At 41.9% G+C, this 72,089-nt stretch overlaps 1 protein-coding gene across 2 annotated transcripts; it reads right to left on the reverse strand.

Moving 5' to 3' along the window:
- Positions 1-9,845: 9,845 nt before the first annotated feature.
- On the reverse strand, positions 9,846-39,711 carry mxi1 (max interactor 1, dimerization protein). 2 transcript variants are annotated; one of them, XM_058640547.1, is made up of 6 exons: positions 39,341-39,711; positions 36,676-36,778; positions 32,255-32,284; positions 14,495-14,609; positions 12,396-12,594; positions 9,846-11,188 (listed from the first exon to the last, which is right to left on the reverse strand). In XM_058640547.1, exons 1-6 carry the CDS (start codon positions 39,567-39,569, stop codon positions 11,025-11,027), a joined length of 840 nt encoding a protein of 279 aa, XP_058496530.1. In that variant the 5' UTR covers positions 39,570-39,711; the 3' UTR covers positions 9,846-11,024. The 2 variants fall into 2 exon arrangements, with proteins under 2 accessions (XP_058496530.1, XP_058496531.1); XM_058640548.1 differs by lacking the exon at positions 39,341-39,711 and adding an exon at positions 36,931-37,465.
- Between the last annotated feature and the right edge of the window lie 32,378 nt (positions 39,712-72,089).

Here is a 72,089-nt window from a genome sequence, read left to right on the forward strand (position 1 = left end):
ATCATCCCCAGCAGCCACAGTCCCAGTGTATACGAGGCTCAGACGGATTTCCACTGACAAACACTGAAGAAGAAGCTGTCACTTCTCATTTTCCATGAAATGACCTCAATATTCACCAGTGACTCAAACGTGTCAAATATGATTCAACAATCGTGAAAGTAAAGAAATAAATAGTTGAATTAGTAAAGGTGTATGTCAAATTTGAGATGACACTAGATCCCTCTGATGGAGACAAGAAAAAAAATAGCATTTGTTCGATTTGTACAAACCACAGCCGACAGTATAGTCCACCTGTCTTCTCAGGCTTCTCCACCTGCTTAACACCAAATGTATTTATGTGAGTCCAAATGTGATACAGGGAGCGGTTGTTGTGTGATGAAGCCACTCGGTGCCTCCCTAAAGACATTAAACGGATGCTAAATTTACTGAAATCACATTCATTCTTGACATTCACTACTTCCTGTGCATGCGGCATGGTCCCTGAACGAGAAGACCGAAAAAAAGGCGGAGGAATAAACCAAGAATGATCCAAGTGATTCATCCGTGTGGAATAAATAAACAACATTAAAAGAAAAAAAGAAAAAAAAAGGGTCTCCAAATGAGTTTCTGGCAGACAGACTGTAGCACATAACAAGGTTATTACAGTGAACTAAGAAAACTAACCAAATAACGGAAACTAAAATTGAAATAAAAATAAGAGTTTAAAGAAAAAACGACAACTAACTGACACTGAGTTATGTACTTTTTACATGTGGGCCGAAAAAAGGCATAATTCAGACGTTAATCTCTGAATTATGCCTTTTTTCTCAGAATTATGACTTTAATCTCATGCTGTTTTTTTTAATTCTTTACATGTGGCCTTAATACTCCGCACTGAATTAACTAACTAAAAGTAACTAAAATTGCCGCAGAAATGTGCTTATTTTTCATCTTTGTACATTTATTTCATACATAATCCTTTTGGGTTGACATGAAGTGTATTTATTTTTTGAAAGATTGTATTTGAGACAGGTTTTTCATTCATTTATAATAAAATGTTTTTACTTTGTTTTTCACACTAACTGCATCCAACATCAGCTCTATGATGCACATTTTGCACTTCAGTCTATTTTCTTATAAATCTGATCCAGGGATGGTGGTTCATTTGTCCTAATACATTTTTAAAATTGCATTGTTTGCTGGGTTTTTAATGACAAAATACTTATTATGACCTTTTTGCATCTTGAACCTGGCACATACTCCATATTACTAAAAACTAGCAAACCCGCCCTTAAACTAACCAGAACAAACTCATTTTAAAAACAAAAGTCAAATCTAATGAAACCAGAGAACTATTGTAACCTTGCTAACGGGAGCCTCATGTGTCATGTTGTTTGTTCTGTTTTTGCCGGGTGACTCACAGGTCACATTTCCATCCAGGCTTTTCACATTGTGGTCATCAAAGGCACCATGAATATGGCTGGACTACGTGAGGAGGGAGAGAGAGCATTGTGCCTCCTTATGACCATCAGCAGAGAGACAGAGAGACAGAGAGCTTGACATGGTCAGTTTCCCCAGAGCCTGGTCCGGGACATTGGACATTGACCGGCCTACAGACCTTGTGCTCCTCTTTGTACAGTTACTCTGTCACACTGATTACCACACACACACTCACTTTGAATGCTGCACAAACGTGTGTGTGCAGCATTCAAAGTGAGGACCCTCATAGACATGATGCATTCCCTAGCCCCTAACCCTAACCACATGGGTTAGGGTTATCCGCCTTGCTTATTTTAGCCAAAAAAAGACCAGAGAATGTCCAATGTCGAAGTGCTTTTGCCCATTTTTCCATAATAATTTCCAATATCTGGCAATTATTTACAATTTACTGCATGCTAAAAGACTGCTTAAAAAAAGGTTTATTTAGAAAAACACTGCAGTTGTAAACGAACAACAGATGTTGCGTGTTAAATCTGAAATTTTAGCAGTATAAAACATGATTATTTATAAAATTCATGATTATTTACAATAATATTTTGAGTGTCTCAATGTTTCAGAAACAGGCCAAAAAATGGAAACTATGTACAGGTGTTCTTCCAACTCTCTCCTCTCTGGCGACAGAGATGCCGATTGTCCGGCTTCGTGAAACAACGTTGACTTTAAAAGGGTTAAAGCTGAAACGTCCTCACAAAGCGATGAGTACAAGAACACACACACACGCACAGCTGCCTCCTCATTTCTAAAAGGACTCGTCACACCTTGACGACGCGCTGCCTTTCTCCCCACAGACGTGATGCATAATTCACCGCGTGCCCCCTCGTCCCCCTTCAATCAGCAGTGAAGGACATTTGTTATCTCCCGTGATAAAGCTGCTGTGATGTCACAGAGCCGGCCGCTGTGGGGAGCATGACTCATCCACGTCACCAGAGGACACCCACCCACAGAGTGAGAGCCCCCCCCCCTCCCGCTGTCCAGCTTCCATTTAGCTCCTCACATCAACATTCACTCGCAGACTCGTGCTGTTGCGGCGCTGTCAGTGCAGTAATTGGATGCATGGGTTTGTTTCCTCTGCATGGGAAGTATGGGGCGTCCAATCTGGACATGAGGGCCAGAGTATGAGTCATGTGGGGGGGGGGGGGGTATTTTCTCATAAGCAGCAGAGGCAGCCAACAGTCACGCTCTCATTTCATTCCAGGAGACCAGCAGTGTGCCAAAAACATTTTAATTAGCTCAACAACAGAATAAACCTACGGTACTTTCCCTAGTAACTATAGTCACAAATATGTGTGATGTTGTCAAATACGTCAAATTAAAGTTACACACCTGAGCTTTAAGCCAATCTGCTTATATTTGTTGATATCGTACAAATATCTCTGCATTTCTCAGTGCAGCAGTGTTTTGATCTCGTATGAATCTGTTTCGTGTTGAGACAGACGGAGGCTATAGCAACATTGGGCTAGTAAAGCGAGCAGAGCTGGAAATGAATGAATTACATTTCCTGGCATGACTGTAAATGAGTAGGTTTTTTTGTGTACATGTGAATGATGAGGACATGTGAATGATGAGGACGGATGAATGATGAGGACATGTGAATGATGAGGACAGGTGAATGACGAGGACGGGTTAATTGGCGCTACTTAAGGTCCCTGAGTCAGTGAGAAAGTTAAAGCTTTTGTGACCTTTGACCTTTGACCTTTGACCATGTTGACTGTTACAAAGGTTTGTCTTTAATTAAAAACAATTCATGTGAGATTTGTCTCCCCTTGTCCTTCCTCACATGTCTCCTCCAATGTCACCTGCAGTCTCAGGTGTAACCACTCTCTAATTTGATCATGACAGAGCTGCTGACAGTGTGAATAGACTGGGATTAAACTGTGGTTTTGTTCCCCCTCCCCGTCATGTGTGAAAATCAAGACGTTTCATACAATCAAAGATAAGAAGAAAGAAAGTTCACACATTAGTAAACAACAAACAACCACTGACACAATTCGCGACTGAGAAATGTGTGTTTTAGAATTGTCTGTGTCTGTAAAGTGAAGTATTGTGCGTTCATTATCCTCTGTTTTACTCTCTGTTTTAAATTAGCAGTGGGCTCGTGTCACTTCCTCTCAGAGGAGACGAGCGTCACTTGACAGTTTGGATCAGTGTCTCTGATGACAGCCTCCTCCGATAATACTGATGACCAATTCATTCAGGACTGGCTACATTTTCAAAGCTTCATTACCCCCCCAAAAAAATGTAATGACATATTTCTTTTCTTTTGTATTTGGTGTATTTGGTGAATGTGGTTGAGATTCTGTCATTTGTCCTCTTCTGTCTGATTTTCACAGAAACACTGTGTCCCCCCCCTCCCACGCTTTTATTCTCACATGGTCTTTGACGTGGGAGTCCTGAGAGCCATGACATGCAGAGTACTTTCATGCAGCCTAGTGGTAAAATAGGATCATGTTCAGACAGTCATAATTCATTATATATGATTTTATAAGTTATATGTTCACCAGAGGTAGAAAGTAATGAAATGTTTTTTTAGGTGTATAATCTGATTTATAATTAGTTTTTTTTGTACTGTACGTTTTAAATCTTGGACAGGTGATTGAATGATGAGGACAGGTGAATAAATGATGTCGACAGGTGACTGATGAGGACAAGTGAATGATGAGGACAGGTGAATAAATGATGAGGACAGGTGAATGAATGATGAGGACAGTTGAATGATGAGGACAGTTGAATGATGAGGACAGGTGAATGATGAGGGCAGGTGAATGAATGATGAGGACAGGTGAATGAATGATGAGGACAGGTGAATGATGAGGGCAGGTGAATGAATGATGAGGACAGGTGAATGAATGATGAGGACAGGTTACAGATAAGGACAAGTGAATGATGAGGACAGGTGAATGAATGAGGACAGGTGAATGAATGAATGAAGACAGGTGAATGAACGATGAGGACAGGTGAATGATGAGGACAGGTGAATGAATGATGAGGACAGGTGAATGAATGATAAGGACAGGTGAATGATGAGGACAGGTGAATGAATGACCACCTCTGATGTTGACATATTTTAATGCTCTGCTCTCATTTTCCAGATCTGTTGCACTGAGATTGCTACAGACTGTGACGACCATCTGAAAACTCAAACACAAAGAACAAGACTGAAGATGCACAGTGGCAAATCAAATAGCAGCCACATCACTCTTTGTTTTTAAATGAGGTGATTATGTCTATAAATTCAGAGTAATGTTACCATAATACACATATGGTGTAAGATAAAACATGAAACTTGAACCTGAGTCAGAAATGTGACATAGAGTGTGATAAAGATCCTGCAATCTGTAGAGTGAACACAGAGTTTAGGATTATCTGACGAAAAACAAAACACACTTGTTGTTATTTGGGATCATCTGTTTAAGTGACATATATATACTGTATATATAAATAATAAATAAATATATAATTAAATACAGTGCTGCTATCAGAGTGTAGCTGCTTTCTGTCTGTGAAAACACAGACAGTGTGATTTCCAGGCCTCTCATGCCGCCTAGTGGTTTGTTTCATGAAGTCACCCTGAAGACTTTTTTTTCCCCCTCACTCTGAACCACAGACTGAGTAAATGTTGTTGTTCTGAATATTAAAACTCACAATTCACAAGTTAAGTTTCACACAATGACCTAACGAGGTGAAACTGATGGATTTGAGCACATCCACTATTTAAAAAAAAAACACTGGCCACTTACTTAGGTACCAACTGCCTGTGAATGCAAACATTTAATCAACCACATGGCAGCAAATCGGTGCATTTAGGCACACAGACGTGGCTTACTGTGATTTTTCACACACACACACAGACACACAATCTCTAGAGTTTACAAAGAACGGTCTGAATAAAAGAGAAGATATACAGTGAGTCAGCTCTCTCTCTTTAGTCAAACATGGTTTTGTTGATGCCAGAGGACAGAGGGCAGTGGCTGGGCTACCCAAACGAGCCAGCAATACAACCAAGTACTCAAGCAGATGAGCTACAGCAGCAGCAGCAGCAGCAGCAGCAGCAGAGAACACCAGGTGCCAGTTTATATGGTGTTCTGTGTACCTAATAAAGTGGCCAGTGTATTCTTGATGGCTGTGATAGCAAACACTGAGTGTGTTTGTCCTCTAGATGGCAGCATTTTTTTACTTATATATGATTGATGAACCGGTCTGCATGGAGCACATGAGATGTCAAAGGTGATTTTATATTGCTATGTTATATTTAATTATTGTTCCCATGGAACATTTTTGTATTTAGATTTGTATTACTAGAAAAATTGTGCTTCTCAACCTCAGTTTCCCCTGAGTGGAGAAATATCTTCATTCTTTTTTGTTACGTGCCCACCAGTGACACTTGGTCCGAGCTTGAAACTGCAATACTAATTCCGCACTTTTTAGACCCACTCGTAGGGGGAGTGGGACCTCATTCCCAGAATGTAAACAGTGTCCGCCATCTTTGCTCACAGGTACAGGAGCAAGTGTCACTGGTGGGCACGTAACAAGCAACAGAAGAATGTAGATATTTCTCAACTCAGGGGAAACTGAGGTTGGGAAGCACAATTTTTCAAAAATACTACCCCTTATTCTAGTAATACAAAGCTAAATGCAAATCTGTGAAGGTTTCCTTTAATTGGTGATGAAAAAAACACCAGACATGATCATGGGATTAAAGCTGCTAAAGTCTTCAACAACTGAGATTAAGTGAGACCAAAAATGGGTCCGTGTTGATTTCTCTTTTCAGTTGAAACACTTTTATGGGGAAGTGTGAGTCTACACTGTGTGTTATTACCTTCTCCATACAGACACACACTTCTTTTTCAAACTTTTTGTAAACATCCCTGTTTCCAGTTTGTCTTTTTTCCCCCCCGCCCCTCCCTTCCTTTTCAGAAATGACTCGTCGTCGCACACAGACAGAACACGTCTGGTGTCAGTGACAGTTTGAAGTGGAGATGTAATCTAACCCAGATTATCAGTAGTAACAAAAAAAAAGCGGGCATCTTCATTATCACACTGTGGTGTGTGACAAGATGGTTTTTGTACAACTTGGGAGGTTCAGAGTAACTCTAACCCTCTTAACCACTCCTCAAAAGCTGAAGCCACTTGAGAGGAATATGACATGTGGTGGAGGCTCATGTGGTCTGAGACAGAGACAGAGACAGAGACGAGGGGGGGGGGACGGGGACACCCGTCTCTGCTTTGATCACAGAAAACATCATGTGATCTTTCACAGACACATGTAGCGTGCTGGAGTCGTAACACGCACATGTGCACACAGATGTGACACCGTGATGTTACCGCGGCACGATAAACAACAAGAGCAGTGCGTGTCCAACTTTACATGGAACTTGATTCAATTCAATTCAATTTGATTGTGACTCTAAAAATCCAGCCACAAGCTGAACTTTCCTGAACCACATCCCATCATTTCCATCAACAGAGGAGTAAACTGTTTCAGGCGCTCAGACACAGACAGCACATGTTGCATTATCCTCTCTATCTATTCAATTACGTGTGTTTTAATCAAAGTGCTTTTTTTTTGCTCAGTCATTAATACGCGACCATAGATTATGAAAAGTTCAAGCAGATTCATGACTCGGGTGATTTCCTTTAAGATGAAACTACCGTGTCATAAAAGTAAGATTCATGTGAACCATTACAGTGAGTGTTATCCGTCATCATCACGCCCCCAGTTTGCTGCGTTTCTTGTTTTTTTTTCAGCTCTGGTCTGAAGAGTCACACCTTAAACAGTCTAACCTTGAATGTATTTTTGGATGCATCGGCATGAGTCACCGCTTCACAGCGCATTCATTCAGCCCAGGAAAAAGGTTTTGTGGTAGAAAGAGCTCCATTTTTTTCTTTTTTGAAAATCTTGGTGTTTTTTTTATTGTAAGTATTGCATCTTCAACTTACACATCTACAGAATCATCATCATCATCAGATTGCATGTTTTACAAAGGATGGCCACAGGCTGACAACAACAGGACTCCCTATGTGGGACTGATCGTAGACGCGTTTGCTCAAAGACAACATCCTGAGAGACCAACACCTTGGATGGGAAGTGGATTTACAGAAAAGCACGATGACCTCCGTTTTAGCCCGGCTGGTACACTTTCAGGTCCACCCGCAAGACCAGAACTCAATACTCAGGACCGCGTGTGGTCTAAACCTAACCCTTAAACACAGAGGTAAAAATATAGCTTTGTGGTCACCAGCTTATCAAGATATGCTTCTGTTCGGGAGGAGCCAGCATCTCAGTAAACTGAGCTGATCCAGGACTGGTCTGCAGTGAACTTAGCAGGCGTTTTATTTATTTATTATTTTTTTAAATACAAAGTGATAGCTGCAGTTTACATGACAGAGCCTTCACAACCAGCCTTTATATCGGACACTGGATGAATTTGTCGTTTTCTGAATTCAAAAGTCTGATATGTACTAAGTAGCAGGCAGGAAACTGAGATCAGTGCAGCCAAGTCGTGGACCAAGGGTCATTCTAACGACACACACACACACACACACACACACATACATACACACATATGCACCCACAGACCTGGCTTCTGTCAAATTAGTTCTCATAATTAGTATTGATCCCATTTTAGAACATAATGATTCACCTCAAGAGAAATTAGAGTGCCAGAGAGCTTTCACACGTCATATTTTGGGGTAAATAACAGAAAAAAAATCATTTGGAGGCCGAGCAGGTGAAAAGACGAGCATCCGATCTGCACAAGGAGTTCAATTTATTCGTCAAACAGGTGACCTTTTTGACCTGTCGGCAAAGTACGAAGAAGAAGCAGAAGAAAACAGAAACAAAGGTGAAGCTTAATAAGTAAACGCAAACTGTCCCTCGGGGACAGAGAGAGGACACTGAGGTGTTTCTGAGGTGGTTTTGGCATCATTTTTAATGTCAAGCACCAAACGTGGTGACTCTCTGATTCAGCGCCAAGTTCAACAACCTCGACAGAGCCACGCAGCGAGCGCACACGCGTCAAACTCCCACACCTTAATGTTGTCCTCCAGAGAAACCAAAAGGATTTGTTCTTCTTTGTTTGTCTTTTCTTAAAATCCTCAGTCGGAGTCTTTGTAAATGTAAGACACATTTTCTACCAAAACACGAGTCTAATAGAGACTACGATGTGGAGTTTTAGACCCCTTTTATTGTGTAGTAGCCGCCTCTATATTTGCCAGTTAAGTCTTGGCTATCAATGAGCCTCGTGCAGAGAAAGCCTCCCTCAGACCCCCCGAAAAACAGGCAGACACACGGGGATTCAGCCATTTTGTCAATCAGCCCGTCTCCATGTGTTTGTGATCTGAATTCATCATCGACCACAGGCAGAGTGTAAGAGGAGGGGAAGCTGACTCTGGACAAGGCCGACGACTCTCAAAAAGGCGAGGCTCAGCACTAGGAGCAGCTTAGGGGCCGATTACATTTCAAGTGTCCATCGAAGAAAATAAAAATAAAATACATAAAGAAATAATAATAATAATAATAATAATAATAATAAAGAAAACACAAAATGGCTACATTTTCATCATACTGCCACCCACCCTCTGTAACCCCGCCCCCCCGTCCCAACAAAAGGATCAAAAATAATAACAATAAGCCATAAAATATACAATTCTTAAAATAAGGAATGAGGAATTATCAGCAATAGGAGGAGTAAAATAAGACAAAAACCAAAATAAGTTAACTTCCCCCCATTGTTTGTGTTCTTCAGGGGATTGTAAAATAAATATTGTCGTTTGTTTTTGCTTCCAAACAAAAAAGGGTTTCAAGAGAAAAAATTATAATAAAGAGAACTGTGGTTGAAGTGCAATCCTTAATACCAGTGGAGCTGGGATGGCGAACAGTGACATCATATAACCCGTTTTCTTCTGCCCACACTTCAGAACACACAGACACACACACGTGCACGCTCACAGATCACCCGACCGCCAGTGGAATGCCAGAGGCAGCAATTTATACCCTATTTGTGAACATTAGAAACAAAAGAAAAAGAAAACAAGTCTAATAAATTAACATGATCTACACAATGCCATCATGTTGACGAGCGACTTTTCTGTGACTCCTGCTACGAAACGAGTGACTTTCAAAAAACCTAATCCATCAATAAAATTGAGCGAAAAATAAAATAAAAATGAAACAGTGTCCATGCGACTTTACAGAGGACGAAATCTTCTCAAAATATCGATTTTTTTTAAAAGCACAATAAACACAGGTTAAACAGCAACAGAGCTCTACTCTTTTTTTGTTTGTTAAAAAACTCTTTTTCTAAAATTTAATTTAATAATCTATTTGTATATACAAAAAAAAGAAGAAAAGTTTTTGGACGGTCACATGTGAGTGTGTCGGGAGAAAATCAAATAAAATGCAACTAAAACAACTACCGGAGTTATTGCTTATTACTGCTGGAAAGAGGATGGGCATCTGTTCCATGGTCTGCTGTTGTAGTTTGGACTTTTTTCTCCTTGTTGCTGTTTTTTTGTGTGTGTTTTTTTTTTTGAAGGACTTGGTTTGTGCCGTTTCTATGGACAGCTCTAAAGTAGGCAAGTGCAGGATTGCTTGTTGTAGCTGCTTGTCGAGGGTAAAGAAACCAAAACAAAAGACACGCACGCACGCGCGCACACACACACACACACACACAATTTCCACTCATTCAAAATGCAATGAGCACCCACATTCGACAGGAATGTTCCCCCCCCCCCGTCCCAATTCTTTTGTGGTTGTTTTCCTCCACGCTTGATTGGAAACAATCACAACAGACACACTTTGTTTGTTTGCTTTAGAAGCTTAGTAGTGGTGTTTCTCATCGGCTTCCACACTGGTTTGTTTCACAATAGCACCAATTCAAGTGTCCGAGCGCCCGCGGTGTTGAAAAAAAAAAAGACATTAAGACGAGGATTAAACTCAAGGCTGGAAGGACGTGTTGTCGGGAACCGAGCTGTGTTGATATGACAAAAGTTCACCCACAGTGTTCAATTCAAGTCCACATCGGAGACCGTTCCCGATCATCCAGGCCCATCGTCACCACATCGGAATGGGATTCACAGGATCATCCTCACGCATGAACCCACAGGGGAGATAGTTTTTTTTGTTTTTAAATTTATAAGAATTTAAGTGCATTTTTGGATCAAATTGGGGATTGTGAGTATATAAAAAAAAAAAAAAAAACAGACATTGGATGATTTGCGAGCGTAAAATCAGTCATTCGTTTTAAATTACAGGATTAAAAATGTACAATGATGTCAAATTTTTTTTTTTTTCATATCAACCATCTCCCTTTAAAAAGAGGAGAAGAACATCAAATTGTCAATCTCACATCACTGTGTTTGGGTCCCCGGTGTCAGGAGTGGTAATTTAAAGGCTGAGGACAGAGGAGGTGGAGGTGGGGGAGGCAGAGGCTCCGTGGCCTCGGTCATCGTCTGAGTTGGGCGGGTGTGTGTGTGTGTGTGTGTGTAGGCGTGGCTGGGTGGATAAACAGACGGGCGGGCGGGTTGGTCAGGAACGATGTGAGGCTCTAGGAGGAGAAGGCAAGTTTGACACTGCAGGAGGAGTAGCCCTCGTCGCTGGCCATGCTCTGCAGGCTGCTGTGGTCGTCCAGGTCGCTGGTGCTGGCCGTGCTCACACTGTCCAGCTCTCCATGGGAGAACTCCGTGCTTTCCACGTCCACCTCGATCTCCTCTGCAGCCGAGAAACGGAGAGGAAACAGACAAAAGAAAAATACACGACTGATTAAAAACAACGTCCACTGTGAATGAAGGCTGGAGGCAGTAGAGGAAAAGGAAAGAGAATAGAAAAGAGAATGTATTTTTCTCACGCACTTTTGTTCCGCCCACTAATTTCCTTTTGCCCCCTGGTATTTTTCTTTTGCCAATATGAAATATGAAGAACATGAACAACTAAGGCAGTAATGCAACAGTAAGGATGGCAACTGCTGTTGAAAAAACAACAACCTATAAATGACTTTCTGAAGAAACAATAGATAATAGATAAGATCAATTGTTGTTTTAAATTGCCTCAGAATGAGCCTTATACAGTATATTTATATCAAGAGATGTATCAGCTCTACAGACGCTGGCATTTTGGACTGCCATGTTTTTACAATAGCCCCCAAATAATAGAATTACAATATAAATACATCATTTCTTTAATATTTAGAGACTTGTAGTGGTTAGCTGTTGCCTTTGCAGCAAGTAGACCTGTGTTCACGACCTGGTCGGAAAACAAGGGTCTTTCTGCATGAAGTTTGCATGTTCTCCCCGTGTGTGCGTGTGTGTGTGGGTTTTCTCTTCCCGTTTCCTCCCACAGTCCAAAAACATGCAATATGAGGATTAGGTCAACTAGACACTCTAAATGAACTCAAGTGAGGGAGTGAATGGTTGTTTGTCTACGTATGTGTCCCTGTGATGGACTGGCGATCTGTCCAGGGTGAACCCCGCCTGTCGCCCTATGACTGGCGCAGCACCTCATGTGGAGGATAAAGCAGTAGAAAATGGATGGATTTAGATACATGATCCAGTGTGTAAGTAATAGTGACATCTAAAGACTGCAGGTTGTAACAAAGACACATATCTGAAGTGTTCACATAGTAAGCGTGTGCTGTTTTGTCTGTCTGTGCTGCTGTAAAACATCATTTTAAAGCAACTATACATTTATGGGTACTATATCAAATTTCTGTCAATACACCCTCCTAAATGTTACATTCTGGACCTCTACATTCTCTTTAAAAGCACATGCATTTAAGTCTCTATGCCAAGAAATCTATTACTTACACCTCACTTCACCTACAGTCCCTGTGGGGGCTCTGAACAGTGTTGTAAAATTAGCCTGAGAGCAGCTGGAGTGTTTTGATGGCCTCAGAGTCACTAAATTAACAATCCCTCCTCACCTTGGTCAGAGTCAGATCGGTCAGAACAGAGGGCAGAGCCCACACTGTCCATGCGTATCCTCTCCCCCTCTCCCGGGCTGCTCTGGGCTGCGGCGCCGCTGCCTCCCCCCAGCAGCTCCAGCTGCCGCTGGAGGTGCCTCTGCTCACGCTCCAGAGACTCCAGCTGGTACTGGCTCTTCCTGTCCACCTCTTCAAGTTTCTGACAGAGGAGAGAGAGAGAGAGAGGGAGAGATTCAGCAGGGGAGACAGAGAAGAGGTCAACTATAAAAGCAGAGCACCGAGATAAATGTAAGCATGGAGGAGGGAAGGAATGCTAGACACAAAAAAAAAAATGAGAAGGTGAGACAAAAGAAGGGCGTGTGCAGGCAGACAGAGGGACAGACGGCGACGAAGTACAGAGCAGATAAGAGCGAGAGAAGGAGGAAGACCTGAGACAAGAATGCAGATACGGAGGAGATAAGACGCTGGAGATTTGTCTGTATGGAAATTCCCGTCAAAGACACACGTGCCTGTTTTGACATTAAGCCCCCGGAACTTTGTCTTTTCCATCGTACAGGTCAGGCTAAAATAAGCCTCACGCTTCTGCCCAATATTCCTCTTTTGGTCACCAAAATAAAAGGAAACTCACTCTTTCGGATCTCTGCCCTGCCAGCCGCCAAGTCAGGGGCGTCAAACTCATTTACAGTTGAGGTCGGGTGACTCGTGGAGAGCTGCTGCATGATGTCACAACGCACCAGCAATGCATTCTGGGGTTAATACTACATACCACCAGGCCAGTATCATTAGACGTAAGGTATTATCCCGCGCCTCGAATACAACTGTGCTGCACTGTGACAGGATGTGATCTGCAGGCCTGGAGTTTGACATGTCACGCGCCTCTGTTTACTTCTTGCGCGATTACACTACGAGTGAGACTGATGGCAGGAAGTGATGAGTGCTGTGCCGCGCCGGGCTCTAACCTCACAGCCTTATGTCACGGCCATCGTGACATTGTGACATAATGCTGACGAGCGTGACTCCCGGCGACGGACCACAGCAGTGGGCCATCAATAAGCAACGGATTGACTCGCGCTGACAGGAGAAGTGCAGAGATGTGGCGGTAATAGAGCGGGTGTTTGTATATATGTCTGTGCGTAACACGTACAATAACAACATGGCCTTTATGCTCTCCCCGTCTGTTACGTGAGCACACGCCACACAGGACGCCTCGCATGCGGCCTGCTCAGTCTCAGGCAGTCACATGTCTGTTGTTCCAGGGGATGGAAGGCGCTGATGGAGCTGATGTCTTAACGCATTACATACACAGCTGAAGCCTGGATTATCAGGCAGGGAAAGTCTCACCCGTGACCTTGTGATTACCAGTTTGTGTCCACAATTTTCATATTTAGTCCACAACACGTTGTATTAATGGCATGGATTTATGTAAGTATTTTCAGACGCAATTTACTTAACTCATTTCCTACATCGTGTTCACACAGTGAAATAATTCTCATTAAACGCTCCAGTCGATCAACGCTGCGCTAAAAGCCCTCGCTGCACTCGATAACTGCATGTGAAACAAACAGGGACACATGCTGTAACTTTCATATTCATAGTAATCCCGGCGGTGTGGAGCTGACCAAAGGGGAGAATAAATTAAATCTAAGGATGGATTTATTTGTTTGTATCAGTACACAGTCCTGTGCAAATGCAATGCTATAATGATGTTTCTCCATCACTTTATTGTGACACATCCAGAAAACACTGGAAACATGTATACAGTTTTAAAATGAAACATTTATTCTACTCTTACACTTGAACAACCCTGGATAATTAATGTTACCGTCCTACGATGTCATGTTGGAAAACATCTGCTGTGAAAAAGACTTGCATTACACATGTTCTACCAGTTAATGACCGCTTGCATCACTCCAATCCAAATACCAAAGCGGACTTTATTAGTCATGAGAGGCGTTACTCTTTTTTGCTCAGTTTAGTTGTAAAAAACACTTGTGTGTCACCATTCGGTGTTTTTATTTTCCGTCTTTCCATCTGTGGTCGATGTTTGACGACAGTAAAAAGGTGACCCGGGACCAGCTGCAGCTCCACTAATCCCTTACCTTTATGTGTGCTTTGGCTTTGTTGAGCAGGCCCAGAGTGGTGTGGCGATTGCAGTCAGGTCCCAGAGGTATGAGGGTCTTCAACCGCTCCAGACACAGCCGCAGGTGAGCTCGTCTGCAAAGAACAAAAAAGAAAAAGAAAAAAGAAGAATATTGTCATGAGATAAATCACCAAAGACAGCAGAAAGGGTTAATGCTTGTGTTTTTGCTCAGGCAGCAAGAAAGATTTCTTGACTCGTCTAGCTTGTGTGGCGATTTCATTTGAAACCAGTTCAATCCCGTTTGAAACCAGTTCACTGGTGCATCATGTCAAAGGTCAGAAGATTCTCACTGTTTGGTTCTCTCTTCCACTTATTCAACTTATTCTATTATTCTTTTACTTGTAAATACTGAATATGAATATATATTGTTTTAACTGAGAGAAGCCTAGCTGCAGAAATGATAAAATATCCTCAAGGTAACTTAGGGCAATAACATAACAACAAAAGCAATAACACGAGCATCTTAAAAAAATCTACAATTCAGTGTATATCAGTATCCCAGCAGTCTTGGGTGTAGGCTCATTAAAACACATTCATATTTATTCTTATTATAAACTCCCCAGCTTACAGTTCAAAACACAGCAGGTTACATATGATTGATATCTCATGTCAGCCCCGAGACAATAGAATGGCCTCTGCTGGCTAATATTTATTTGTTGCTCTCAGCTATAGTTTTCCATCTCCTTGCCTACATTGCAAGTTTCAGCGGGGAGAGGATGGGGGAGGGGGAGGGTAGGCGTGTGCCATGGCATTTCCTGGACCCTGCTCGTCTTGTACACTCCATCTTCCTGACAGTCCCTTATTCTGTACTATCTATCCTGCTAATGGCCCCGAGTCAAGAGGTAAAGAGAGATAATTATGCCTATAACACAATCAGCACTCCATTAGCAGGACCTGTCCTATCAGTTCGCCTGAAGCAAAAAGTGGAGCGATGTGAAGCCGGTGGACTCAGTGGAGCGATCCCCGGCTCAGGAACTATGCTGTATCTCTATGGGGAGTCCCAAGGAGACAAGCACAAGGCAAGCAGGGAAGGAATTCACTAGGCTGGAGTGCTCTCTGCTACGCTCCGTCACTTTAAGACAGGTGGAGACATGCGAGTGCTCGATACAGTGTATCTGCCTGTCTGTCTGTCTGTCTATGTGTGTGCGTGTGTGTGTGTGTGTGGTGGGGGAGTTAAGCTATGCATGGATGCTGATAAGAACACGAGAGGAGTACAAACCATTAAACCATTACAGCGTGTGTGTGTGAGAGTGAATGAAGAGTAGCTCCAGTTCAGTTTGTAGTCATTCAAGTTTGGGAGTCACAAGACAGACACACACAAACACACACACACACACAAACTTCATAGACAAAATGCATTCCTTAGACCCTTAACCTAACCTTAACCATCTTAACCACATGCTCAACCCTCACCCTTAACATAACCCTCACTTCAAGCCAATTCTCAGCGTAACCCTAAAACCAAGTCTTAACCCTCACAAAGTAATTTATAGCTGGGAGGACCTGCTAAAATATCCTCACAGCAGGGCTGTCCCCTGTTAGGCCCTGGTATACTTCCGTGCACATGCTGCATTGCGCGTCACATTTCGCGGACCTTGGTATAGATGCGTCAGGGTCCTGTAGTATCTCACTTCACCATCGGGTCACGGTACAAGTCTGGACGCCAGAAACAGGACGCATTCCTATCACAGAAGAAGAGAACGATGCTACGGCTCCCTCGGACACGTCTGGTTCAAGCGGCTCATCAGCTAAAAGGTCTGTCGGGCAGTGGAGTCGGGGTGTCAGGCGCCACGAGGGTCGCCAGCGGTGGGTGACTATTCTTGGTGACTACTTCTTCTGTTCTGTTCTGGGTTAATACTCTTTGTGCGCATCCTGCATGTTGCATGCGGTGTGCGTTGGGTCTGCACGGGCTGTGCTTGGAAGTATACCAGGGGCTTTAGTGTCAACCACAAGAATCATTAGTTGGTGAGATGTTTATCGTTTAATCGCAGGGAAAAAAACAGGAACTCTATTGGGAACCATCTTCAATGTGCTGAGGAAAAGTCGACTAGAGGCCTCAAATGACGACTGATCAACTAAAAATTCTTAGTCGTGGGCAGCCTTTCCTCACAATGTCAAAATATCCTCAGAGTATTCCAAGTTTGGATGATGACTATCAGTCTGGCTCAGGTCGTCTGTCTGTCTGTGTAATCAGCTCTATTCATGGTGGAGAGTCTCGCCCACCATTGCTCCTTCTCTGTGAAAGCATCCAACAGTGTCATCTGTACTTCAACATCACCATCTGACCACACACACACACACACACACACACACACACACACACACACACACACACACACACACACAGTTATCGGCTGGCAATTATTCACATTGTGCTCTTTCACAGCAGCCTGAAGGCACAGACATCTCCACCTGGGAGGCAGCGTGTGGACACCACGGCAGACAAACTGCCTCCATTTTGTTTCAGTGCGGTAATTGTTGAACCAATGCATGAAGTGTCATTTACAGCAATTTGCTCCGATTTTTAACAACATTTCAAACAAAGTGGGTCATGTACATGGTCTGCTGCGGCACTAAATCATTTATTGTGCTGCTGTAGCAGAGGAGCTGACACAAATGGAATTTCACATTACACACATGCTTGCTTGTGAATGTCCCAGTTTTTAGTTTGAAGGCTTGAGCACACTATGTTATCGTACAAACACACAGAGGCATGGACCGTGTGAGGGCAGAGAAGGACACACTGGTCATGTGTGTGAGCCCATGGATTTCTCTGTGTGGCCTATCAGGCGTCACAGCAAACTCCAGACACTGGAGGCATCAGTCTTCTCCCAGACTCTTATCCAGATTAAAACAACTATCTCAGCAGACGACCCCAGATAACTTCCACTCACAACCACTCCCGTCCTTCTCCCCTCCTCGCTGACTGACCCACTGACATGATGATCATATGGAGGACACAGTGGTACGGCGGCCACAGAGAGTGCTCTGCAAAGTGCAATCACATTTTGCACAGCGCCTAAATAACATCCCATTATGGTTCTTAACACTAAGACTTCTATTAGCAAGTGCGGTGAGAGAAACGACTTGTTGGGCTGCTGATTCGCAACTTTTTTCCAAGTCAGTGTGAAAGCAAAAACACCCTTCAACACCCATGTGATGATGATGAGGGGGAGGAAGACGGAAAGGAGTAGACTGCCATGTTGTCATACGCTGCAGCACTTTGGCTCCGGTTTCCGTGACCCTACATACTTCTTCTCTAACAGCAACACACGCTTTTGGTTGGTAGCATTCATCACGCCCTCCCTGTGTCTCTTATCGATAGACAGACATATGAGACGCCTGCATGGCCTGTATCCTAATCTCTGGGTGCATGGTGTGCTCTACTGTGGAACACTCTGATAACTAGAGAGCAAAGAAGCTCCAAAAAAAAAAACATCGGAGGGAGTAGTGGAGGAACACTGTGCACTATGTTGTGTAATTCATGGGGATCACACTGAACCGCCTGGTGAAGGAAAGACAAGTATTTCAAATTCTGGGAGAAAAATGTCCACGTTATTTCACTGGAGCGACGGGCAACAGAGACGTGTTTATCTGGTCGGACCGCACCAACACCGCAAACTACAGTATCTCACAAACGAATGTCAGCAAGGTCACAAGCCAAGGGATACCCGTGATTCCACAAAGACCAGTAACTTAACCCTGAAAGGCTTGTTTATCATGGAGACCCAATGCCAAAGAGCTTAAGCCATCTGGAGATTACAATATGAGTGGCAGCTTATGACCATAAATACCTGCACGCTGCAGCCAGAGAGTCTCTTTGCCTCCACCCTCTTCTAGCCACGTAACACAGCAGCCGCCAACAGAGCCTACTTTCCCCCAGTTCTTGGAAAACACTGCTGCTAGTTACACAAACGAACGTGGATTTAACCTAATGTGCTCAGCTGCTGAGGACTGATGAAGTAGACTTGGTTAAAGGACATCACAGGTGGAGTCAGAAGGCTACAGTTAGCGTGGCATCGCTAAATCCAATATCAAGCTATCTTACAAGCTGAAGCAAGAGTATTTAACACTTATACTCTTATACACTTGCAGCCATCTCAGCAGCCACTGGTGTTAAAATGAGGCGTTATTGCATCGTTGGTGCTTTACAAATGTAATGGGTTGGCTTATTATTTGACCAATCATGGCAGTGTACTTATACACATGTAGGTCATGAAACAGACCTGTTTCCTCTGCAGAAAAGTGCTTTCCTAATTCCTGGAACTCTGCCTCGCTTTCGAAGCGAATGGTAAAATCACTGCTTTAATGCATTTTACACCTATAACACACACACACACACACACATTCACAACCTTCTTGAACCATGAGCCTGGAGCACTGTTACACAGGCACAATGTGGACATGCATTGCATTTTACACCACGGGTAGATCAGGGGGTAGTCAGTTAAAATCCCCAAGAGGTCCAGATAGAAAAAATACCTTAAGCAAAGGTCTGGAACATCATTATGTCATTACAGCAAATGTAATTGGTTAAGTGGTTAAATCCAATATGCTAAACATTTTATTGGACTTAACATTGGAGTTATCCGACTTTCACATCAAACTATGCTGAAAATGGAATAAAAACCTTTTCGTCAAGGAATACACAAAAAAAAAACCTAATATAGATTAGAAAGCACTTTAGATACACATGTAAAAATAATTTTAGGGACTAGACTCAAAGGTGTACACTGATAACATTAAGTTTGTTTCATTCTCAGATCACAGAATGTGAAGATCCTTCTCTTCCTGGGGTGTGTGTGTATCTTGCTCACTGTTGTTCACACAGGAAGCTGTAATTATGCCACAAAATACTTTTAAATACTGCTGTGTACTTAAGTTTGCCAGGACCCTTCAGTGTGAAGCAGCACATCTGTTTAAATATTTCACAATAAAAGAATAAAATGGATTCATGGAACTGAAAAAGCAGAATGCTTTTACTTTGAAACAAGCATGTAGCATTTGTGGCAGATATAGATGTTGAAACTGTGGTGAGAGATAATGTTCAGTTCATTTTGGTGACTAAAAGTAGACGAGAGCTCTTAAAAAAAAGCTGCGTGGTTTCCTCACTTGAGATGTACCTGAAAGGCATGTCTCATATGGGAGTGTAATAAAAAGCCGGCTGTTGAGTGACGCAGGAGCTCTGTTCATGTGTCATTTGACTGATAATATGATTGGTCTGCATTTCCTGGAAATGCTGCGCCAGTAATGACACTAATACTTCATCAAAAGTATTTTATAGTAACAGGTCTGGGTCCAGATCCAGCACCGGGCATGCCCATTGGTGATTTGGAACTTGGATCAACAAAGCAGAGCCGTGAGCATTGAGGTCCAACACAAAAAAGTAAAACAATCGTCAATTTTTCAGATTATTTTTTAGATTTTCTGTTACAATAAACAGAAAGCAAAACAAGATTTGAAAAAAAAAAAAAAAACAAACATTAAAAAGTTATTCAACACTTTATTGCAGGTAGTATTGAAGGCTACCACTTTTCATTTGTGTGGCACAGTGGCACAGTGAGCTTGCCAGTGAAGATTGCCTAAATAGGAAACTCTCTCTCTCTCTCTGTCTGTCACATATTACATAACATGTGGACAGTTGCTACCAGGATCTGTGTTCCAAACTGTCATGCAGAGCAGGGACATTCAATCCCTCACCGACAACAAGACAGCACAACAAAACAGCCGCCTTTGTCCTTGTATTCAGAGATTCCTGGGAGTAAAAGGTGAATACAAATACATCTTTCATTATTACGTTGTTTGTTTTGCAGCCGTTTGGTCGTATCTGAGCAAACAGCTGCTTTTGAAATCCTCACTCTCCCCGGCTGTGAGGTGAGGCACTGAGTTTCTGTGGACCTGAGCCTTAATACAAAGTGATTTATAATGCAAGCGGCTATACAAAGGAAACCACATCTAAAGCTAATGGTGATCCCCACGCGTTCATTGGTTACCTGAAACTTAAATGATAAACATACACAGCTCAGCTTGTGAATGCATGTAAATGTCCACAAGCTGCAGTTCTTTTTAGTTTGAATTTGTGAAGACGGTCAGCTTATTGTCATGCATCTGCTGTGCAGTGTGTCTGAATAAAGGGTGGCTTACTTTAAAAATGACCTTGAAACATCATCGTCATATTTTGGATTTATTAGGAGAAGAAAATGCATGTACAACAATTGCACTTGTGGTCTTATTACGATTACTATGCTCGTTTCATCCATTTTAGATCAGCAACGAAAAGAGTGACGATACGGGCCTGTGAAATATAAACACTTCTATCCAAAGACAGGACTTGCAGGCTGACAACAGACACAGCCAGCCTCTCCATTCCTCCTGAGACAAAAGGGCACTTCCATTCTACCAGCATATGCGTGTGTGTGTGTGTCTTCCATGCTTGTGTGTTCTTTTGGCTCCTGTTCCTGATGGGCCCCAGATGGGTACGCAGGCAGGCAGCTCTGCCTTTTGGCTTTGACATGTGAACGAGTAGCAAGTCGGCCCAGGGTCACTGAACTGCACCTTTCCTCCTCGTCCTCCCACTGTCATCCCAACTCCCCAAGAGCCACAGGCACTCGCACAAATCCAACCGTTCTCTCTTTCCTTAGTCTTGTGATTGCAAATGCAAAGCCTTGCCTTGTTTTTTTAAGGAAAAATATCGCTGCATTGTGGATTGGCCTGTTAGAATTGTGGTCGAGTATTTCTGGTAAAAAGAAATCTGTCATAATGGTCTGCTCTCCAGCTCCTGTGTCCGTCTCACATGTCGCTGAATTGCATCGAACTACCTCGAAAATGAATGAAGTGGAGTCCTTGTATGAAGGCCCCTTTGAAGCCCGGCTGCCCACAACAGCTCGAACAAAACCTTCACCCATCACACACTCCTCGTCAGCACAGCAAACACCACCTCCGCAAAAATCCTCCTTCATCCTTGTAACAAACGTGCGTGCACACACGTGCCTTTCAACACAACACAGGGCAGAAAAACACTACACAATATGCTATGTGGAAGTCTGCGTGTTCTGATATACGAGTGATGAGGAGGATTTCCATCAGCCTATTTTAGGCACATTGGATGGTGACAGAAGATTTGGAATTTTTCTCTAGGGGAGGTGGAAAAGTCGCAGTGCGTATGAAAGGTAAATGCAAATAAGTCCAACGGAATTGGATTCAGCGGAAAAGTATGATCACATGACCCAAACGTCCCTTCGGCTGTCACATTTGGTTCTCTGGAAAAATAGCAGAGATTGTGGTAAGTCACAGAGCCACTTCTATAGTGGCTCTGACTTTCATGCCATCGAACGCATATTTCTGCCAACCTTTACACAACAGTGGTGGATGGAAAATAAAGAAACACCTACTGACAATTCTCACCAGACAATTGACACATTTAAATTTCCATCACTGCAATGTGGACAAAACTGAAGCTGTAATTTCAACAATATTTTAGATGACAAGAGCGTTTGTCCCTGTCGTGATGTGACAATATAGCAGCGGCTGTGGAGCAAATTAAAGGCAAAAGTGTAAACAGCAAGCTGACAGTAAAGCCCACATTTAAAACACTTAAGTATTTTTCATTTAAACAATCCCTCAGACAGTCTTGTTTTCCAAGTTGTATAAACACAGGACCTGTATTTCAACCGTGCCAGCCTTTTCCCCCCAGTGTTTTTAGCTGCATGGGAAACATTTCAACGTTTCAGGAGAACGCTGTTGTGCTGACTGTTGCGGATTGGGCAAACACAAGACTCCATAGTGAGTTCCTCAGTAAGTAAGCAAGCAGTAACTGCCTAGATAATGGGACTCTGGGCGGAAAAAAAACAAACTTTATTAGGTAAGGTACTGCCTGCCAAAGAAATAAGCCGCATGTTTTTAATTCATTAACAGCTGTTTCTGCAAAAATGTATTCCGCTGCACATATACATGCAAATTATACAGTCCATGAGTCTGTGGCGTTATCAAATTTAAGAATCTTCCAACCACTAGACTCAAATGTAGTTTTGCAGGTGCATCCTGTTTCTTCACTTTACATGACTTGATTAGTGTGAATGCAAATATGTCTTTGATTGAAAGAAACTGAGCTTTATTGATGTCTGAACCTCAGAGATAAACTTGAGCAAACGTGAGTTGTGGCATCTCCTGTGGACCGTAAGTATCAAAAGAAGAGGGCTGGCGAGCACAGGAAAAAGGGAGAATACATATTCATGTTATGGTCTGTGTGCAAAATAATTGGCAATAAAAGAACACCTGGTTTGAAGAGTGACGAGGACAGAACGGCATTTTTTTTTTTCCATTTTAGGAAACAAAAACAGCTGCAAACAGCAGTGACAGAGCAACAACCAGTCTCTGCTTATTTTTTCCCCAGAAACCAACGCCTTTAGTGCATGAGAGAAAAAAAATGTGCTGCCCTACATTCTGAACTTGTGTATGTAAATAATGGATAACATCTCATGCCATCCAAGATGACATAATTACTGAACGTGCTCTAAGAGAGGAGGGTCAGATTTCCAGCCCAGATACCAGTTAATACACTTCGCTTTGGCAAATCCCCCACTTGTCACAAACATATTTAACACACGCACACAATTTGACCCACTTCTAATATACGTGGAGGCAGAGGAAATCTGACCCTTCACCCAGTTATTACAATAATTACATATCAGCAGTGATATGAATTAAGACATCATCATAACAATGGGACTCTTATAAACCTCCACTTTACGGGGGAGTTCTATTGTTCTTCCGCTTTAGTCCTTCTCTCGTGTTGCAGCTCATTTAAAGCAGCCGCAAACATCATGATTAACAGTGATGTCAAAGATTTTTCGAATAATTAGAGTATCTTGTAATGCAAAGCCTTATTTAGAGAAGACTAAGCCATGTCCATTGAGCACTGCGTCAAATCAATTATCAATGGCAATTAAATCAAACACAGGGAATATGGGTGCAGATTTTCTTTTTCTTTCTAGGCTTGGAGCATTCATTTCCAAAAATGTTTCCCATGTATTATTCGAAGGTTTAAAAATAGCCGGTGTGAAAAGTCCGCCGCTTCAATGGTCCACACCAGTCGTTCAGTCAATTCACAAGCACAGCTCATACTCCAGCATCGCACACACACACACACAGTAAAACAACATGTGAACATGTGGTACGTCGATCCACACTCTGTAGATGGTGACATGTAATATACATGGAGAGGGGCAGGGCTCAAGCCACACGGCAGCCTATACATTTGTTCCCCCATGATGCTTTGCTGCGACTGTAAAGAGCCACTATTGAAACCAGAACAAAGACAAAAAAAAGTCTTTTGAACTTAGAAAAAGGCAACGGAAATAAAACAGCAATGGGCATTTGGCTCAAGTTTAAAATGCACAGGGAGGGTAAGTAAAGCTGGATATGAAAAAAAAACAATTGTACCGTGTGAATTACAATACAACCACAGACAATACATTGGCCCTCTGTTTGCTCACTACCTTTGTTTACTGGTCCACTGGCTTAAAACAAAGAGCAGTTGTTGTTTTTTCTACTAAAGATGTCCCTTCTAGGATTCTCTTGGCAGCGAGGTGGGGATTGGTGGTCATTCTTTCTCTTTCTCACATGACTGCTGTGGGTTGCAGTCAGGATCACATGTTTACCCATACAGACAGTGGCACCTGACTGAATAGGCTTTCTTTTCTTTTTTTTTTATATAGGGAAAACCACCACTCACTAGCCTGACTGCTGGAACAGTCATGAAAGAGTCTACAGCCTGGCCACAAAACTGGAGCCTGCTTTATGTACTTTAGCCAACCTCAGCTTAATTACCTGGGCTATAAATGGAAGGTTCAGGAAATGACAAATGCAGATGGAGTTGAGCTTATGTGTGGAAAAAAGACGGGATTGGATGTTGAAATCATTCTACTTTAATTATCATTTATGTGGAACGTCAGTAATACCTGAACAATTCACTAGGCCACACCACTAACTTTTGAAACTTTAAGGCTGTTACTGTGGCAACGACAAACAAACAAACTGTAGGGCTGCACATTGACTGTTGCTAAGCCAGGTAGTCTGTCACATTTTTAGAGCAATATTTGCCGTACAATGATTGTAGGCACGAGGCACTTTTTCTCTGAACAGACTGATGATTATCTACTCTTCTATAAGATGCAGACAGATGGGATGGAGTCAGCGCCACATAGAGAAGGGTGAAAGATACAGAGAGTGGGGGAGGAAGGGGAGTGTTCCGCCTGTGTAATCTGCCCAGAAACTAGCCACAAGCACAAACCAGGACCAATCTGTCAGGAGTTCCATTGGGTTTAGTGATAGAAACGACTGAATCGACTCTTATTATTCCAGCTTTCCACTTAAATGTGACATGCCTACTCAAATACTTGTGGGGAGAAAAGACCGACGTACATGCTTAGTGTTGAGCACATTCATCCAAGTGTCACGAGTGCATGTTTTTCACACATGGGTGACAGCAGTAAAAATTCAAACTCCAACCATAAAAGATTAAGGGTCATGCATGCTCACAGCTCCTACACACAGAGGACTAAGTGAATTGAGCCAATGATCGTGTGCTCTGACAGTGACAGCAGGTAAGTGCTCATTAGGCTATTTTTTACTGAAACCTAAGGAAAATGTACGTAATCTCTTAGTTCTGTGTTACCCTCTCAGTGAAAAATCTATGGTTTCTGCAAAAATGCACTACTCAGCCATACTCCCAACAGGTTGCAACCTACTCCTGCCATTGTCAGTCTTGGCGTAACATGAACCACTTCCTGTGAATAGCAGGCGACACAAGACGTACACAATTTGCATCATGCAAACTCATTTGGCAATGGCTTGACTGTAACAGACATTAATTTACACGCTAAAGTTATGCACTGCAGCTTCAAATATGGATGGAAATGCCTGTCTCTTTCCCACACACAGGAAATGCTTTCTGGTCTGTGGAATTAAGAAATTATAGACAATCCTTGCGATTCCATGGGAACGATGTTGAATGATGACCTGTATTCTGGTTCAATGACAGGGATTAAAGGACTGCCAAAAGGTAAACATATCACATGGTGCATGAGGGTGGGGGACTTAGGAATGGGACTTTGGTATTTCTGAGCACCAAAAAGGGGATTCAGTCTATGGAAGGAAGACAGCATCTTTGTTATTGGCAGAAAGACAGAGTTAAAAAAACACACTTGTGGATTCAGGAACCACACTGGAAACTAGGGCTGTAACTAACGATTATTTTAATAATCGAAACCCCATAATGAAAACTAAATTATGACTCCGTCAAATGTTTTGTTCAATAAGCCTTTTATCAGAATAGTTTGTGATCATTTAATAATTGCACGGTCATCAATTAGTCAAAAAAAAGAATTGCAGCCCAAGTGGAAACGGGGGAAAGAAGGTTTTTTAAAAATCAATGTGCACAGAAACCCATCACACTCCTGCTAAAGCAGTCACAAGCATTAAATGTGAGATAAATATAGTGAAACATAGCACGCAGGCCAATACAGTTGTAAAGCAGAACCCACTGAAGCTGCTCCAAGCCACAAAAAGCATACATTCAAAACGCATAGCAACAGCGAAGGCGAGGGATGGTGGACAGATTTTGAACATGGGAAACAGACGATGCAAACGATGAGTGAGTGGAGTGGGAGGAAAGGGATGAAAGAATAATGCAGCAATTTGCCCTCTTCAAGCAGCCCCAGTGATCACATGATCCCATACACACAAGAGCATGTGCCGAGTTCACTAACACAAGGATTAGTTCACACGTGCACACTGTCTTTTAATCTGCTCCACTGACACAGGTTGACTGACAGAGGGAGGGAGAAAAAAAAAAGAAAGAAGAAAATCGAGAGACAAATAGATGGAGTTAACGAAAGGGAGGACTATAAAAACAGAGCTGGGGGAGGGGGCAGCTTTAGAGTAAGTGGGACGAAGGGGCAGAGATTATGAACTGATGGATGAGACCAAGTTTGGACGTGCTGTACAACAATCAAATCACGTCAAACATGCAATGAGATATATGAGAATATATATATATATATATATATATATATATATATATATATATATATATATATATATATATATATATATATATACACACAGTCCAGTCTTCTCTGCTAATCTGCATGGACATAGACTGATTGCTTGCTTGCTTTAAACAAAGGCATCAATGATAGTGGATTCTGCATCTTGGCCTTTAACAGAGGACTTCTCATGGCTTCTTTAACATTGCTCAGAAGGATGGACCCACTCTGCTGCCTAACTGGAGGGGGCAACATTGTCCGAACACAGATGCACACACTTACTAACCTTTCGTCCACATTATCTTGTTAAGAGACTTAGCCCAGTTGGCATGTGGGTTGTTTCACTAGTGTAACTTGGTAACACACAAACGACAAACCATGACAATCAGCGTATGCTTCAAACGTTTGCTGCGATGATGAGTAAGAGTGTGAGTTGATGATGCAGGAGTCAGGCGTGGGGGCTTCGCCTTCTGTTTCCTTATCTCTTTCCTGCTATTGGAGAAAAACTACCCACTGTGATTGGACAAACAGAAGTGGTGTTTCCCCTTTTTCCCCAGCTGTACAGCTAAAAATAGAAGACCTAGTCAGATTTAGTCTAATTAAGTCTATGGTGTGTCTTCAACGAGCATCCTATTTATACCCCTTTATCTTCATCTCTCCCGTTTCCCTCTCCTTTAAGTAAGGATTAAGTTAGCTCACCTGCCAGCATGAAAAGCTACTCCAGTAAGCAGGAAGGAAAACAGAAGCATTTCTTCTGGAAACAGGTTGTAACTGTGATCTCATCCAGTGGGAACAAAGTGGACGGAACAAGACTGACAGAATGTTGTTAAAAGGACCGGCTGAACAACATGTGTGGGAGGATCCCAAGCCTTTGTATTACACTGCAGTACAGCCTGAACATACTGTACCGTACAGTCCCTGATTAATTTGAACATCGACGAGCACATTGATTTCAGTGGAACTGTTCTCATTTCAGTCAGTCGGAACCAAAACAACACTCGAGTCAGACAGCTCGGGCTTAAACCTGCTGACTAAGCCCACATGCCTGTCCAGCCTTATCCCGTTGGTTACAGTGTCCTCCGCAGAATGCTGTAGAGATGTACTTTTGCATGATAAGGGCACAACAGGAAGACGCCAAGGTAATAATGAGTCAAGGGTCATAAGAGCGAGATGAGATGTGAGACTTCACACGGGCCCTTCTTAACTCCTGTCTTGAGAACATACTGTATGTGTGGGAATAGATCCTAAAGGTTTGTCGAGTAAAACGAAAGCGACGTCTGACTCTACAGTCTCCAAGTATTTGACAGCAAGCCAATAGGACTGCCAGGACTTATCTAGAACATCAGCTCTCACCATAAGCACCTCTAAAGAAACTGTTCTAATCTCAAATTAGAGTATCTTATATTGATGTGACGGAAAAAGAAAAAAAGGTTAGTCGATTGTGAATAAAGGCCGAGTTGTCAACATACTAATGCTTTCAACAACTTTAGACTCAAAAGCTTTTATTGCAAGATGCGGCTATGTGTAATGTTTACAGTATTTTACCAAGATGTTAATGTAAAAGTTCTGAATTTGATAATCACCAAGTGGAAAACTGACGACAGCAAAGGAGACTGCACAGTTTTGTCCACACTGACATGTACCTGCGCTCCCCCCAGTTGTTGTGGAAGCATCGGAGACGTGACCACCTCCTGAAGTGGTTTGGCAGATCGGATAACAAGCCGTCCTAGGGTGTATTTACACCTGAGTTTACAATATTGGACTGCATTCCGATCACAGAAAACACATTTTAATGCCTGATGTAAAGGGAAACAAGCTTGGCTGTTAGGGACTGCCATCAGATGGCCTGGGGGGGCAACTGTCGGGGCAGCAGTAGTGGTGGTGGAGGTGGTGGGGCATGCCCCAGCACGTGTGCCTGCTCTAGCTGCGCTCACCAGACCAAAGATCAAGTCCCCTAAGCTGCTTTTCTGAGCCTAGAAAAGCTTTCAAGTCATCACGTTGATCAGAACAAATGGTTCCAGTTATACACCCTGCAGCAGAGCCTGAGAATAGGCTGCACTTACTCGGCAGACAACAGAAAGCCTGGTGAAGCAGTTTGGCTTCCTTCAAGGAGCCTCGTCACGGCCACAGAAAATGTAGCCCAGGTTTATTCATGTCTGACTGTGCGTACGACCCCGAGGCTGCAACAACAGCAGTGAGGTTATTGCCCAGTGGTTCAAAAGAATGGAAAAATTTCAGTTCCAACAGACGTACCATTTTGAAAACATTCTATACTTTTTCTCAATCAAGTTCTGAAAAATACTGGCTGAAAACAGCCCTGTAGCTGCAATAGTTTCATTTAGTTATATATGGATATGTATCATTTTACGATGCACTCAATTCTGAACCATACAGTAAATCCTGATGTACTTTTGGCAGCAAGAGAAATCGAGACCTTCCACCACACAGTTGGTCGCAAATGAGGTGTGACTATCTTAATTTACCATTTCATACACCACTATGCCAAAATGAATCCCCAAAGAACAAAGCATGTGGATGCTCCTTACCAGCCACACAAGGACAACAGGCTCCTGTCTCTAATGGGCAAGAGCGAACCTTTTTAATATTCCACAGGCAGACACTGAAAGGTGTTCAACGAGCACTGTTTGCCAAACTCTGCTCATAAAGAGTCAAACAGAAAAGCTAATATTCTAGACTAGTATTATAAAATGAATAGTTACAGCTGAGTAGGAAGGTAAATAATTGACCATTTTGTGGACTTGCTGTAGCAAGTAAAGGCTTACTGTATTGATTATCCATAAACAAAGCTATAAGCCAAAGGGGGAAAAAACAACAGCTATGAAACTAAGCCATGAAGTACTTTAGTCTTTGCAGTAAAAAACCTCTCCATTACAAAAACAAAGCAAACCAACAACTAAGTTTGTTATCAAGATGTTTAAAAGAAAAAAAAAAAGACTAATGGGGAGAAGGCTGTGAGATCAAAGCAGTGAAATACTCGTGTGGGCAAACAAGCCTTTAACTGATACACCCCACTAAGGTTGTGCAATTTAGTGTTAACATGTGGAATTGCAAAAGGGTCGTTAGGAGGTACATGATCAAAGAGGGAGAGCCTCTTCATTATCTGGCCATAATGCACAATGTGAGCATCTACAATGGGAGACTTTTCCTTCCCCCTTTTTTGGCCCCTTTTATCCGCATCCTGTGGCGTCCGCTGTTACGCAGAGTTTGCTTGTCACAGAGGTTATCAAGACCCGTCGTAGCCATGCAAGGCAAATCGTCTCGCCGGCAGCAGATATACAGGGCTGATAAGTGGTCTGAAAAAACATTCAGACTAGACCATAAAGGGGCTGCCTCCCCTTTACAAGACTTGGAAGTCTAGTGAGATGGAACGACTGCTGTTGCTGCTGCTGTTGTAGAATCATAGTATAAGCCTGACACACTTGGATAAACAACTATGCCTAATACATACAGCTTACAGTGGGGCATGTGGTTAAAGGGGAAGGGAATTGGATTAACAGCTGGCAAAGGGTGGGTGGGGAGGGGGATTATTAATGATTCTGACTTTGAATGTCCATCTAAAAATATGAATTACCCTTTTGCTTCTTCCTTTGCTACTGGAAATTCAGATTAGTTTTGTAGTATTTAACGACCATGCGACCACACCGCGCTCACTTTGTCAATCTGAAATCGAAGACAACGGAGAGGTGAAAAAGGCAGGCTGTCAGTATGTGGATCGGGTACAGTGCAGTGTGGTACGGGAGAGCCTATACTGCCTGCCCACTCCGATCTGCTGCAGTTCACTCAAAGTCTGCACAGCTGCATGGATCAGCTGGGTGGAGCAAGGAGATGCAAGTTTCAGGGGATGTTGTATACATGACAGGAATGAAAACTAATGCTGTCAAATACACAAATGGATGGGTAAATCACCTTGGTAGTCTCCCTTTTCTTTTATATTTGGCAATATCGGTTTTATGATGCATTGAGGTCCATTCCACTGCTTAATTAAAAGATCTATCTAATGGTTCATAACTCTGCAGCAACCATATTTCACTGCTATGCCACCACCATCATCAGGCAACACTAATTCCTTCTGTTCTGCATTTGCAGACTTTATTTCGAGTCAGCACTAATTGGCAATATAATGAAATCACTATCACGATTTTTTACATTGTTTTTTTTTTTACTACCTTGCAAGTTAATGAACAGTGCAACCAAACTATTTCCCTATGTAAAAACATAGCCCTTAAATTATAAAAAATAATATAAATATACATTAATAAATATACATTTTGTGCCAAGTACATTTGACATTTCCCAAATATGCAAGTACACCCAGTCTCAGATTGTTTTGCTTATTAACTCAAAAAATCTAAACAACAGTGTGGACATTTGCGAGGTAAAACAGGCACAACCTTTTCCATATAATGGAGATGGGGTGGGAATAAGAAATCCACAGCACTGCCCATAGTTCACTATGATTGGTTGATCACTGTTTCTCTAGGGTGGACATTTAGCGTACAGGCAAATAGTGTGAAACACACAGCAATAGATAGAATGTGTCCTATAGACGACACTATAATCTCTCTGCTTTGGCAGATCATTAACCCGTTCTAGTCCTTCACGATCTAAAATGCCCATCCCTATCACAGACACGAACATGTTTGACTGCGAAAATGAGGAAGAAATGTGTCAAAAAACAGGCTTCATACTGTGTTACAGGAACAAACAACTGCTCTGGCACCTTTTATTGAAATGCGTTTGTGTGGGTGGGACTCTGGGGGAAAAATAAGCAACCCCGGATGGGTGCCGCAATCTGCCGAGGCCAGTCACTAGACCAGCTGGTCTTGCGGGGCATCACATAGAGTATATGCACCACAATGACACATCAACTCTTGTCTATATTTAACTCTCTGGATGCCTCTCCTTCCAATGTTCTCATCCTTTTAGCAGAGGCTGCCAGGGAGAATGGTGAGAAAAACAGGCTGAGGTGATATGTAATTACACTGAATAGATCCATCCTCCCACATCCTTTCATTGTACCCACACCCCCTGAGATAATGAAATGGAGGGCAAGCTTTTTTTTCTGTTTACCATAAATCCTTTATGTCAAGCCACTCTTATTTATGGTGTTGAAGACAACCCTTTACAGCTAGACTCAAAGTCAATGAACACGTACACCAGCGAGCGACCTATGTCGGTGGTGGCCTCAATCTGATACAGGCTTCAAAGAAACCAGTGTTCACTCTCTTGAGAGGCTGATATGGAAAACCATCATAACCTGAGGTCTCGTTGAATACCCCACATCTCTTTCACAAGATAGTATCATGGATGCAGAGATACAACTCACTATAGAACTACGCACTGTACATGCTTTAACACAACAGTTGCAAAACCCAAAAAGGTGCAAAGAGTATCTAGAAGATGAGGGAACAAAGCAGGTAAAAAGAGAATTGGGAATCGTTAACTGGACACAGTTTAGTCCACCCCTTACTTTACTTTTCAGGACCTGTTGAGCAGGAAGCACTAATTTGCAGAAGGGCAACAATCTTGTTGAGCAAAACAAAAGGGCATAATTGACTGATTCACAAATCAGGGCAGGGCTTGCATGAGCTTGCAGGCTGTGCTCTATGATTTTAAAGGTCAAGGATTTTGAAAATGTAATGCCAACTTACCTATTCTTCTCTAGTTCATTATGTGTGGACCTACAAAGACAGAAAACAGAGGTTATCAGAGGGAAAAAGGGACACACAGACATTTTCATGCGCAATGCACTAAGGGCATAACCTCCTGGAAAGTAAATGGGTAAATAAGGTGTAGTTCTCTGATAGTAACTATATGAAGAAGACTAATGGGGGCAGTGAATGAGCTTGTCCAGAATTGATTTGTTAACTTATTAATTAATCCCAAGTGAAACAAACTCTAGACCTAGAGCGGTGGACCCTGCACACTAACAAAATGTGACAGCCAGGCCTGCACTGTGGCATTATACAGCCTCTTCTTCAATAATGCACAACACAACTCTGAGGGTGTGTGTTTGTGTGCACGTGCATGCGTGCGTGTGACATTGCAGCCACTTATGCTCACTTAAGTTTTCACACACGTATACACACACGCACACTCCGACACACACACACATCTCCTCTGCATGCAGCACCCAGGGTTCAGCGCTCTGTTAATAATGTAAAGTGAATCAGCTGGTCCCTTAGTGCGTCTTTGTGTGGCAACATACTGAGCATACACACAAGCCCTACCTCTAAAACTTCAATGGCTGTGTTCCCATCCACACAAACTGCACTCCACCTCACCTCGGGGGTACAGGCTGTGTGTATGTGTGTGCACGTGTATTCGTTATCATTTTAGAACCTTTTCTAGCATAAACACTGTCCTTGTCAGGTCCAGTATTCCTCACGGGGGCCAAAAACTCAGTTCTAATTGCGCAAAACGGCTTAAGCATAGGAAATGGATAAGCACTGACTGCTTATGGTTGAAGTTGAAAATAAAACCAAGCAGTGTCCTAAGAAGAAATGCTGCTTAAACTCACACGTGAGAGTTTGAGCACGAATGTGGCTGCATCCGTACTACTGCGTTTTCATTTGAAAACAGTGTTTTTAGATAAAGACAAGCATTTCAGCTCGGTATCTGAAGTCGTCTGCATTAATACTAAGGCACCTAAGAGTTTATATCACATAGGCATTCAGTCACACTGAGCATGCACATTCTGGTGTAAACAGCAAGCCAATTCTCTCCTCTGTAGTCATTTGCTTTGTTTCAGAAATGACTACTAAGGTGAAAAGTAAGAGCAGGCATTTCTGTTTTAAGACCGATGACAAGGTGAACAGGAAACGGAAAGAAAGTGCCAAGTGAGATTTTCATTCACAGCTGAATCTGCTCATAGCTGTTAACAACCAATTAGAAAGTAAATGCAGGAAAGAAGTCTTCGTTTTAAGGGTCTCTCTTTCAGCCTGTCAAAAAGCTGCTCTAAGTTTTCAAATAAAAAACAAAGCCAGCACCATTTTCAAACTAAAACACCATGGTAGAATGGACAGCAGAAGTATCCAGAGCAGAATTTATGTATTTTTAAATGAAAAAGTGGATGTAGCAAGTGTGTGTTGTGTGTGTGATAGAATTAGGTTCAGGTTAAGATAAAGTTGGGTTAGGAATTTAGTTGAGGTACTGCATGTGTGTTTTTTCCCTATATTGTGGGTTAGCAATTCTGGTAAACAAGTATACTTTACACATCAGCTCAGCTGCCATCTTGTTGATATTGACGCAGGAAATATGGAGTAAACAGGATAGAAGAAAGTGGGGGGAAATGGGTAAACAGGGCTGAAACAGGGGGACTGTAGATACGTCTGAAGCTGTGTTTCACACTGTAAAACTGGCACCTCAGAGGAAATTACATTTTCAAGTTTAATTATTCACACCAGTAAAAACACCATATGTCACCATTAGAATACATAACTCTTCATGTCGCTGGGTATTCAAGACTTCGTGTTGAGTCAAATGTGGCAGTATATTTGATTCAACATGACACGTACTAGGGCCAGGTTGAGTAGCCGCTATCACAGCAAAACACAGGGATCACACAAGAGCTTAAGTGCTCACATGCCTGCTCCTGACAGCTTTTAACTTACATATTCTAATACCACATAACAGTCATGCATGGCTGTGCCCTGCATCATATCAGCCACACACGTAAAATAAAGATCACAAAAAAGCTAAACCTGCTAGATCTTTATTGTTCAACCTGTACAAAATGTCGTCCTAAAAGCGGACATATGGGTTAACTCCTTGATCAGAAAAATTATTACTTGGAGATGATATTTTAACAAAGTAATGTGGGGGAAGAATACAATGGTTGCAGTATCAAGCAATCTATCAATTATTTTTTACTTCATTTATTTAAATCCATCTTTGGGAACATTGCATTGGTCTATTCATATAAAAATGTTCCGTCCTTAGTTTAGTCTTGGTCCAAGTCATGCTACTGTAAGACTCCACACATACACTACATCGTAATATGACTTCTTGTTTTAAACGATCAGTCTAAGTCAGCTTCCTTTCCCATATGCTTTTTATCAACACAAACCTGTCTCCTTTCCTCCTCACTCAGACATATGAGTGTCTGTACTGCAATAACAAGGCAATACAGATTATAAACTGGCTCAAGGCCACACACAACTGCAGCATTTTCCCTATGTAGGCACGTGCGCATATACATATACACACATATACATATATATATATATATATATATATATATATATATATATATATATAAAAATATACACATATACATATACACACACACACACACATATATATATACACAGACAAACAGAGTGGGTCAATGAGATAAAGCAACCCTGCTATAAACAGCAGACAAGATAGGACAGAGTCAGATAAGCTCATCACTTTAAGCCTCAACACGCCACAGAGAGGCAAGCTAAAGCAGGAGGAGGCGCGTGCCAGGAAGAAACTGAGCATTTAACCAAAAATGTAAACAATAAAAACAAATGTGATGATTTATCATAACCTCTACAAGCTCAGATGAACACCAACTGTAATATTTAATGACACCATCATTTATCAATAGTAAAAAGTCTCATCATACATTTCTGTCATTATGAACACCCAATCCAAAGATGATTCTCCAGCTGCAGAGCGATGCATTTATTTCTTTGGACAGTGTAATCTGACAATGCGAGTTGGTGATAATGGATTGCAGCTTGGACTAAGCAGCATGATTTCTCACCAATGCTGGCAAACAATGAAAAGAACTGTTGAATTTAAAAAGTACACCCTGTGGTGAGACACACATCAAACACGGAACTCCAAATAAGGCTGTTCAGCTCCAAAGGGAATGGGAAATAGACAGCATCATGATATGAGGCTCTTAAATGGTGTTAGATGCTAAATGGTGTTTTCTCACTGAGTAAATAGTGAATGCTTCTCTGGGGGGGAAGTAGGGTTTTTTTCCTCAAGCATTTTCTTATGAATTTAATTCTTCATTAAAAGGAGTAAATTTATCGAAAAACATCATTGGTTGCTACTTTCTAATACAATTTCCCATGTAGGACCAACTGCAGAAAGCATTACAAATATGGCATTAGACCTACAGTGTATCTGACTGTTGCTATGCAGAATTAGGCAGCATTCAGCACTTATGATGAGTAATATGCTGTTCCTGTTTGTGGCCTGTTTCTGCATTAATATTAAAAGGCTCAGAAAGAGAGGGAGTGTGGAGACTACATTTGACTTATGGCTGCCAATGAATAGATACATGTAAGTAGCCTAGCACTAAGAGAAAGCACAGTGCCAGTGGGTCTTAACTTGAGGGAATCTCCATGCTTCGCTGACTACTAAATGTGACTTCCTGTCATCGGTGAATGCAGTGCCCTCGAGGGCTTTAATCTGTGTGCTACATAAAAGAGGACACTACATAATAGTTAACTCAACACATGTTCCACAATCAGCTTTGAACCATTACATGCACAACATGTCTCAAATGCTCTAGTCCAAACTGCATTGTGAGTCCTGAAAAAGCCTCCACGTAGTCACCTTTGGATGTCTGCAAACAACACTGTCCATAAATAGCAGCTTTTCTTCTTCAGGGAATAAGACGAAACTACCATCCCTCTCCCACAGTGTAGAATACGCAAACACATCAAAAAAATTGCATAAATAACACCAAATTCTTAAAAGCCAGTCACTATTAAATTTGGTAAAGCATTTTCCGTTTACTTGAGCAGGGGCGAGTCGGAAACACAACAGAAGAGGTGACTTTTTACATTTCCGGGCAGTCACTTTCACGACGGTCCCTAACCTTAGCCACTGCAGTCCGTTTGACAATCAGCTGATGAAAAGCCAGCAGAGCCACAAACACCACCTCCCCCCGTTTTATTTGCACACAATGGTTGTGAATGCCCCATACGTTAAATGTGAATATATATGTTATTGTAAACCTTTTTTACAGTGACATTCTCGGATCTTGTGACCCTGTTTATTGACAGCTCTGTACAAAACCTAAATATAACGCCGACAACAAATACACATTTACAACAATCATGCGCGACAGAGAGCAGTATCTCACCTGTTGTGGTTACTGCTGAACTTCTTATTGCGGAATTTCCTTTGCCTCTGGTAGTTTGTGTCCTGATCTGAAGGAAATGTGGAAGCGTATCCATGTTCGCACTCTGTTGGATGAAAACATGTGGTTATCAGTCAGCCGTGGACGAGTTCACATTTGAAACTACTTTTAAGATTTCCTATTTTTTTGAGCAGTCAGTGAAGGAGACACGAAGGGCGAATACTGACTATTTTATTCAATATTCGCATAAATAATTACCTCTGTCTCTCCTCTCAATATATTCCGCTGCTTCGAGTAACCGTTGGATATTAATCAGCTGAATGGCCGTCATTCTTTCCTGAGGCTAACCACCGCGGTGAACGTTAGCTTATTTGCTCCCTTCGGGGCTTAACGTCAGCTCTGCAAAGGGCAGCGACGACGGGATGCTTTTGCAAAAAGGGAAGACAGTGCATAAATTGTTGCTGAACTTAATTATACTTTTAAAAAAAGAATATATATATACATATATATATATTTTCTCGTTCAGTCTCTTCGCTGGCTCAACAGCAGCTTTTGTCGAAAGCAGTGGGGGGAAATCCAGTATTTCACGGCTAGCAAGCTACAGTCAATCCGTGCCAGGTTATTTTTGTAAGAAAAGCGTTAAAACGATTGTATCAAAGTATTAAAAGTTGCCAGAAAACGCGATATTGATGTTTCTTCTTACAAAAATTATTAAAAACGATACAAAACTTCCCCCGAGGGAGCGCAGAGTCAGCGAAGTGACTGCCGCCGCTCGTTTCCTCTGCTCTCCTGTTTGTTTACCTAGCTGCACAGCTGAGAGGCGTGCACCGAGCGGAGGAGAGGCCGGCCCGGCCGCGATGCATTATGGGAAATCGAGTCTTTCTATGCGCGTGTAAACTGCTGTCAAACACGTATACAAATAAATAGCTTACTCTTTACTCTAATTTATCAATTTAAACTTAAACCCGGATTCGTTCATGTTAAAAATGCAACGGGTTATTGCATGGGTCAGGGTAAATATGAAGTCTTACATTACATTACTGTTGTGACAGCTGAAAATGACTTTAAAAACATTTCAGATAATAGGTTACCAACTTATTCAACCTCGTTTTCAAATCACAGATCAGTCATTCTTTTGCTTTGACAAGTTAAGAGCCTTCATTCGGCCCTAGATATATAAAAGCACAGGTAATAACTAGTAAGTTTACATTATCAACAACAGAAAAAATAAAAAAGATATTCAGAAATAATATTACTTTTATATTATTAGATTAAATGTAATCATATATACCATGTCAACAGTGTGTAATTAGAATTTATTATTGTTGTTGCTTTTTTTAGTTAATCACAAACAGGATGAAGGTGCACACATCCACAAAAAGGGCTATAGCTGGATTAAAAGAATCAAACTTTGTCATTTATTTATTTATTGCAATGTAAACAAAATCTATTGTCGAAAAATGTTTATGAAGTTACTGATATAGTCTACTCCTGTGTGGTTTATAACTTCCCCATGGGCATTCACACCACTCCTCTAATATCCTACTAATCCCATGATTCACCGGGACCTTTAGGGTGTTCTTGCCAGCCGAAGCCAGGCCCAGCAACACGTGACGTCACAAACGAGCGGGCGTCTGATTAGTGGACGCCTTTGACAGGCATGGGGGGTTGAGCTCGCCGCTGGCCAACGGCAGCGGAGCTTTGCGCCATGTGGAAACCAGTGCGGCACACCCACAAATAGTAGGAAGCAAACAATCGAGAACCAGAAAGAGGAGAAGAAGAAGAAGAGCAGAAGCAGCGGAACCTGCAAAACTCCCACGTTACATCATAATAGATACATATCTCAGAGGACGCATTTGCACGGATGCGCGATTTTATGCACGAAAAGGTGCACACGGAAGCGATGGGAAAAAAGAGCATTGTTTTATGTTTATGCAGATATGATTATAAATAAATCACGGTTTATAATGTAATAAGCATTATAAATATGTTTACAAATCCTTGCACGTCTTGAAATAATAATCTGTTACTTGCAAATCTGGATTTACTTGCATTTAAAAGACACCATGCCATCTGCACGCAACCCTGTATCCAGTCGCTTAATTCCTTTAAAATCCCCTTCGAATAATACATTGTACAGACGGATATACATTTGACATATAAAGGATCGATTGATCGATCAGCTGTGACCAGGTGGGTTTTTGTTTTGGCCTATAAAGTTTGCTTTTTTTCCATCGAGTCTGCAGAGGCACAATGACATCATCCTTTCACAGAGTTGGAGGGCGCTGCAATGTGGTCAGATTTATCTCACACACACACACACACACACACCTCATCATTATGTCATATTGCTTTATCTATGCTGCCGAGGGAAATAACTGATCCCGAGTTAAGAGTTGTGCATACGGCAAAGCGCTGCACACCACGAAGCTTAAAACAGTCACGTTTTAAGACTACTTCGAAAAAAAAGCAGTGAGTAAATGACTGATATTAGTCTGGTGCCCGGTGCTTACAGCAGACAGTGGTGCTTAGTTGAATGAACTCAGCCTTTTGTTGTCTCAGACTGTTGACAATGAAGTCTTGTTTTTCCCTGAAATTTAGATGCAAATGAAAATAAATGGGGAGGGTTGGGAGGGGGGAATCAAACGCAGCACAAATATAAACTCACTTCCGTCCTTCCTCTCGGCGCTCTCAAGGAACCGAGCAGCCTCCAGCAGAACTTGAACATTTGTCAAAAAAGTGTTGATCTGCTCCATGTGGGAGTCTTTGGAGTTGAAGACGTCATTGAAGGGGCAACTAGACATCTCCAAATCCTGCCGGTCCAAGAGAGACGCCTCGGAATCGAAGAAGAACTCCTCGCTCTTCAAACTTCTCCTCTGCGTCTCACTTTTGGCCATTTTTCTCCCTCTCGGTTTGCGTGGTTTGTGTCCTGAGCGCAGTAAACAGTGTGGTGCAGCTGTACCAGTGAACGCTGCTCTTGTCAGATGGCTCCTCTTTTCCTTTTTTCTCTTTTGTGAATGCGGGGTGTTTAATGTGGAGCAGTGGCCAATGTCAGTGGATGGTGGTGCATGGGAAAAAAGAGAGCCCGGCCCCCCTCTGTCTGAGGAGTCCGCATGGTCCCTGTGCCCGCCTGGTAAACAGGTCCCTTCATCAAAAGGATCAGATATCATCAGAGGTGGAAAGAGTACTGACATTTTTCTACTCAAGTAAATGTACCACTTGTAAAAAAAAGGAAAAAAAGTTTTAAAAAAGTACAAGGGGACACAAATCTCACATTAATTAGCTTTTAATTAAGGCAAACCTTTACAAATTAAAGTGCTGACAAAAGGAAATATGTAAACATGTATCAGTCGAAATGTCACAAATGCTTCAACCTTCTGACTCACTCAGGAACCTTACTTAGTGCAGATTCCTTTTATTTTTCATAACCACATTTTATCCATATTATTTCTGAAAGTCTGGACAGCAAACAAAAATAGGAAAATTTAACCCACTCCCACTCATCAAAATAAAACTCCCCTTTTTTTCTCAAGTCTCAATATGGCTTATTTTCCTCTAAATATCAACATCATTTACTAAACTGACATCATGTTCTATTGACGATAACCTGACATTGGCAATTAAGTCCATTAACTCAGGAACATTTACTTATATTACAAAACAAATGAGAAGTTGGCTAATTTCCCCATAGATCTCAGTTTATTAAGATTTCAGATTATTTTTGGCAACCAGCATGTCCCCTTATCAGCCAGATCAGCATAAATGGGAATAATGTACTTCATCTGCTTCATTTTTGGTGAATTCTGGCATCATTTCTGTTATCCATGAATGTTGTGATCGTTTTTATTTTATTTCACCTCTCTGTTTTTCTCTCGTTTGTAGATTATTAAAGTAAAAGAGCCTGATGTGTCAAGTAGGACAGTGCAATCCTGTAGTTAAACGTATCTCAGCCAGTCATTTTGTGTTTCTTGTTATTTGTTCTATGTAGCAATAAAGCTTAAACCGCGAGGTCAGAAGAATCACCCAGCTCCACCTCATGGAGGTGGTTTTATATGTCAACATGACTTTATAACTACACAATTTATAGGCCATGTAGTAACCCTGACTTCCTTCACTTTATTAGTAAGCACAATGCATCACATTAGAGCAGGAAGAGGAAGCAGTCTTCTGGCAGTAAATGTTGTAGCAGTGGTAAAGACGTTACCAGCAGTTACAATAGCACTTTTAGTAGTCAGTGCTGCTTTAAGTATACCTTAAAGAAGCCAAGCCGTGTAAAAATCTATACAATTCTTCCAGCCAAAGAATGCTGTCGTAGGGAAATTTAAAGCAGCAAATGCAATGTTTCTACAACATTTCCCCACATACGTGCTGTTTCTTAAAAGATGAGTCAACACCAAGCACAAGGAATTTCATCACAGTAATATTACATTGTTACTTAGTAAATGACAATAAAGAATCTTGAATTACTGAGTGTTGTGTTAGTTACAGCACTAAAGTAGAACAGACAGAACACATTGTTGAAGTAGCAGCAGCAGCAGCAGGGGTTGTGATCGTTGTGTCTGTTCCATAGTTTTATATTACACTGTGTGTAGAATAATGCTGTAGTGTCTATACACCCTCTGGTGTGTGTCGGGACTGGAGAGATAAGTCCTTCGCCTTGATCTTGTGCCATTCTCAGCAGACCTTTAGCCGAGCTGTTTTTAAACCACGACAGAGTCCATTTTGAACCCGAACATGTCGAGGCAGAGGCCTGTATTCAGCTCCGAGCCCCCCTCCTCTGCCACTTCAAAGAGCCAACAGTAGCACAGATCGTTTGATGTAAAGTTCACAGAGACAGAAACTTTCAAGTCCAACGCACAGGGGAATCTCTGAAGGTCCCTCCCGCCCCTGCTCCACCTCTCCACCCCCTGTAAGGGGTAGCTGCAGAGGAAGGAAACACATATCAGAGTGACCCTGCTTATAGGGTTTCAAAGCTGCCACCGCCAGCAGGTTGGGAAAATAGGTGGATTTTGAAAAGTACTCAGCCACATCTTCTGAACTTCCTCATTTAGAGTCACCGGGTGCAATTTTTTATGGCCTGTTTATGAGTTTCAGTTGTGTCCTGCAGTGACTGGTTTCAGCAGAGCAACAGTCATTTACATGACGTGAGAACAAAATCTAACCATTATATCAGACCAACTAAAAATAGACTTTTCAAATACATGTAAACATGTCAGTCCGTGGGAAATTTTAACAAATTACATTCCTCAAAGTTGGACTAGCACACCCACATAATGCAGTTTCAGGCAAATTACTACTGCATGTATATGTGCATTCAAATCCAAACTAGCCTAGGTGCTCTGCACATGCCCCACACTTTCCATCCTCAGGGGACCCAGAAATAAATGAAGAAGCCGCTACACAGAAGGAGAAAAGGCTAGAAAAACATGGTGAAATTCAGGCTGGTACATTTTTGGACTGACAAGGAGAATGAGTTAATGCTTTGTTTTGGTCTGTGACTTCATAGGTCACCCAGGAAACGGCTGATACTGCACTCATACAAATGCATCACTTTAACCCTTGACGGTGAACAGGTCAGACACCTGGAGGTAGCCATCAGCTGTTTAGCAGAACAGTGTCTGTCATGGCCAACTACAACGCCAATGTTTATAGCTGTATTTCCATCATGGTACAGTACGGCACGGTTTGGAACGGACTGAGAACAGTACCTTTACTCAGTACGTGGGGTGTGCGCTGTGCCCAATGGCCACATCAGCTCCACCTGTACCATACCGTTTTACTCTGGTACCCCAAGGGAAGGGTACGGAAAAATGGAATGTTTGGAGCCGCTTATTTTGGTTCTGTTCCTACTGGAAATTGAAAAAAAATGATGTCCCGTACTGAACCAAACCCAACCGTTCCACTTGATGGGAACAGGCTACCAAGTGATAGTGATGTTTGCTGTGTCCGCCGCTGTTGTGTGCACTTTATCTTACAAAAAACTTTGATAACAAGGTGAACAACCTCATTTGCAAACCCTCTCTGAGCCTTGTAAACACATAAATGTGACAGGGCCTGTGTTGGAATATTTGCTTAAAATGATTTGATTGGCTGCTGTTTGTGCTGCTGCTGCTGCTGCTTGGAAAATTGAACAGTTCTCAACTTCTGACACATGCATCACAAGCAAATGAATGGACCCACAATGCAGTTCTGCGACGCTTGAAGCTGCTCCTTTCAAAGTGAATAAGAGGCTTTTTAGTAAATGCCTCCACCACGTATGTGTGAGTCGGCCGTAAGACTAACAAACTGAAATGGGGGCTCATCCAACACCTATGGCGTGCTTCCACTGGCATAGTATCTGGTACCAGGTGCGTTCTTTATTACCTGCTCTGGCAAGGTTCCAAGCGAGCTGAGGCGGTACTATGTGTGCTGTCGCAGGAAGAGACATAAGAATCAAGCCGAACAATGCCAAATTGTTGTGCTGTTAAAACTAATTAACGATCCTAAAAACACGAGTTAATCTCCAACAATTACAAGGGAAATGTCCAAAATCTTAATATCTAACAGAGGAGTCTGGTGTATTTAGCGACATCACTGCCAATCGCGACTGGCGAGCGGCCTCACAAACCCTGCCGCTGTATTTCAGTCCAGTGACTGTGTCAGACGGAGTCTGTGCTCCGGTCATGGAGGAAGCACTGCTTCTGCTACTGTATATGCTAAACAGTAGGTACATGGTGTAACTCTGCACGGAAGCATACAAGACATTGAAGATAATCAGCCTGGTCATAACATTTACATCTTCATGAAAGCTCACAACAGGTCACAAGTCATGCACTGCAGAGTGGGAGAAATAGGAATGCTGTGCATCATGAGGCAGTCATGTGTCCCAGTAGGCAACTGTGGTCATAGTGTAAAGGTAAAGATTTAAAAGAGACTATATAGCCCAGGGGGTATGGATGTCCTACAGACACATTGTTTTTAGCCTCCCCCTACACACAAGTTAAATTATCCTTCGACACACAATCATTCCAGTTGAAGGTAGCCCCATGCTCTTTTAATTAGAAGGCAACACTCATGTCAGAACAAGGAGCCAAGCTTACTCATAAAGCCACAGCTCAGCCTTCAGAGGAGAGACAGTAACAGAGGTCAAATGTTTTTTAGCAAGAATAGCTTGTTTTTTAAGCCTCAGGGGAAAACCACAACAACCACCAGCTCCCCTGTAAGTTATACGTGGGTAAGCAGTTACATGGCAGAATGTTGATATGCTAAATAACATAGCAAGGTTTCCCATTACATGTGCCATTAAACAATGAATTGTTTAAAAAGACAACACTTTTCTTGATTGATCCTCTAGTATATACAAATAAGTGTGACATAGTTAAAAATGTAAGAGCCTCAAATACAGTAGCGAAAAGCATGTGACTTCCCACATTTGGGAAGTTCAACCCAGTGAACATTAGTGGGTTTTAACTTTTATATGGATGGAGTGTTTGTCTGTATATGTGTGTAGCCAATGTGTATTTATATCTTTGAAAGTTCTTAGTCATCCGTCATTATATCTGTAAGAATGGAGGGTTCCCACACCTCGGTTGACATCAAATTCATAGACTTTTCAAGGACTTTCCAGGACCAATTCCCTCAAATTCAAGGGTCGAATGTGCTGACACAGTTTAAGCAGCTTTGCTGGGCGCCCATGGAGTCCACTTTTATTGATTTGCAGCACGCTCCGCATCTGGCCAAGTGATTGTCCTTGGGATCTTGGTCAAGACAGTCTCTGTAGTTTTCTTTGGTGAGCCAGAGATCATGGAATTTGCATTTCCCAGGCATCACGCTCTGTCTTGCTTAAGTTACGCACCAATTGTTCTGCATGGAATCTCACGTCAACGGCGGAGAGAGACAGTGGACAGTGTCCACAACAGCGCTAATAGTTACGACATTACATTTGTTCTGCATAGGCCTAGACTACGTATCAAGCAATGCAGAGCACATGACAGTAGGTGGCGTCGTAACAAACCAGGGAGACATTTACCTAAATATCAACTTAACTTCTTTCATGCACAAAATTCAAGCACTTTCAATGACCCATGTCTATTTCAAAGACATTCAAGGGCCATGAAAATGTTTTTTTTTTCTTTTTTATTGAAATACACAAACTTTGAAGGGTTTCAAGGACCTGTGGGAACCCTGATTCAAGGTCAAACATCTTCAAATCCAGCAAATCCAGTGAACTATAAATGGGTCATATCAACAAAATAGCTGGCATGGATTTGTATTCAGAAATGCATGGTCCAAGCATGATCCAAGCATTCAATGACCTTTTCACCAAAGTCAGTTTGACATTTGTGGTATTTACTGAAAAGTCCCAACAATTATTGGATGGTTTGCTGTCGAAGTTCCAAATCATGTCCATGGTTCCCTACTTCAGTGATCCCCTCATGCATTAAGCTACATCAGCAGGTTGGAGTGTTTGCTTGTCTGATACTGTGTTTTATGGTGAAATGTGAGCAAATCTAATGATATTCCCATCAGCCTCAACTGTATTAACATTAGAGCTAATTGGCTAAATATGTTAGCAGCATGGTTGTTGACTCTTCGCTTGGCAAAAATGTAATTAAAATTGATGACCTTTGTTAATCAATTGGTCACAAGCACTTAAAATAGTTATACTGCAGAGTTTAAATGAAGGCATTGGTTACAATTGGAAAGTTAATGTTGCATTTATGTGATGATGATGATAATGACGATGATGATGATGATGACAATGTACGCCTACAACTATGTTTTCAGAGGATGGGTTAATCTCATTGCAGTTTCCCCCAGAAATCACAGACAGTGTTTTACAGGAGTGGTTTTGCATCATTCCTGAGTCAACATCACCCAGCAAAACCAATTTCAAATCTTCTGAAGGCGGTAACATGGGGCTGCATGGCAACATCGACACAATAAAAATGCTCAGCTATAATGGGGCCTCTCTCGTCAGTTATTGCTTCCTTTTGAAAACTCACTGACATTTTCGTAAATGTCACCGATTTACATCATTCTCGGAGGACCACTTCAGCTGTCGGTGTTCATGGGTAATTAGGCAATATCCAACATGTGCACCACCCCTGCACAGGGGCAGGAGTGGGTGGAAATGATGGGAACAAAGTGGAACGGGGTGATATAAAAGATAGTTTTTGAGAAATAGTCGATGTAACATTAATGAATAGCTTCATAGTAAACACAAACACCCTTCCAGGGTGAAACCTTTGTACTGGCAACTGGGCAAAGAGACTGGAGAGTAGCTATTCATACTGCTGACCTTTTTACAGCCTTGGATTACTGTGTTTAGATTTCCAAAAGACCAGAAGCATCGCTCTGCTTCCAATTCTCCCTAGTGGCCTCTTGACCTCGGCTTAAACTCGCTCCACAAGGTACATTAGTCTAACTTTATTTATAATTAAAGGAATCACAGTTAAAACACAGCAACAGTGATGTCCCTGAAATACTAAAATACAGTATTACGTGTCAAATTAAGGACATTGTTAATATTTATTTCTAACGTGTGACTGTGGAGCATGTGAGTGCCAGCTGAAGGGTGAGAGCATCCTTCATCAACCTCTCTTATGTTTTGTCCTGTGTCATGTGGTGTGGTTAACTAGGCCACTGAGTGAGACCCTCATCCTTAACCTTTGTGTCCTCTTCTCATCAGCCACAATAGGTATTTGTTCTCCATGGGAGGTCAGGCCTGATCACACAAACACTGAATGAATGCCCTGCCCGCTGTTTTCTTCCCTCCACAGATCAATTACTGTAATTGTTGGTTTACATGTGAACTGGCCACGGTGATGCACACACACACAAATAGGCAAATCCCAGGGGTTGAATTGACACAGCAACACGACAAATAGCTACAGCTGTTTTTCAGTTAATTCATATTTACAAAACTCCCTATGCAAACACCGGTGTCCAACTGCTGCCTGCTTAAAACACCGTCCATCAGATAGAGAGTATACTGGTTTGAAGGAAATTGCTGAGGTGACAAAGCATGTTTTCGAGGAAGCCTCTTCCACTGACCTCATGTTGACACCGCTGGCTACACTTCTGTCAGTGTGCTTATTTTCCCAAAGGACCCGGGCTGTGTGGCTCTCTGCTTTGTCAGGGCTTTCTAACCAAGATACTAATCTGTCTTCCATCAAGATTGCACTCAGGCTTTTCTTTTGTTTGGCTTAAACTGTGCGGCCACTATAGGGAAAGGCTTCCTGGTTATTATCTCCATTCCAGGATATTCTCAGCCCTTCCTTGTGATACAGTATCAAAACATCACATTATACAGCTGCGCCCTGCCCTCTTCCTCAAATCAGTGCTGCTGATTTGCCTGCTACTGTGCCGCTCAATCTTCATTTTCACCCTTCACTTCAACGCTCTCCCTGGTCCATATTTTCATCTTTTTTTGCAAAATTTCACTTCAGTGTCCCGGGTGGGAACCCAAAATTCTCACAGTATTAACTTGCTCACAAACAAGATGATGAAATGACAAGGGGGGGTGAAACATAAACCAGTTAGACGACAGACTGGTGTCGCCCCTCCCCAGGCGATGGCCTTTGGCTTTTGGTGACCATTGTTTGCCTCTTTTCCCAGGCACTGACATCTGTTGACAATGGCCACGGTGTGAAAGAGGAAAGCAAGAGCATACATACAAAAATCCATACAGTTAAACACATACGTGGACATTTACAGCCACAGGGAAACAAACAAACTGAGGCGTGTACCAAACTGAAACAATGGGCAAAAGCAGTGGAACAAAAACACAAAAGGCACGTGAGTCGAAATTTTTTAACAAATGAGAAAACAATCAAAATCTCTCCACGGAAATCAAAGCCAACACTGAAACCAAAAAAAGTAGCACAAACTGTCTCTCACACACACACACATACACACACTGCCCGGGGCATGGGAGGGGCGAGACACAGAGTGACTGAGGAACATGGTTCGAGGATAACAAAATAATGTACACAAACACTAAGTCTGATTTGTAAATACTTATTAAGAGATTAAAGGCTCATGCAAAATCAACATGCAAATATACAGACACAAGCTAAAGCACGGTAACAGGGGGAAAGTTAAAACAGATAGGGGAAACGCGCCCAGCTCGTCCTCGTCGTTTTTCAGCGTCACCGGTGACGACGCAGCAGCCGGAACACTGTTTGCTTCAGGTGGCATGCTAACCTGTCATTTATCCACAGGGGCCTCAGACTGCTGTCTCTCTCTGTCTGTGCAGCTCCACTGGAGGTGCGGCAACACAATCCCCTAACAACAAAACAACACCGCCTCCACAGCCATCCACCTCCACTCTGTGTCTCTAATGTGGGGTGCTGCCAAATTAACAAGGGGGGCTTGGGGCAGTGTGTCTGCTCTGCAAATGAAAGAGGAGCGCAAAGGGAGACCAGAGGGAGAGGGCGTGCAGGTTCAGAGACAAACCTGTAAAAGAAGGAAGCAGTAAAAGACGCTGTGTGAAGGGAGTCGGTGGACGAATAGGATGAGAGGGAGACATGACCTCATCCCTCTTGAGTGCTGATTAGACCAAAAAGTGGCACAATGACATTCAGCTTCAAATGCTCCCACAGCAGATCCTGTAAATGTACTGATATTAACATCATTCACTGTATTAAAACACTTTATTAAAGTACTTGTATTTGCATCATCAAATCCTGACTGAAAAATGACTGCTGTACAACACTGCACCTCAGGTCGCACTGCAGCAGAGAGAGGTAAACACAAACAACTCCTTTTTCCCCATTTCTGGACACTCCACTCTGTTCCTACAATCATTTGTGCCTTTGGTCAGTCAACTTTCAGGAAAGTAACATTTGACTCCCTGACTCTGTTGGTGGCGCTCAACCTCAAATCCATTAGGTCCAAATGGAGATGTAAATATTTAAAACAGGCTGTCAGTATGTAGTTCACTTTGATTTGGATCAACAGTAAAGCTGCAGTATGTACATGTTGGTGATTTTTGTTTTGATGTTGATGATGTTATTAGTCTGCCTCTGTGTGGTCTTCGTAAACATAAATTATATTATTATTATTTGTATGCTGTGTCCGTCACCTGAAAACAAGCCCTGTCATGCAATACTATCAGACCCGACTGAGGGAGCATTTGTGTGTATACAGCAGCAGGACAGCGATTATCCCGTCAAACTGATGAACAACCAGGTTTTTGAGCAGTAGAAAGAAACAACAAATCCACTTCTCAAGTTGATTTGTTGGAACGCAATTTGAAAAATCAGAATTAGCGTTTCAATATAACCTGCTAGCTGGGGTTGCATGGTCGTTCATTTGCACATCAAACACGGCAAAGAGTATTTCTTTGTTCGCCATCTCCAAATTAGAGAAATATTAAACATGGGCCAACATTAGATCATCCTCAAAAAAATACCCAACCTCAAACCACAAGGACGGCTTTCATCACCCATTGCATATACAACATATGCAATGGGTATTATATTATATAACATATATATATAAATAAATAAATAAACATAAATGCTGGCGCAATTATTCACATTCCTGCTCTCGTCTCTCATGTAGCTGTAGAAAAGTAGCCTCAGACTCTCGAGAGACTGCAGAGGGATGAAGTGTGCATTCAGAGAAGAATGAAGAGGTGGGAAGAGGAGCCAGAGGAGATGAAGAAAGCAACAAGAACACAGAGGAGAGGAGATGCTGTGGGAATCCTGTCTCGTTGTTTTTCTACACAGGCTTCCTGTTGTCACTGCTCCCATTTCCTGTCCCAGAGGAACTGTGCGCACACATTCCATAATTCTCCTCTTGTTTTGTGTTTATCTCCCAGCCTGAGCTTGTAAACACATTTTTTTTATTTTGGTGAGTGACAACCTGTGGTATGTTTATCTGTATCATTCTGAGTTACTTTGTGGAGAAACTGCGTCCTGGAGGAAGTATATGCTCATTGCTTAGCACACAAATAAAAACTAGACACTCTAGTGGAGATATCACACAGGGGGCTCACTGAATGGAGTATGAAAATGATGTTAATCATCATGACCTTTGCAATCACCGGATCTCAACACAGATTAATGGGAGATTCTGGATTAAATGTTAAACAACAGCACCATCCAAACACCAAATGAGGGCGTAGCTCATAAAGGAATGGTGATCATTCCTCCAGTGAAGTTCAGACTTGTAGAATAAACGCTGTGGTGAACTGAAGCTTCTCAGATTTGGGGGGGGGGGGGGGGGTGTCCACCCCCTTCTTCTGTTGCCTTTCCCTTTCAGTTGTGTTTCTCCTTTCAAACCTTCACAGATCTAAAATGACAAATACAGGTTGCCATTTCGATGATTGATATTTTTAGATGAACACCCCGCCTCAACATTCTTACTCTGTTCACTAATTTTTTTTGTCTTTTATAGTCTGCCATATTCCCCCCAAGCTCTGTCTGAGAACATCCTCCTTACCCTGCCCTCTTTCTCTCCTCCGTACTCTCAAGCTGAGAGGGAAGAAGGCGGTGCAGTCTGGCTGGGGGTACTGCCTACTTAGGAGTGGTAACCTTTCTTTGGGTTCTTGCTGATTTAATTATTTTCATTATTGGGTGACTTCCACCGTGGCAATCCCATTAGGATAAGACGAGGCCCAGAAGGATAGAGCACACTGCCCGGGGTGGGGGGTTTTGTGTGTGTATGTGTCTGTAAGTTTGTAGAGTGGGTATCCTGCAGAATAAGAGGCTATACTTAAGCATGACTGCATTTAACCAGATTGTCAGGGTGTCTAAATTAGAAATGTCTCTGTTGTAATACTTGCCTGTTAAACCTAGCTTGAAAAGTGGGATTTCCAAACTTAACTGGTCAACTTTTGAAGATGCCCATCATATAAGTACGTTCTCACTGGCGTGCAATAGTTACTGTGTGCCGTAACATAGTACCTCGAAGTCAGCTAAATCAGGCCCAATCTGCCAGAGTAAATGAATATACTTGGATGTTTGTGTGGGAATTTTGAACCTTATAAGAAAATACCACAAAAGTATGCAAGTACTTTCTGTCACGTCACAGTGACCCTGCACCAGCTATGCTTTCAAGTAAAGTCTCTTTCACACTAAAATGAGCAGATATACCTGGGATTTTGAAACCGCGATGAAGCTGCTGAAAAAAGGAAACTAACTACAATTCTACTTGGCGGAAGAAACAAAAAACAACCAATCATTAACATATCTTTTACTTTTGTTTCTCTTTAAATCAATCATTTAGATGATCCAATTGATTAGATAAAGGATAATAAACACCGTCTCTAGTTTTGAAATGTAAAGATGGCTACAAACATTAATGTTAACATCTATGCTGGACATAGATATTAACATAACAGCTGGAAATGCATGTCGTGAATTTAGTAATAGTTGTTTACCAAGCTTTACGACCAGGCCAAGAAGAAAATCTGAGACTTCCCAACTTGCAATAAACCACCACCAACACATGAAACAAACTATTTTAAAGAACAAGCATGAAATATCTACTTGCAGTCTGACTGTGAGTCGTTCAAGGAAAGTCCACAGCAGCTGGGATGATCAGGCTTCCTGTGCAGCACCAATCCACTCCCAGGATCCAGCTCGACACTCACACACATGGCATTCAATCAAACACGCACACCTGCAGCCCATCGCACTCAGCAGACGCATACACACAAGGAAAAGGAAGGCACGACCCTGAGGTCGTCACACCCAGGTCCTACATTCCCGCTGATGCCGGTCAGAGCCAAAGCCCCATAAAAACACATGTGCATTGCAGAATCATTTGACCTGCGAGTGAATGCTGATTAAACACATTCTCATTGGAGAAAAACCCATTAAACCTGTGATTATATGGGCTTTTTGACCAATGGTCATGGGGTATAAGAATCACTGCAGGCAGATAACAGTGGCTGTACGGTAATGTAATGTTTACTGAGGCTGTGAATCCTGCACAGACACTGGTACACTTCATAAAACGCTGTCCATCCCCACGCAGTACACACAAAAAAAGTGATGCAAAGTAGGAACAACACTCGAGATGTCAGAAACATGCACAGACACTTCATTTATTCAAGTACGGCTCCAGGTTCAAGGCTTTTAGGTGAAGTGGATGAGACTGGTCTGAATGGAACCAGGTGTCACTCTATCCCAACTCAAATGGATGAACTTCCAGCTGCATGAAAACACTGGATGTGCATTCCTGATTGTCAAGAAATCCTGTTTACTTAATGAAGTGAAGTGAAGTGAAGTTCTCAGGTCAATCAATTTAAGCTGCAAAATGTTCCCATGTCCCTGTTGCTGCCACATGCATCCGCTGCCCTGTGTCTGTCATTACGTTTCCATGCAAAGTTAATTCAGCGTCATTTAATTGAACTACTGTCGTTGTCCCAGTACACATGCACGTTCTGTGTGACTCCATAACAACAGGTGGTGTCACGGCCCATTTAAGCTTGTTAGTATTAGGCATTTTACGGTGACTACATTATTTTCTTGGCTAGGGTTTAGTTGGTTTACCTTGACAGTTTTGATTGCACTTCCTGATATAACACCGGAGGTCACAGCAGCATCACATGACACTTCTGTGGAAGATTGCAGGAAGTAGTTTGCCATTACTATAGTTCCGCTTCATGGTGGGCGGGGTCGTCATAACACGGCTGCACAAAAATGCTGTGACGACATTTTACCGGCAACACATTGACGAAGGTGTACTGAAAAGAACTGCTTTGCAGTGTACTGAATCTTTCAGCAGTGCTGTCACTTGATACACCAGACACTACAGTAAATATTAAGATAAATGTTGGAGATGAATGTATGTTTTTTGGATTTTTTAAGTCTTTTTAACTGATCTACACTTCGGCATTGCTCTGGCATTATGTGGGCGTGTAAATCTGATTTAGAGAAATTCAAATTAGTATAATTTCAGTCAGACTATTGTGTCCATGTATTTAAAAACAGTTGGCCCCCCAGCATCACCCTGGCAACTGGTTTCACAACGCCTCGTGATCTTCATATAATTATATACGTAAAAGTGACGAGGTTGAAACTTTGAATCCACAATCTATGATTCTTTTGCAATAATGAATGTTCCAAACCTGACTGAAATCTGTTTATTATATCTTCTCTAATCTTCGCCTCCCGTTATAGGCCCAAGTTGCTAGTTTAATTCTCACTGCTGTGTTTTACACGATGAATGCTGTGCTCAAAATGAATCTAGCAGCGAGTAGTTTATTAGGGTTTTCAGGCAAACAACGCTGATTCGTCACTTAGCTATCATTTCCAGCCACATCCCTACGCACACTTGCATCCCAGATGAGACTCAAAGGCAGTAGGAGAGTGTAACAGCCAATGAATCATCATGAAAGTGAGGGGGTGTGAACCTCAGTGGCCTCCTTACAGCATCATCATTTGGAGCTGCACTCTGGCCCTGCACTCACCCGTTAACGTCATTTCTGTGTGTGTGTGTGTGTGTGTGTGTGTGTCTGTGTGTGCGTGATGGGGGGTGTATGACAAAGGGGCTTTCAACTGTATGGGAGGCAGACACATACCCACGCACATGTATACAGTCAGTACAACCAGACACATTCATGTTGCCATACTGCGTCAGATACACATTCATGCTCACAAACACACACACACACACACACACATCACCCTGTCCTAATGGCCTTTGGCACAGACATGACTGCAGCTGCTAAAATCCTGATAAATCTAATACTTCCATCTTGCTCTCAGCAAAATACAAAACCTTTCCTTCCACAAATGTGGTTTCTCAGAATGTCAGGCCTGTGATGACAAGAGGCATCTCTGCTGTTTGTACAGAGTTTGCCTTGGCTTTTACATTTTTGTTGACAAGATTACAAGATTGTGATCAGTAGTGCACACATCTAACCTTATTCCATCACATACATTCTGAACTCCTTTGCATTTTGGCCTCTTTCAAGGACAAAGGTGGGATATGTTTAATAAGCAGAAGATTTATGGAACTCTCCGGATATTTAAACTGAGGTTTGTTTCTGACATAGACCTTGAAAACCCTGTAAAAAATGTGGGTATGATACAAGACAATCTGAATGACTGGAATTACGAATACTCTGTCAACTTATATCTATCTATACATTATGGGATTGATTTATGTGTTTGCCTATAGAGTATTTCTGACCTTACAACCACACATTCTATCGAGATCACACTTGTCTGCTGACCAGCTGCTTCAAGTCGACACAGGATCAAAGTGGAAACACAGTTGTGATTGTGCTTTGTAGCTTCCATCGACTGAAGACAGTTCCCTCTACGTAGCTATATAGCTTTCACTATTTTTATTTTATATAGCAACTTGGTCAGCGGTTGTTATTTTTGAATGTGCTTTCCAATTATATTTGTCCTCACTAAATTCCCAGTATAAATGTTTGAAGAGGTGCAAATAGCATAGCAAAGACAGGGCAGGATAAAAGCTCAATAATGGAATTAGGGTTGAGAATGCAACATGTTTGTTATCCTCTTGGTAACCATGGTGATAAAGCGTCACGACTACACACACACGCACACACACACACATTCCCTAAAAGTACACCACTGACTAATGGAGCTTATGGCTACCACTAATGCTCAAAGCAAAATATTACTTGTGTTTTCTAATGTGCTGGTGTTAAGTACATTAAGTACATTAACAATGTTATTTAACATTTTGACTCTTGCTGTAGTGTCATTGTTCTGAGCACACCAAAGCTGGTTTCACACATGCCCTCTCTGGGGATCCTCCAGTGGGGCTGCATATATGTATACATCTATATATATATATATATATATATATATATATATATATACATATATATGTATATAAAAAAACAAGTGTCTGCAGAAGTTGCTCCAGAGCTTCTCCAGAGATCCATCTGCCAGCTCCCTGGTATAAGCTCTGCTTAATGTTCAAGTGAGCTAATGTTCAAGTGAGAAAGACGCAGGAGAGACTCAGAAATATTCCACATGTAGCAGCCATTCCACAGGATGAGTGTCCCACTTCCTGCATGCCTAAACTAGGTTCCAACTGCTGCTGTGAATGTAACTCACTCAGACGCTCTCTCACCTGCAGTCGTCACGTGTAAACAGTAAACAGCAGATAAAGTCCAGACTCAAATCCTTGGATTTTGTCCAGAGTTCATCTCTGAAAAACAGCTCCAGACTACACTAATATTTGCTTTAATGGCAATTCTGGGGACACGAGTCAACTCAATCCTAAATTTGATAACCCTAAGGGAGTAGAAGTGAAGTAGAGGCCCGGCCAAAGAATAGGAGCCTAATAGAAATGGTGGAGAGGATGGTCCAGCCTCTATGACCAAGGTCTTCTAGTCTCTCAACCGTTTTGCACCCAATCGAGTCCAAGAGTGGGTCTTCTCCGTAGCTTTCGCTGTCAAAGACCGATATAGGAAATTTGGATGCATGCGCAGAACGCCAAGTCCAACTCTAGTCTGACTACATGCAAGAGTAATCAGACTATGAATCACATTATCCAGGTATATTAGTCCGACTAAGACCAGCTCGAATTATTGTCTTAGTCTGACTGAAATGGGACTTTTAACATGCATGTAAGCGCAGTGAGTGAGTGAGTCAATCTACATGGGCCATAGAACACACATCCAAACAAAATCAGATGGAGCCTTTGGAGTTGAGTCTTGTGATGGGGGTTATAGGTTCTCTGCAGTCCAAAACTCTCTCCCTATGTGTTCTATCTGAACATCTGTGCTTGTGAAGGGTCATACTCTATTAATCTCACACCCTTATATCTTGTGAATGGTGATTTGATGTGCCTCGTACAGCCCACCGGTCATGAACCCTGCTTTGGATTTTTAAAAGAGAAATTTGGAATGGGTCTTTAGTATCCAATTTCCATGGCTGATTTGGTGTCTCTTCATACCGATTCTCGTCAGACATCGACATGAATTATGAGTTAAAGCTAAGGCTGGGAAACGTGTCTTTTTTCCTCTTTTCTTGCCTTTGCATGATGTTTGATATTCACATGTGCAAATCTTGGGTGAAAGTGACTTTGGCCAGAAGTTACTTCTCTGTTGAATAATTCAAACATGATCTTCTGGGGGGGGTCTGGTTTTCCAAGAAAGGTCTGCACAGAAACAATGAGCTATGGGAACAAATTTGGCGAGTCAATCGGCAACTCCCAGGCAAACACAGCCGGTCATTGTGAGCTGGTGAGATGGAAGAAGAGAATCTGGAGAAGAAAGAAGAGGGAAAAGTTGATATTTTATACTGAGAGGAGGAACAGGGCCACCTTTCTGAATGGAAATCCTTTCTTTCTCTCTTTCTTTCCTTCTTTCTTTCCTCAAGATGGAGGACACAAATAAATAAAAGGGGTGGAAACTCCTCAACCTTGTACAAATCCCTACCTCTATTCCTGTTTCCTTCTTGGGCTTGGGTATACGTGTGCTGGGCTGCGTAGAAAAGAAATGAGGTGGCTTTCCCCTCCATAGACAAAGGGCACAGATGGCTGGCCCTCCTCAGATTTGGGGTGGGGTGATGTGAGCAGACGCCTGCGACGGAGCGCCGTTCCCTCCCATGGAGTTCATTTCAGTCCCCTACTGAAAGAGATGGCATAGAGTGGGGGGGGGGTCCTGCTTATAACAAGAAGGGCTTAGAAACCCCCTTCAACACCCTCGCCACTGGCCCATGACCCTTGCTCCTCACCAGGTCACATGCACAGTTACAAAGGTGGGAGGAATGCCAAAGCAGAGGAGGCAGAGAGGCAACAAGAGAGAGGCAGACAGAGAAAACAACACGGTTAATGAAACTCAAGCAGAAACTCATTTTTACTGTGAAAGAAATAAAGATAAACTGGATGAAAAGAACAAAACACATTGCACTACTTCCTGTATGTTTAAGAAGTTCTTATAATGCTGCAACAAGGTTAGTTGAAAATTAAATTCAGCTGCAAACTTTGGCAAAAAAAAAACAATTTTCCACTTCAGTGTAGGGCTAGACATGGAACTTTAAAGTGTGTAACGTTTAGAAACACTTAACGGTGAAGTTGGACGCTGCAGCTGAATATCCCTCAACTCACCCTTCCCTACCGAGTGTGTTGGAGAATCTATGTAGACTTTAATTAGCAACAAAAGTCAAAAGATGTCCAGTCCGTCCATTGTTGAATGTCGTAAAAATAACATGGTGGTCCAAAATGGGGGCCTCCATAGAACTGACCTGTGACCTGGTTCCTGATATAAAGATAAGGCTCATAAATACAACAATTCATAAAATCAGGCAGTTTTATATATATATATATATTATAAAAAGTATAATTATTTTATCTTCAATTTCGGCCAAATTTAAATAATTTCACCTACATTTCACACACTGGCCCTTTAGATCACATTTTTAATTGTATTTACAAAAGTGATATAGTAATAAAATGTGTAACGTCAACTGTTTGATACAATGTGATAAGTAATGTTATTACTTTTTAAAAGGAGTAATAAGTGAGATGTTACTCTTCATGAGAGCAGAGAGCAGGTTTGTTTCACAAACCTCACCCATCGTCAACTCGTTACTTAACTCACTTCAGATATGGCGCTCGCTTGTTCTTGTTTGTTTAGCGGAAACAACGCGCTGCCTGATTAATGTCAGCACGTCCCGCTCGTGTTCAACATGTTAACACACACTTTCTCCAAGTAGAGTTTGATTAAGGCCAGTGTTCAACGAGGGATAATCTGCAGGTGATTATCTGGAAGGGGAGCGGCAATGCACACTCATAATTCCACTGTAATACACAGCACTTAGTCCTGCTGACCCAATGACCTATATCCTGTCTTATAGAGGGAGGAGCCTATATTGTGATACTGAACGGCTTACAATGGCTTATGTGGAAGGACCTCGGGCACAGTGAGGCGCTTGTCAGCCCACACTCCTGATCCAGGGGGTGATTGGACCACAATGTGTGCATTATAATGGGCAGTGGGATGTATAGGCAGGCACTAGTGCAGATGTCCCATAAACTGTTCAGAAAGTATAGCAGTTGTTTATGTTAATCGGGGAAGAAAGGAGGAGGGGGCGTTTGCAAGTGTAATAAAGAGTGAAGACACAGGAGAATATTGTTTTGTCTGTTGAGGGAGGGGGGCATGTTTTTGTGCAGCATATTGTGTAAGCGTGTGTGTGTGTGTGTGTGTGTGTGGGGTGTGTATGCATGGGTGAGTATGTGCATGCGTGAAGTTTGTATGAACCAGTTCTTGCTGAGGCGAGGCGAGAGGAGGACATGCACATAAATATTAAACATTTATGCATACGTACACCCAGATGAAGATTGTTTGCACTTCTGAATATGTTTACTGTTCCGTATGTGTGTGTGTGTGTGTGTGTGTGTGCGTGTGTGTATCTTGTGGAGTGACAGGGATAAAGGATAGATTGTTGTCAAGGCTGTGAGCATGAAAACACTGTGTGTGTAACTGGAATGAGGCAGAGGGTGTGAGTCAGGAAAGTTTTTGTGTTGTGCAGTCTGTGTGTGTGTGTGTGTGTGTGTGTGTCCAAGAGTCCAAGAGTGTAGCGTTACAGTAGGGGTGGAGCCCTTGTTACTATCTGGTGAATGGAGGTCAGTGTGACTCCTGAATAGCACGGACAAGAGAGGAAAACATGACAGATAGAGGGTGAATCAAACAACTACTCCTGTCTCTCTCTCTCTCTCTCTCTCTCTCTCTCTATCGCTTTCTTTTCCTCCCCCATTCACTCTTCTCCTGACTTTATATTCCCTCCATCTCGTCTCATTCACTCGTCGTATGTACTCTACCACACAGATGTAAAGCAGAACAGTGCGAGGTAAAATGCTTTCAGTACTGTAACCTGACGGTGAAATATCATTGTTGTAGCATAACAATTTAAAGTAGCGTAACACTCACTGTTGTAGATACGCTGGTGAAACTGAAACCAACACCAAACACCATTCATACAAAACAGAGGAGAAACCTTATGGTATTCACTTTCATGGAGGGAAAACATATCTCGACTGTAAATGCAAACTCCAATACAACACAGGAGATTTGTGGCTTAGCATGAAGGTTTCCAACAACTCTTGACTAAAAGTGCCGACTCCTGCAGGTGCCGGCACTGACCCTGCATAACACTGGTGTTAATAGGTCAACATCTGAACTGACCTGTGACCCTGCTCCACACCTGTGTTTGATGTGGGTCACAAACCACTCGACCAGAGACCAGGCACGGGTTGACAGCTGTGAATGCCGCGTTTGCCTCATCAGCAAGTGGAAATGATTCCCCCACGTGTTATTCTTGTAATACATGTTTTGCATAATGATCTCAGCCTTGAGATGTCATTTCTAAGAATAAAGTTAAAAGTTCATATGCAAAAATAAACAGCAGGTGTAGGTTTTGGTTCCTATTCTCACAGTGTGTATAGATAAACACTGTCCTGTGAGTCGCTGAGTACGTTTCTCACACAACAGGAACGTGATCAGGTGTTGGTGATAAATAGCTAAATAAATTGTAGTTTTTATTTAGGTGATACTGACTTCTAATTATCCAGAGTGTCTGATTGGAAAGCATAAATATAATTATGTTAACCTCACAAACTCAGAGCCGTCAAAGCTATGCGCCCCCCCATGTGATCTCTGGCGCCCCCCTAAGGGGGGCTTGGAGCCCAGGTTGGGAACCAAGGGGTTAGGTTATGGGTATGGATTCAGATTCAGAATTTTATTGTTGTTTTACAGTTGATAACAATGTGGGAAGTGCGAGTTCATGGACAGTGTGGGAAACTTAGTTTTGTCGTTTAACTAGAAATATAAGACTTACATTCACGTCCACATCACATTAACAGTGGGATGTATCACTTGAATCCAAATGCATTGGGTAAGCAAAATATTTGAAAACCAATACACTTGTTGTGGAACGATGAAAACAAGTCTTTTTAGTCTTTTATTTTGTGTGGCAAAATTGAAAAACTACACAAACTCAGTGAGGAACAAACAGGATGTGTACATCGATCACAGACAGGAAATGATACTCATAACAAAAATACAACACACAAATTATAAATAAATAAGTAGCGAGCCAATGAAAAGGTTAAAAAATTAATTTATGTATTGGTTAAGTTATACAGGAACAGTAGAGGCTATTTTTCATCTGTAGTCCCTGGACAGATGTATTTCCTCCATACTGTGACTCTTAAAGGTTTCCTCTACAGCATATAGAAACAGCTGGCATTACGTTAATCCAGATCCAGACTCCTGCGTCTTCGGTCCTCATCTGTTCCTCTCCACATCTCTCTTCTGTCCCCTGTCTGCTACACCTCTCCTCCCTTGTGCCCTTCATCCCCTCCATCTATACTTCTTTTTCTCACCTCAGCAAAGAGAGGTGGTCACTGGGGAGTCACACTGCTGTCTCTCCTCCCTCCTCCCCACTGTTGTTGCCTTCCAACTCTCTGCTGGCAGATGATGGGGAGAGAGAGGGGAGGCAGACATAAAGAAATAGGCTTCTGCCACCTCCTCCTCACCTCACCATCCCCCGCCGTTGTTGCTGCCGCCTCCCCCCCCAAATGTCTGCTGGCAGGCTGTAGAAGCATAGACGCGGGAACAGCGAGGGAAGGTGGTGGGAGAGAGCGGGTTTGGGAGTGTTCTCGGTGAGGGGTAGTTCTCAGGAAAGCAGGAAATAACCCATGTTGTTTTGTGGTAATCCTTCTTTAATATTAGGCTTTGGGACCATGGGGGTGGGCGAGTACAAGAAGGCAGGAGCGGTGAGAGAGACAAAAGAGGGATCCAGGCCAGACAAAACGACTGGCGGCTCCCAGGGGGACGATATGGTGCCTGTGTGTACATAACACATATCTGAAGAGCTGGAAATGAATAGTGTTATGAGACTCACACAGTATGTGTTTGCTGCTCAGTGACATCACTGCACTGAATAACATGAAGAAGCCCCAAAGTTTGTTAGTTTTTTCAACTAGCAGAGATTCTACTTTTTACATAAAAAACAAAACAATGCAGCCTATTACTATGTCAAAGAAAAAAAGGGCTTCACACTGTGGTTATCTTTAGCATTCCTCATTTGAAAATAATATTTGTAATATTGTTAACCATCAGTGCTCACGCAGTATGGATCTGTGCCGCAGGTGCACTCTTGGTAAATTGCTGTGGGAATAATACACAACTCCTTATATGGACATCCTGCGGGTGTGTGTTTATAAGTCACATATTCAGGCTTTAAAAAATCGGTGTTTTTTCGTCTTCTTATGTGTTGTTGAATCAAAGTTATGATTCATTTTATACCAGATTGTTAGTCGTGATATAAAGTAGCAAATAATTGTGCAGACAGTCACAAAACATCCTTAAAACCAGCCAAGTGAACTTTGAACTGTGATGTATTTATACATTTCACTAATTCAATCCGATTTTAAACATTTTGAGTACTTTTTGCTCAGGTGTTTTTGTATATATAAAAGATTTTTCATCACATTGCCTAGATTGTGATGAAATAAGGATAGAAGACACTCTACATTGCACATTCTTATAGCCTCTTTATATACTCTATATACCGCCAAAATGCTCTGTGCTGAGTGCTATATAAATATGGTTTATTATTTTTCAAGATTTAAATAAATGATCCAAAAACCACAAACATACACAAATCGCAAGGAGCAAACTAAACAATCTGTCAGTGAGTGAATATGGAGTGGGAAAACATGACACAGGTGTAAGTGATGCAACACAGGTGAAGGTCGTCAGCAGAAGAGGATCACCAGGACGTTTGACAAATTCATAAGAGACCCAAGTAGGAATACAAAAAAAGCAGGAATTTAAAGGAAATGCAAAGGCGGTACAACTTCAAAATAAAATACTGATAAAGCCAGGCAAGAACAAAACGCTAATTGGATTGCCAGGATGATGAAAGTCCAAGCGAGATGAAAACACAAGAAATAAATCCAGGGTCAAGGTCGAGTATCATGACAAGGATAAATTTGCCCATAACATTTAAATCGTATAATTACACGCCCCAATCCAACAAACACATCTCCTTCTACACGCCCTAACAGCTCCTCTAATCTTGGCACAACACAGTGGTCTTTACTTCACAACTTTCTAATGTGATTAAAAACCTTCATACACCACTGATGTTAAAACTGTTCCATGTGCTTCCCTTTGAAGTCTCATTCACAAAGAGATGACCTGATTAAATGAGTCCCGTTAAAAATGAAAAAGGCACGTCATGTTTGCAGACTGATGTACTTGAGCAAGATGCCAGAGGAAAGAAACTTTAAGAACAATCGAAGCTGCTTCAAAATGTCAAGGCGTCGCTTTGCTTTAAAGAAACTTTGTTCAACCTCCAAAAAGTCAAAACATTCCTTCAAAGGCACACTTGGCTTCATACTTCAAGGCCAGATAAGTATGGGCTTGTACTGATAGGATCTGCCTTCATTCTCAGCCATTAATCAGTGTCACTTAGGGAAATCTAAGCCTCCCATTAGCGCTGCATTGTAGAGATAGTGGCCGACACAAAGGGAGAGGATCAGCCCACAAGACACATCTCACAGTAGCCTGGTTGTACCTTATTGACCCCCTTTATGGCAGATGCACCCCTTTCGTGAGGGAGTTGGGCATCTGTCTCAGTCGTCCTCCTCTCCTCCCCAAGCCCCTTTCTTTAATGGGGTGTGGCAGAAAGAGAAAGGAACAAAAAAGGAAGGGAAGGAAGGGGAGAAAAAAAAAAGGAATGATACAGTGTCTCCATTAAGTCATTGTCAGCAAACATGTACATCACCCTCTTTTCAGGACGCCTCGTGACCTCAAGCATTTAGCACGGCAGTGATATATGTGCATGCAGCTCACACACGAGCAGTGTTTGTCCGTGCCAGAGCTGGACAATTGTTGAACTTCCCGGTGGCCAGAGAAAAACTAGTGTTTCACTTAAATCATTGTGACGTATGTCAGGAAGAGAATATAAAATGAATCTCATTAAACTCACGAACAGATTTCCTCATGACGATACATTTTACACAAGTTCAAAAGTGTCTTATTTTAAACTTCTTGTTTATTGTCAAGCCATTGTGTCTGTGTTGAATGAATGAAGATGGAATATACATCTTTGGAAAAAAGTTAGATCTAATATTGAATATTTTTACAGCAGTTTTGGGGAAGGTGACATTTTCTGCCACTAGGAACAAATAAGTCTGTTTTTTTTTTTTAAAGAATCTGACACTGCAGAATACAACAATGCATCAAAACAAATGTTTCTGACAATCATTGAGCCATCTCAGGGCCTAATAATAATTACAAACAAATTCTCCTTAAAATTTATTTTCTGGAAATTATCATTTTTTTCTTGAGTTGTGAAAACATACTGGCCTTTAATGGGTTAAAATCTCAAAAATATAATTAATGTTTGATATATATATATTTAAGGATGAAGTAGTTTTAAAAGACTGACTCATTTAAAGTGGGAAAAAATATTAATATATAATATTTTTACAGAAGTTTTTGGGACGGTGACATTTTCGGCCTCTAGGAACAAATTAGTCATGATATTAAAGGAACTCTTAAGGGTTAAAGGTCCAGCATGTACGATTTAGTGACATCTAATGGTGAGAGTGCAGATAGCAACACCACTCAGGGAACTACGGTGGCCTTTACGTACCAGAAAGGATGTCAGTGTTCTTTCACAACACCATTTTGAACTCCAAGAGGAACAATTTGGTCCTCTTCTTCCTCCTGATGTAGACGACCAATGCTCTGGCTGCTGGTGACACAAGATGGTGGCCTCCATAAAGCAAGTGCTTTGCCAAAAGTACAAATAAAAGAGTGATCGTAACACTATGAAACCAAATGATTTACATTTTAAAGCAAGTATACTCTCATATAAACATACTTATGGGTAGTATATTCCATTTCTGCTGATAAATCTTACACACTGGACTTTCAAGGTGTAATTTTAGAGACATTTCTGCATCAGTGTCTTATATGTTATATCTTAAATCTGTGCGTCACACTGTACTATACAGCAGATACATCCTGGGTCACTGCTTATATTCACTTAATGTGATTTACATAGATTTTGACCATCTACACGTCCACGTTAAAAACTGCATAGGCATCAACTGAATGATAAATAATGTTTCTGAGTCATCTGGTCCTGCTATCCTGCCTTTGTATGTGGGTTTTATTTTAGTCCCCACGCCTATGACAAGTGGTATTAACCAGTGCTGCAATTATCTGGGTTGATTTAAAAACATATTCTCACTGCTCCTGTGTTTAAATCATGTCCCCGGTGTCGTGCAGGCAGCGCATACTCCGCGAGCTGCGTCTTCATCAGAAATAGCGCAGAATGGAAGCTGCTGTCAGGGCAATTACAGAGATGGAGACAAGAGTCAATCATTTTATTACAACTTAACTAGAAACACACTGATGTCTTACCATGACTGTGCATGGATGTTACTTTTAAATCTAATCCTAAATTAATATAAGTCACTTCAAATCCTGTAAATACAGTTCAGCCTGATATACATTCAAATTCATTTTGTCCTGACATTTCTGTCCACTTGTCCAATCCAGTGCGACTCAGATTAATGTCACAGTCTCATATCCAGGGCGATCAAACCCTGCACGAGTTAGCCTACTTTATCCCACTTCAGTCCAAACCCAGTGGTGTTTGGCCCAGTTTAGCCTTGGATGTTCTTGCCAGTTCTTTGTCTCTTCCTTCCTGGATCCCTGGTTTGTGGTGATAAGTAGGTCAAAGGGCGACGTGTGTGTGTGTGTGTGTGTGTGTGTGTGTGTTTGTGTGTAAACTATAGATCACAGTAATTGACCACAGTTCTTCCCTTTTCTGCTGAGGAAGCAACAAAACACACTTCCATCATCAGCCTCTGTGAAACACTTTAGAGCAATATCACAGGGTTTTTCTTTCCTCATTTTCCGACAAACAAAAAATGGAAATGGAGCATTGCACATACATTCTGGAAACCTGCCCGTCCTCCGTCCACTCTATGCTCATGTTGATCCACCTCTGCCATCTCTCAGGATCTTAAGGATCCACTAAAATGCTTTTCCCTGACAAAAGATGAGGTGCCTGACATATTACCTGCTATACAGTATATATACATGTTTGTCTATGTTTCCTAAAAGTGTGGCTTTTGATTGCATGACCGGATCGTGTAATGTCAACGCTTGAGTTGACCTTCAGAATGCATCACCCTAATTAGCATTAAGTCTCACTCATGTTGCACCTGTGCAAACTCAATGCACAATGCTGCCCAAAGTTTGGAAGCGAGCGCAAAGAGTGCGCTGGGTACGGGCGGACAGCTCATGCGCGAACTGAACTTCTGAAGAGAACGATGCTGCGGCTCCCTCGAACCGCACGTGTCCGAGGGAGCTGTAGCATCGTTCTCTTCTTCTTTGGAAGGAATGCGTCCTATTCCCAGCGTTCAGACTTGCACCGCCACCCGATGGGGAAAGAGGGACACTACAGGACCCTGACGCGTGAGTATACCAGGCCCCTGCGGAAGTGAACCATGGGCTTTAGAAGAATCCTTAAGGTTTTTTTTTTTGAGTGTAAAGGAGGCGTCGAGTGACATTTCCTCCACATTTCTTTTGTTACATTTTGTACCTGTGTTCTATTGTAAACTCATAGAGTTCTGCTACATACAGTATTATGTACGACGTACAGTAAACGCTATTTTGGGACCAACTATGTATAACCTTTTATCCAAAAACATACATGAAAGTCTTTATGGATGCTCTGTAAGACATAAGCATATTAATGCTGAGTAATATATACAGTATATATATACATATGTATATATATATGTATATATATACTGGGTTTGGTATCAAATCAATTATTTAAACTCTGAGAGGCAAGTGAGAGGTGTAGGTTGAGTCCACACTAGTGCTCTGCTGAATTCTTGACATGGGATGAGGAAATAGGATGTAATTGATCTCCGATGGAGGATCAGATTTCCAATAGCAAAAGGATACGCGTCTCATTGTACAGTGGGGGGAGGAGTGTACGACAAAGTGGCCTATATATACATATATATATATATATATATAAATATATATATATATATATATAACCCGTACAGTTGTAGGGAGTCAATAGCGAGTGGAATGAGTGACACTGTGGCCAGAGGCAATCTGTGCCACGAGTCACTCTCAATAGTAGCTGCATTTGTCACATGGATAATCTAAGTTTTGAAAATGTAAAGCAGGTTTACGACAGCGAGAGCCATTTTAAGTGTTTTTTTTTTTTATTTGCATTTTAAATCAGTTTAATCTGTACATGTTTTTGAGTCTGTCTCCCTTTTCCTTTTAATCTGTTTTTAATTTGTGGCTTTGGTATGTTTTATGGCAGTTAATTGGGATCCGTTGCGTCACTGTCTTCTTCTCATTATCGAGTCTATAAAAGGACAGATATCACACTTATGAACTTGTGCAATAACAAATGTGACTCAGGTCAAACCTATGGACACATACTGTTAACATTCATAGTTCAGGTTTATAAGTGTCCTGTTTTCACTAACTTCACAAACTAACTGCATGTTTGCTGTTTAAAAAGTAATCTATTCTGAATAATGACCATTTCCAGGACATTGCAGTAAGGAACCAACTGGTGTTTTTTGGCCACCACTATTCAATACTGAAGCTAAATGTCTCGACGAATTAAATCAGAATCAGTTTTATTGTACTGTTTTAAGTAAGTAATATAAATACGAGTGCATTAGACAACACAACATAAAAGGAAAACTTCAATACTTAGATTGAAAGTGAGGAGTTCAGCCGTAGCCAAGGTGCCGACAGTAAACAAGTCCGTCGGTTCTATTTTCTCCATGTGGATGTAGAGTCTGACTCTGCCAAACCTCTGGTCCGTCAATCACAACCATCAGACTCCGGACTCCCCTCTGGGTCACAGAATGTGAAACACTGAGATTATGCTCCTCGGCATAATCCCAAACAACATCTATAATCTCTGTCCCACAGCCTTCAATGGGGTGAAGATTAAAGGGCAATAAGTGAGATCTGGAACGTCCCGCGGCACCAAATGAACACAATACGTCTTGGAGGATTTGATAGAGCGGTTGATCGATAAGAGTGACTCCACAAAATAATCACACACACACACACACACACTGACTTGCATTTTCTCACCACTTGACCGCAGGAGGAAAGTGTGATGAGGAGCTGGTTATGTACTCGGAGCCAATAAGAGCAGCATTAAAATCCCAGTGTAATAATGCATTGTCTTATCTTAATCAGTGAACTCAGCTCTGCGGTGGATTGTTGACTTCATTAGCTCTGTTGCTCACAGGCTGCAGGGACCTTTAATATTGCAGTGACTGTGTGCTTTGCAGAAAGAGGTGATTTAAGGTTATAGATTATTTAACATTTTGTCAATTTGGCCAATTTACAGCCGGAGCCAGGAGCTGGGTTTGCTTATGTGGTGGAGTCGCTGCAAACAGGGAGACGTCGCTCTGTCGGAGGGGAACGCCGGCGTCTGATGCAGCTGAACAATTAGTGGGTTTTGAATCAAAATCACAGTTTGTTAATTAGCAAATTAATAAAAATCCTCCATTTATGATTGCTCGGTTTTCTATTAAAATGTAAATCATACATGTTTGAAACAGTTAAAATAGACAGTAGTAACTGTTTCCTCCATCATTATACAAATAGAATTAATCCACAGCTTGATATAATAATATGATATTGTAAACCAAATTGCAATATCGCTCTGAAAAGTTGCTGTTATGACTCTTTTCCCACCCCCAAAATCATCCACCCAAAAAGGTTGGATTTTTCATTAGTTTAAGTTTTTATTTCATTTTGACTTTTGGTTTTTAAGACGAGTTAGTTTTGATTCACTTTTAGAGCGGGTTTGCTAGTTTTTATTTTCATAAATGCTGAGTTTTAGTTTAGTTTTGATCAGTTTTAGTGTACGTTTTTTGCAATATGGAGTATTTGCCAGGTGCAAGATTCAAAAAGGTGATAAAGGATTGTGTCTCAAATAGAAAACCATTCAAAATTGGCAGCAGAGAAAAAAATAAATACCAAAAGGATTAGGAAAGATGAAAACTAAGCACAGTTTGTTTTGTTAATACACAATTCAGTTCTACAATTTTAGTTTCCGTTATTTCATTAGTTTTCATTAATATCTGTAATAACTGTGCTCGCAGGCTTTCAGCAGTGCCGTCGCTAAATACACCAGACTCCTCTGTTAAATGATGACATTTGAGACATTTCCTTGTTAGATGTTAGGGATTAACTTATTTTCAGGATTTTTAAGTGTTTTTAGTATCAGCTCAGCTCGCTTAGAACCTCACCAGATTAACAAAAGGTTCCAGGTACTATCGCTAATGGAAAAGCAAAATAACTGTGCCGTGCCGCGCCAGTGGAAAAGTGTAACAGTCATTGTTCTGAATGTGTGATGAAAGCTCAGTCACACTCAACGTCATCTGGCACGAGGGAAAGCCAACATGGCCATGATTTAGGGACCAATATGTTTTTGGTCGATGACAAACCGATTACTTTTAATTCACGGCACTTCACGGTCTGGCTTTCATTTTCCTGCCGTCACTCGTCAAGTTCTCCGTCACATGGGAAGACGAACAAGCTGCACCAACAGCGTGAGCGTGTGGGTGGTCCTGCTTTTGTGTGCTCAGACCTCACTGACCCCTCGTGTTGTTTATCTGTCCCTAATTCGTCCCAGTGGCATCGCTGCAGTCTGTGGTAGCTGTGCAGCAACGAGTAGTGTCGCCTGGTGTGTTTGGCTGGGGTAAAGATGCTTTATGAATGTGTGTGTGTGTGTGTGTGTTTACAGGGGTGAGGGGCTCGCCCCACCAAAAATGACCTCGTCATGGGTTTTCATACTTTCACTCACTCACCCTGGTGTAAGCATGTCGGTTTCTGACGTCTGTTCGTCCGTTTTGCCGACTTCATAAAACTGACGTGAATACACTGAAGTGAATCCACACTCACCAGCCACTTTATTAGGTACACATGTTTGAGGTGGAAATTAATTACATTTAATTTTGTTAGTGTAATTGAGTGGGGTGTTTGTGTAATTTTATTTTTACTTAAGTATGTTTTTTTTTGGAATTATTAGGACAGGTGAACGACGAGGACAGATCAATTGGTGCTTACTTAATGTCCACCTCTGACTTTTTGTTATGTGTTGTTAATTATCTAATCAGTCAATCACACGGCAGCTACTCAGTGCGTTTGTTCGTGCAGACGTGGTCCAGACGAGCTGCTGAAATTCAAACCGAGCATCAAAATGGGGAAGAAAGATGATTTAAGTGCCAGACGGGCCCCTCTGAGTGTTTCAGACACTGTGACGGGGTTCTCTCAGCTTAGAAGAATAACCACATGCTAGGTTTGCATTCTCACCCCTTAACCAGCTCATTAACATGACTTAAAATGGCGTACTATAGCAATATGAACAACAAAACCCAGTTAACAGGGCAGAAGCTCACCGTCTGCTTCTTCCTTAGTAGTTCTGGATCAGCAGATCCCCCTCAGCTGATGCACTCAGGCCGTAAAGGGGTGTGGCCCACATTTCACCTCGACAACTATCTCTGAATGCACAACATGTTGGACAACAGCAGCACAAGACCACACTCCTGTGTACCTAATAAAGTGGCCAGTGAGTGATCGCTCCCCACTTGTCGTGGATTTTTTGCTCAAAGGCTAAAAGATAAGACAATAACAATAACGTTTAAAGCTGCAGTGTGTAACTTTTGGTTGTTGTTGATGTTATTACTCCACTTCTTTGGTCTTCGTGAACAGAAACAATGTCATAGTGTATGTACGCCGCGTCCTTCATCTGAGAACGGGCTCTGTCAAGCAAAACTATCAGCAGCAACTGCATTCATCCCGTCACACAGCTGTTTTTTTTGATCAGAAGAATTCACTTCTGGAACTTTTTGGCGGCACTTCATTGTCTTTACGAGTCAAAAACGAATGACTTCCTGTGTGCAGCAGAGGAATGTCACCAGGCTACACAAGAACAAAACACGGCTATAATGAGCAAGACGGAGAGAGTCGTGTGGCGCTGCCAGGCTTAATCAGCACCGTGTGAACTCGTTTGACAGATATTTGTGTCTCATTAAAGGTTCCGTCTGAGATATCTGAGATTGTGAGAGAAAGAAAAAAAAAATATTTCTCACTTTTTGGCAATTTTTTCATCACAAACTTTAATATATACAGTATACATATATATGCATATATATATATATATATATATATATATATATATATATATATATATAAATGAAGTCCTTTGCATTTGATTGAACCGCTTAAAGTAACACATTAGTGGAGATGTGAATTAAGCTGCTGAGACCTTGTTTGTAGATTCTGTGTGGGCCTGAATGATGTGACATAGGAGATAAAACATTTATTGATCCCTGACCTAATTTCTCCAAAGGAAAACAATAGTTTCATAGCTTGCCTTTTTTTAAAATGTGTCTTAGAGTTAAAAGAAAATGAACACACGCAAATCAAACAAAAGAAACTCAGCATTTTCACTCTCTGACTAACAACTGTGCGTCACAGTGAGTCTCAAAACAGTCACGACAGAAACACCGAGTCACATGATCACTTATTAGTGTTTATTATGTATCTCAGGAACATTGCCAAATAAAGTGCTGTATATCACATCCGCTGACGCCTGGATTACAAAGCTGTAAGTACTATATATATACACATATATATATATATATACATATACGGAAGCTATGCAATGTGTTCAACTAATGTGATGCTAGACGGAGACGGAGACAGAGGACGTGGGGTAAAAAGGAGGACAGTTCAGTTTTCCTTCACTCATCACATGCACCAAAGTCTCTCTCTTTACGGGGCCACAGAGGAAGATCCACTCCACAAGAGGTTGATTTGTTTTTTATACTAACGTCACCACACGCATGTCAGACATTTCAAATGCTATCTCCAGAACCATTCATTTAAAGGCCATACTCAGTAGCCCCTTTTCCACTAGTGCGGCTCGCCCTCGCTTCCCCTCGGCACGGCACGGTTATTTTACTTTTCCATTAGCGAGAGTACCTGCTACTTTTTTTAGTACCTGCTCTGGTGAAGTTCCAAGCGAGCTGATACTGATTAGTCAGAGTGCCGTCACTGGAAGAGGCACAAGAATCAAACTGAATAATGTTGAACTGTGGATCAGTTAAAAAAGTGTGTTAATCTCCAACATTTAGCAAAGGAAATGTCTAAAATCTCAATATTGAACAGAGGAGTCTGGTGTATTCCAGTTTCATGCAGCCGTGCTGTGATGACTCCGCCCACGTTGAGGAGGTTCTATAGTAATGGAAAACCGACCAAACCGTGCCGAGGCGAGGCGAGCTGGAAAAACGGGCAAATGATGTTTAAAAACATACTTTAATAAAGTAGCTGAACATAGTGCAGTAGTAAACAGGCAACTCTGAGTAAAAGGTTTTCGAGACATCATTTAAGAAGTGTTAGAAAGTGTTTTATCTGCAGCAGCTTCCCATCATACTGATTATCACAGGCCAAATCATGAGACATCATGTGTGAGAGAGAGAGAGAGTTAGCGCACGCTGTCGTGATGCGTTTTGCATATTTTTGTCCGAGGATATCGATGCAGTCAAAGGCACGTTGGCTGCTCCCGTGCACACGTCCCCACAGATACTCACACACACACTACAGTCCACGCTCACTGCGCCGCGTTCTTCTTTGTACTCACATGAGACACAAGAATGAGCAGAGAGGACTCTTTGGTGTTCACGTGAGCAGCTGTGGTCGACAAAAAGAAAAACAAAGGAGTGCTTCCAAACTCCACTGAATACATTTGCTGTTTACAGATTGTTCAAGTTGTGAAAGCGTCACTTCTGTCGTGGGCTTCTTTAAACCTGTTAGGCCCTGACCTAAAAGACAAACCCAGCGAAGAATAAATGAAGAACTGCTCCACGTTAATGAATTCATTTGCATGTTCTTGGTGTCTAAGGACATACAGGGACCTCACATTGTTGTCTGTTACTATGCCTGAGTCAATTTGGAGAAGAGTGAAATTTCTATCCTCGCCTTCAGCAACTCCTCGACTACAAATAAACCAAATGTGATGATGGTTCAGTAGCTTCTCCACTTTCAAAGGACTACATAAATGGATTTATGGATTTACCACGATATAAATGATTGACTTCGTCTTGTCCGACAGATTAAAAGCCATTTCTAAACATTCATTTTTGCACTTAAATACACGTTTAGGACTTGTTTAGTGCATATTAGGGTCTTGACTTTGAGCAACATTAAAAAGAAAGGACACATTTGTTTTCTTTTACTAAACGCACGCTTAACACACCCAGTTCTCTGAATGACCGTCTGCAGCTGAGTTACATTTTCCAGGTTCCAAAGTTTAACGATGTGCACGAACGTGCGACATAACTCTAACTCAACTTGAGCTTGTGGTTACAACAGGGAAGGAAAGTCGTGT

Source organism: Solea solea, chromosome 10 (genome assembly GCF_958295425.1).
Source record: "Solea solea chromosome 10, fSolSol10.1, whole genome shotgun sequence".
Lineage (NCBI taxonomy): Eukaryota > Metazoa > Chordata > Actinopteri > Pleuronectiformes > Soleidae > Solea > Solea solea.

What these genes read in the sequence shown, in the direction of transcription:
- mxi1 (XM_058640547.1), bottom strand. Translation starts at nt 39,569, where the DNA reads ATGGCCAAAAGTGAGACGCAGAGGAGAAGTTTGAAGAGCGAGGAGTTC. An exon ending in CGCCGAGAGGAAGGACGGAA is followed by an intron (nt 36,779 to 39,340) that starts GTGAGTTTATAT and finishes TTCATCCAACAG; the next exon opens with AGTGCGAACATGGATACGCT. An exon ending in CCGATCTGACTCTGACCAAG is followed by an intron (nt 11,189 to 12,395) that starts GTGAGGAGGGAT and finishes TCTCGGCTGCAG; the next exon opens with AGGAGATCGAGGTGGACGTG.